We start from the raw sequence: 72,089 nt of genomic DNA on the forward strand, positions 1-72,089 counted from the left end.
TTTGGCTAATGTAATTAAATTTTGGTTGTTTGGTTGTAATAGCTAGTTATTACTCTCACTCGCTCTTGTATATTTGTCCTTGTGCAAATCATGTATATTGTTGTTTTTCCTGGGCAAACTCATTATACATGTTGTTGTTGAGCCTTGGGCGAACAGGGGAGGCTCTGTTCGTTCGGCGGTCTGTGCGCGCGCCCGAATTGACTAAATAGGCGGTCCCGGGGCGTGACAGGTGCCATGATATGGTGAGCTTATTATCGCATCACTCTCCCTCACTAACCCACACTAAGAGGACAACTCAAACTCCTACTTAAGCTTGGCACTATTATACTAGAATTTCATTGACTTACCATATGATGTTATAAGGTTGACTTAAAAGGTGATAGAAATGAGTATGATTTTATACTTGATGTAGGAATGGATGTTCATGATCATCATGACCATGGCATGGCGGAATGGGGATGACAAATTTGGAAGGCATGACTTTTCATGGAGGCACGAATGAACTTTTATTTTAAACAATATATAATTTGATAAATTTGGTAAATATTTATATATAAATAGTGAATGTTTTATGGAATGATTTGATTTGAAAATAAAGTTTATGTATTGGTCATGTATATTAATAAAATCACAGAAAAAAGAGCAGAAAAATACTAACAAAACAGCAGCAAAAAAAGATCAAAGATATGTGAAAATTTTTTTGGCTTTGCATATCTTCTCAAAATTATATATTTACCCAATTCAGCAGTAAAGATCAAATATTCTGTACTCTAACAAAAATACTAGCGATTATTGGTGTTCGTAGGTTGTGAAATTTTTATAAGGCCAGTCAACCCATCAAGCCTTAGTAAAGTAATTAGCATTTCGCAAGTTCAAACATCCGATATAGAGAAGTTACAACATCATCGCCCCATAGCATCGAAAAAAATTATAATAATTAATAATTATAATTATAATAAAAAATAAAAAATAAAATATTTAAATACAGAACAAATGTTGCAAAGCACAAAGAGTATAGAAATATCAAAAAAATTTATCTTATAAATATTGAATTGATAGTTTATAGAATCTTTAAAGCTTCTGAGGCTTATCCATATCTAGCACGCAGCAGCGTCCGCTATATTTTTTGCCCGTTAAATATAATATTTTTGTAGCGTCTTTTCGTCTATCAATGTGAATCCACTCCATTTTGAGTTCTGTTATTTAATCTTCGAGTGCTGATCCAGTTTCTTCCTCTAACAGAAAACATAAAAAAAAGTTACGGCAACAAAGAACAAGAAAAAAAAAACAGCGACACAATAGGCATAAAAAAAAAAGAAAACCGCATCAAAAAGGAATTTAGACTCAGCATGATTTCTCAAAAGTACATATTTATTTATCCAAATTCAATAGAAAAAATATCCAACATTCCACAGAAAAAAAAAAAAAAAAAACTACCAACAATCTCGAATGTTAGCAAGCTCTGCAAAGATTGACATAAGGCTAGTCAATCCACCATGCCTTAGTAAAGTAATTATAGTTCTTTGAAAATTCAAACCTTCGTTGTAAAAAAGCTCCAATATTATAGGCTCTACAATATTGAGAGAAAACAATAACACAACAATTAATAACTAAATAAGTACTAAAAAATGAATCAGCGAAAAAATATAACACAAAAAGAGCACTACCATAAGTAAAAATAATTTCTGTAAAGTATTTCTCCTCAAACAAATTTTGTCAAAAAAACAGCCTATCAAAGAAAAAAGTAATAGCAATAAAATAAAATAATACATCTCGCACTAAAAAGAAAGAAAAATACCAAACAAATAAATTCACATGCAGGAAAAAAAATAAGTGAAAAAAAGGCTTAGTTAGATTCTATAGATAGATTTTTTTCACATCCATGCTCGAAAATTAGTCATAAAAAATTAGGACTGCATGGCCAAAAATCCAGTCAACTATTATTGTTTTCCACGTGTATGCTGCAACAATTAATAAAAAGTCAGTTAAGTTGTCATACTTTTTTATACTAATAATGATACAAAAATCTATTTTATCATTGCAGTATATCAAACTAGCATAAAGAAAAAAAAAATCAGAAGAAAGGATAAGAAAACAACGAGTGATGCAATTATTATACATAATAAAGCTAGTCACAACCAAAAATTAAAAAATATTTTTTCTATAACTCCTACCGAGATCCGAAAAGTAAAAATAAAATAATACATGCAACCAATACCCCAAAACTAGAGAATCTACCCCACCCCATTAAGCTCCATAATTAGGAAGTGCTGCAGGACCCTTATTTGAATTTTCGGAACTGCTATTTTGGTTAGCCGCAACAACAGTTGACCTATCAAGCAACTCGCTGCAACTATCAATTAATTTTGTTTTATTTCCCTTAATAACATAACAATCCTTTTTAGCTAAGAGGTCGTTGCAAAAATCCTGAAAAATGCTGTAATCACTTTTAAAATACTTATATTTTTTGGTCAAGCACATTATGGGTTGTCGAAAGATGCTCATATAAATTTTCGCAGAATTTTTTATTTTTTAAATTAAAATTCGTAACTTCAAACAAAAGCTTGTCGCACAACTTTTCAACAACCCGTTACGTGGCGTTTTCGTCAGCCTAATCAATACTAGCTCACGATACACTCCAACGCCTTACAGGCTCTATTAACAGCATCTTCTCCACCTGCATTCATGTCAACATACACACTAATCAAGCTCTGTTCGTTTTTAACTGGGACACCGTATTTTGGCGTTGCAAGAGCAAACCGTAACAAATATCACAGTCATAACTGTACCTAAAATTGGGGGGTAAACATCAAAAGCATGCATGCAAGAAATACAGAACCAAATCTAACAAGGAAATACAATCGAACATAAACAAGTAGGAAAACACCCCTAAAAAATACTGCTTTATTACCTTGTAATGTAATAAGCCCTCAACTAGCTAGAGGCAATACGTAAACAATTTCAAACAAATCACCAATGAGTAGAAAATAGGCCGTATTCCACAAAACACCAAACACGGCAAAAAGAAAACGCATATTAGTATGCAACAATCAATTTGCTTACAACACAAATAATATTTCAATCCAATTATCAACAGCAGAATACATATCTTTTCTCAGCAAGAAACAACACACAGAATAATAGGCGTCAACATATTCACGACATTTGGCAAGCAAATAAAGACAAGCAAGCGAGCATCACAAACCACTATCTAGACACATGCATAAAAAAAAGTCAAGAAAAAAGGAGAGATTAGAGTACAATCCGCAAAAAAAAAAAAGAAAAGAAAAGGAAAAGAGAAAGAAAGCAAGTCACCAACACAAAAGTAAGGCATCACCCTACAAATCTGAAATCCCCAAAGACAACAGGAAAGGATTCTGCGGCAAACTCTAGGAACAGAATGATCCCAAAACAAAAAAAAAGAAGAAAATAAAAACAAAAATATAGAGAGAGAAAGAAAGAATAGAGCAAAATAGAAAGGAATAAACAGATTAAATATACTACTGCTATTTGTAACAACCAAGCATAGTTACGAGGAAGATGAGTAGTTAAATTAAGCAAAAGAAAAGAAGGAGAAAATCGTAAGGTCAAAATCAAGAACCTATACATCCTATTAGGCCCCGTTACACCCTCCCAGCCATCTGCGTCGATCGTCGCATTTTGTGTAGCCTTGGCGAGTTGCAAGAAAGCACATCACCGAGAAAGGCAGCAGCCTCGCCATCCCATGTACTAATTAAAGGCCGCCACAAAAAAATCCAAAAAAAGCGAAGGAGGTGAAAAGTCGTACAACTCTCCCAACCAACCCACAAGCGAGACAGCAACAAAACCATTCTGCAACTATCCTCGCAAACATAAAGTTAACGACCAATCATCATAGTATGACGGAGAAGGACAGGAAGAAGCTAGGATGACAAAATCCTAAACGGAGTAAGTTCACATTAATAAGCAAAAAGACGCAACAAAAATATCGCATTTAATATGCATTTACTGCCCAACAACTTAGCGAGCCCCATAGGACACGATATAGAGGGAAATCTCATAGGCTCTAAAGTTTTCTAATCTATGAATGATAACAAGCTCTTTATTTTGGCAAATAAGGATAAGCATCGGAAGCTCCAAAGGTTGTTAATTCATAAGTTTAGCAGTCATGTGCCACACCTTTTTACCGTCGTATCTCATGTTTTATTCTCTACTAATCAAATTGCTATAAAAGCTCACTCTAATTTTAAAATTGTAAGAAAAAATGTTGAACTCAATGTACGATGGAGATTGCAGTGTGAAATACGATATATGAGTATTAATATAGTAACCCCTACAATGTGAAAACTTTTGATTAATTTATACACGCATATTAATAACGTTTTATAGATTTGCCAATATCAACATTCCAAAAGGACAACATTCGAAAAATCCATAGCATTTCTCAATATCACAATTATAAAGACTTGAGTACGATTTTATGTACCATACATCAATTAATTAATGATTTGTAAATTTTTTTTTTGTAAAAATAGATCTCCAAAATTTATAATTTGAAATATTTAATCTTTTCATATATAATAGAATGAATTTAATAAGTTAGATCTTGACTTTAAGATCATTGTAATAGATTTTCAAGTAAAAATATATGTAACTGAACTTGAACTATAAATAGTTTGGAAAGAAACACCTAATTTTTAAAAACTTTGGTTTTATTATTTAATCTTTCATCATGTTTGATTTTAATTGTTTATTAGTTCTGAAAAGTTATTGTGTGCACTCAACACATTCTTGCATTTATACATCGCATCTGTATCAATTATTCATTTAATCTAACTATTCAATTTTTACTATTTAATGAGTAATAGATTTTTAAAAAGTTGAGAGATTAAATAATTAAATAAAAAACATGAAATGCATTAAGAAAAGGTACGGTTTACAAATATTTTCATGCACCAGGTTCAGACAATTAATAAGTCGGATAGTCATTTGGAAATCCAAAGTTGTTCTACACATTTTCACCTTTTTTTAATTGCATCTTTATCAATTATTCATTTAATCTAACTATTCGATTTTTACTATTTAATATGTAATAGATCTTAAAAGTTGAACGATTAAATAATTAAATAAACAACATGAAATACATTAAAAAAAAAGGTACGGTTTACAAATATTTTCGTGCACCAGGTTCAGACAAGTAACTCGGACAGTCATTTGGAAATCCAAAGTAGTTCTACACATTTTCACCGACTTTTAATTGGTGCGGTGTATGGGATATTTTCATACACCTGGTTCATCCAATAATTTCCACAAGTTTCTAACCCTCTAGCCTCTAGGTCGCACCCGACCCGTTCTAACGTGCGCCGGCTCAACCTTATCGTGCGCCGCCGATCTCAAAACGAATAAACCCTGCGTTCTCCCCACTCCTACACTCCACCCCCGTCCCTCTTCCGAAGCTTCAAAAACCCTAGACCCTCCGCTCCAAAAACCCTATCCGTGGTTCTAGGAGCTCCGAGCCCCGGCGCTAATGGCGACCCGGTTCGGGATGGCCGGGGGGATCCCGGAGAGGCGGGTGCGGCCCATTTGGGACGCCGTGGACTCGCGCCAGTTCAAGGCCGCGCTCAAGCTCTCCGCCGCTCTCCTCGCCAAGTACCCCAATTCGCCTTACGCCCTCGTAAGATTCTTCTTCTTGCTTCCCCAATTCCCCTTCCTTTAACTTACTCTCGGTTGCATCTTGAGGTGTCTGCTGAATTTTCTGTAAACCTTAAAAAATGAGCTATCTTTGAGCGTTCATAATGAGAATCTGATTGCGTCTCGTGGAAGTAGGGGTTCCATTTGAATCTTTTTGCTGTTTGAATGAAGATTTTGGGATATCTTGATCGGTGAATATGTTTTTTTTTTTTTTTTTCGTTTTACATATTAAGGATAGTTCCTGGGGTAGTATATATGGCCGCAATATCATTTTGCTTGGAATAGGATAAATCGCCTTGTAGGTAAAAGGCGTCATCTTGAAACCTCCTAGGTTGTAATCACAGAAGAAAATCCCCCAATACAGCAAAAGGAGACTCTTATGTTGAAAAAATTAAAGAATGAATGGAAGTTGTTGCCCTGTTGTGATTTTCAGGGCGATTAAAAGCTGAATGTGAGAGGAAAATTAGGTTTGAGCGCCTGACTGCTGTTCGATGTTGAGTCTGTGTCGTTAACATAGTTGACAATTGGTGTAGAATGGATGATCACCCATTTATTCGCATAGTTAGTAACATATATCTCTGCCATATACTTGGGAAGTAGAGCCGCGTTCGGCTAAATTCTGTCCCTAAAATGACCATTTTATCACTTATCAGTCACTTGACCTTTGATGCATTCAAGGCTGAAGGGAGGGGAATTGATGTGCTCGACTCAACTGTCTGAAATTTGAAGCAATATTTCACAGCAACAATGGAAATAAACTGAACTTTCTAGCAGGGTTTATGTGGGTCAAGTTGAGAGGTTTTCAGTCTCTCTTTGCATAATTTTTTTTGGTCAGGTTGAGAGATTGATCTTTTCATGTTCTCCACTATTATTAGCTGTTATGACCTTATTTTATCTCTGCAATTCTTGAATAAGTCTTTCAATCGTGTCGTTTCACCTACTATGTCACAACAATCTGTGCATATGTTTGAAGCAGTACTTCACTTTTTGAGATGTCTCTTTTCACTCCCCAAGTCTCTTTAGTATTGTGGCTGCGCCTTAAAATTAATTGTTTATTTTTGTGATTCCCATTTAACTTTTTTTTTTTTTTTTCTTTTTTTGTTTTTTGCAAATCCATGTCCTGCCAGGCACTCAAGGCTCTTATTTTGGAAAGAATGGGAAAGCCTGATGAGGCATTGAGTGTGTGTTCAAATGCCATGGAGCTGCTATTTTCAGATAATGTTGTTCACATTGATGATCTCACACTCAGCACTTTACAGATTGTATTCCAACGGCTTGACCGCTGTTAGTTGACCTTCTTCTTTTATTCATGCATTGCATAATTTGTGTGGAAGGGACTTTTATATACAAATACCTGCAAAATCATCTAGTACACATTAGCCCCCTACAAAATCCTTGTATGAAAGTCAGATAAAAACTAGCAGCGGTACACATGTATATTGCTAAATTTTACAGCCGTATGATTGTAAACATCTCCTTTTGGGATTATGTCTCTTAGCATTCTGGTTTCATGATTTATATAACAGTGGATTTGGCTACATCTTGTTACGAGCATGCTTGTGCAAAATTTCCAAACAACCTGGAAATAATGATGGGTCTTTTCAACTGTTATGTTCGTGAGTACTCGTATGTGAAGCAACAGCAGGTTTGATGGTATCCATTGCTTGTTATTTCTTATAATAGTCTATTTATCTGTTATCTTCAGTTTTGTATGTATACTGGTTTATTTTTTGCCCTATACTGGCTTCTGGATCTTTTGGCAGACAGCTATCAAAATGTACAAGATGGTGGGTGAAGAAAGGTTCTTACTCTGGGCAGTTTGCAGCATTCAGTTACAGGTATTTCATTCTGATTTTATTATTTCTTTCCCTTTTATTTTGCAATTAAATAATTTGCTTATTTCATAGTTTATGCCAAATATTGTTATTGAAGTATTATTGAGCTATCAGTTCTTTTTAAGTAATCAAACATGCTTGGAGGTTCAGCAGTTTATGACATACTCTGCTACATTCTAACTTATCCTTTAATTAGATGAATTGCCATTACTAGCCTTCTTCTAAGGTTTGAGGATTTTGGGCGTGAGATTGATTGCATAATTGAGTACTTGTTGTCTTTCAGAAAGTCCTTATGCTGCCAAAATTAATTGACCTGAATGTACAACACAATTTTTTCTTTGTGAAAGGACCTTATTCTAGGATAAGCTGTTCTGATAGACTTACTGAATCTGGTTATGTACACTAATCCAATGTAATATATTCCATTTATTGTTTGAAATATTCATTTTAAATGGACTGTATGTTTTTCTTCCTTCATTGTGGCTATTCCTTCACACCTCTTTCGATGTTTTGACTTGTCTATGAATCATCTCATTATTTCCATAGTGAATTTTTATGCATTATATTTTGTAGAGACCTATAGATACATTTATCATCACTTCATCAGTCAAAACTCCTCTACTATGCTATCACAAATTTCTAGTGATTGCTAAATCCTGTTTTTTTGTATTGCCTGTGGCAGGTATTACTGAGCAACGGAGGTGAGAAACTATTATCATTAGCAGAGGCCTTACTTAAAAAGCACATCAATTCACATAGTTTGCATGAACCAGAAGGTGATTATTTTTATTTTTATTTATATATATATATTTTTTGTTCTCTCCTTGAATGTAAAAGAGCTAGCATAATGCCTTTTTGGCCTTCGATATTTTACCTCATCGTCATTTTCCCAATACTTGGCAGCACTTGCTATATATATTTCAATATTGGAACAACAATCAAAGTATGAAGCAGCTTTGGAAGTGCTTTCTGGAAATCTGGGTTCTCTTATTGGAAGAGAAGAGGACAAGTTACGTATGCAGGTAATCTGAATTTTCTTTTAAGTTCACTGTCATTTTTTTGGGGATTTTAGTCTCTGATGGTGACATTGATTTCAGTTTCATTCTCATAGTTTGGATTGCAACAACCTCTGAAGTTTGTTTTGCATAGCAGTTAAATTATTTTTAATTTGTAACATGAAAAAGGTGGCAAATTGGCGCCATAACAATAAGACTTCTGCTTTGTTGAATTTATAACTGTGAGGATGTAGGTGGAATACATATACACATAAAGGACTAAGCCATTTGAAATAAAATTTTGAATATGAGATAAAATTAAACTTTTAATGAAATAATTGTTACAATTGAATCTTCAAGGAAAAAAAATTGAAATCTGGCTCAAACTTCAGTAATCCAAGTTGTAATTTACCTCCCTTTTTTATGTTTTACCTCCTTTTCTTTTCAATTGTGGAATTGATATGACTAACATGGTTGTTTGCAAAATGAATATCTTTATTTTGTGCTATATTAACTCACACACACACACAAATCCGTGCGCGCACACACACACTTTTATGGTCATTATTTTTACTTGTTTACCCTCTAGACTTACATTCTCTTATGTTCTTGTTTAACTTCAAGTTGACAGGGGAGGCTTCTTGCTCGTGCATGTAACTATGCTGCTGCTGCTGAAATCTTTCAGAAAGTCCTTGAATCATGGTATGCCTTGGAAACTTGTTTCATTATTATCATTACTTTTAAAAATAGATCTGCACCTATATTGCTTCAACACTACCATACATAGTTCAAAAGGGCTTTTGCACATATATACCTGCAAAATCATTTATTTACATGTACCTTGGAATATTTTTAATATTGATATGTGCCTCTGAAAAATGTAGTTTCTTCAGTGAATACCCTTATCTTAAGCTGCGAATCATCCAATTCATGAGGGAAATCTGTTTTGTATTATAGGAAGTTTCTCAAAAGAAGGGCTTCTTTATAAGTGTAGGGATATATAGAGTCCAGCTATGGTGCTTGTAAAAGCACCAAACACTTGGTGCTTGTAAGTTTTTTGCCGTTAGATTTACTTCACGGATCATTTTCAGCCATTAGATTATACTATTTAACCAACCACCCACTCAACCCTAGGGGGCCCACATCATCCTAACCGCATATCTCTTAACCCAATGGCTAAAAATCTACAAGCACCAATGTCTTGGTACTTTTAAAAGCATAGGAGCTCAATTCGGGATATATAATGAAAGGGATTAAGTTTTTAAAGGTTTATGTGGAAATTCACATTTTGCAGATATATATATACATATATTGCGGGTATGCGGATGTCAATATCTCTTTAATATTTTATAAATTAATGCTGGTCCTTCTTTGTGATTGGGCAGTCCTGATGATTGGGACTCATTCCTCAATTATTTAGGCTGTTTGCTGGAGGATAATACCAATTGTTTTAAAGCAAGCACTGCTAGTCATACATGCTTACCAAGTTCTGTTGATTCTCAAGTGCCTAAAGAGACCCATCTTTCTGAGGAACTGGTACCTTTCGTCAATTACTGAAAGCATTTCTCGACAATCGCTTGAACTTCTGCTGCTTGAACTCTGTTTTCAGGAAGTGCTCGTTATAACTAATTGTTGCATGCCTGTAGTTTGATTCACGCCTATCGAGTGCTTTGTCAGTTGTGGAAAAGTTACAGAAGGATGGCCATGATGATTGTGTTAGAGGACCTTACTTAGCTACTATTGAAATTGAAAGAAGACGTCACTTGAATGGAAATGCTGATGATGGCAAGTTTCTGGAGGCATTGCTTATTTATTTTCAAAGGTTTTTCTCTACGTGCTTTCTTCTGCTTACATTTGCAACCTCATAAATATTGCTTATCCCTTGTTTCTGCGCCCACTATAGGTCTCTTTAGTGTAAGATATTCACTCAACCGCTAATCAGTGTATCAGTGTATGTCTTCTATATATTGATCAACTCAGAGGAAATCAAATTTTCCTAGTTCTTTGCTCATTCACTCAAGCAAGGGTCTCTTTAGCATTACTTTTTCAGTTCTCCTATGTTAAATATCTTTTCCAAATTCATTGTTTCTATAGTTAATTTTTTCACATATCATCTGCCCACCACCTTTCTCTTCTTCGGTTTCACCATATGTAGTTTCAATCTCAGCAAGCAGTTTCAATCTCAGCAAGCAGTTTCAATCTCAGCAAGCTTAGGCACTTTTAATGGTTTTCCTCAGACTAGTCTTAGTTGACTTATTCCCGTGTTACTGATGATCCTCCGCTATCCTCTATTGTTCTAATTTCTTTGACATACTCAGGTTTAATCATTTGTCTTGCTTCGCTTCTGATGTGGAAATGTTCCTCCAAATGCTTACACAAGATGAGAAATCTGAACTACGGGAGAAGTTCTTGAACATCTTGGAAGCTTTGCCAACAACACCTATAAAAAGAATTGGGCAGGTCATAACAATTTTTAAGGTTCAAGAACTTTCTGGCGCCATGTTCATGGAGTCTGTTAAAGGTATGTCTTTTAGCACAAACTTAGTGTTGTTATACTATTTCTGTTTTTTTTTTTCCTTCTTCTTGTTTTGTTTGTAACAGGTGTACATGTGAGTATAACAAGTACAAAATTGGTCTATTGGTGAAGGGCTTCCATGTTGGAAACAATTATTAAATTGCATATGACTGTTATGGTGTATACACTTCACAGTTGCTTTGTGAATTTTCTTTTTCTTTAGATTTATTGTGGTGGGTCAATGTAGAGGGCACATTATGAAAATAATGCTGAGAAGATTAGCTGCTGGTCTGCTAACTATATGGAAGTGTTAGAAATTATTGTTTGACCCCGCAATTTGCGGCCTCTTTTTCAATTTAGGTTTCTCTATCACATCATGAACTTTTTTTTATCTCTTTCTATGTCTAACACTGTTGAATCACTCGTCAATGCAAATTTTCCTCATTCTAAAGATACAATTACTTCTGGATTTGTTGTCTTAGTTACTTTTTGTCCAAGGTAAAACTATTTCCTTGCAGTTGCCAGTTGGTATTATCAAAGCAATTATTGATATCAGGGTTTAAAGTGTTGCCCCATGCTGTACGGCACGGGGTGGCACGTATCGAGCCCCTAAGAAGGGAGCACGTTACAGAGGGGTCTCGCATGCCCCGCCGTGCCGTGGTACTCTCCCGGGTATCACGCGAGACAGCGCGATACCCAGGAGGGTACTGCGGCACGTACCGTGCCGGTTCCCTTTTCCTTTTTTTTGTTTTTTTGCTTTTTGTTTTTTTTTTTCTTTTGGGGTATCCGAAGCATCCAGGGTACCCCACACCCTCCAAAGACATTGCAAATCGAAGATCTACTTGTTAGGTAAGTCAAAAAAATTATAATATAATTTTTTACTTTTGGCAAATTAAAGAAACAATTGAATTCAATAAACAAATTTTTAGACATATCAAATATAAAATATTATTTTTGTGTTAGAAAATTAAAAATACTGATAAAATTAAAAACTAAATTAAATCAATTGATACTTAAGTTTATTTAATTTATTTGTCATATAATTTATTGCTTAATTTTTTTGATAGATCTAATAATTTTTTGAAAACAATAATTAATTTTTTTTTCAAATACTTTTTAAAATAGTTTTTAAAATAATTTTAAAAATAATTTTTTTTTGTATTTTATTAAAGAAAGACTGTAATATGGTCAAAAGAAAGAAAGAAAGATATATTTGCATTTTAAAAATTCTAACCTGTAAAAATTTCTATTCTGTATCAGGTATAGTTGTACTTTATATACAAAAAAGCTTACAAGTATATTAATTGATGAGTATAGTAAGCTATATAAACAAATATTCATAGTTATTCGATTAAATCTTTCAAAATAATATTGTAAGAGCTTATTGGAACAAAAAAAATAAAAATAAGTCCGTACCAAAATGTGCTAGTAGGAGGTCATGCATATCCGTTGGCACGCAAACGTACCATGTGTCAGCACGGAAGCGTGTCGGTGCTGTACTGTGCTAGGCAAACAGCGGCACGCCGCCGTGCCACGGCATTTTAAACCTTGATTGATATCTTATTCGCTCAAACAAAAAGAAAAACTTCAACAAGGATGGTTTGGTTGAAATGGCAAAATGCAGAGGCCAACATGTCACCTTCTCGCACCCATTCCTACAATCAGAGCTGTTTATTCTTCTAGCAGTTTAAGCTACTTGTACCTTTATTATATTCTTTGTTTATTTTGTTTGATCTTCTGTAGTAATATGTGTTCATCTATTCTCAGAACTTGAAGGTACTGCTATAAAAATGTTGGAGATGTTTTGTGAGAACCTACCACTTTCGAGGGACCTGGATCCTCAGGAGAACATGTATGGTGAAGAACTTTTGTCCATGGCAAGCAGTGTCCTAGTCACGGTATGCACCTACCTTTTGAGTTATGTGTACCACATTGTTTTCTCATTCTTTTCTAGGATATGTTTTTTTTTGGCCCGTGACTAGACATTATTTTCTTATGTGTTTGCCAGATCCTCTTATGGTGACTATTCTGAAAGTAGTTGCTGCATGTGTTAAAACTTACCTCTTATTTTCCGGATTACATAGTTAAGCTTACTATTTGGTTAATTTTACTATTTGGTAGTTACTCGCAGGATAATATAGCTTTGAAATTGCTAGGTGTTAAAGCATAGGTATTTTGTAGTTCGTACCGAGGGTTTATATATTGTGTATCTGTTGGCCTTTACTGGTTTCTTTAAGCATGGAACAGGAGAGTAATTGTTAAAGAATGTGAAACAATTGTTGTTCTCCAAAAACTTAAGTTAATAGAGAATGATGTTTTTTGATAGGCTCAAGACGTGGACTTGAATTAAATGGGAGGAAATTAAATAGCGCTAGGAGCTTGGCGGGATTTGAACTTAGGACGTTATGTTTTAATACCATGTTAAATAATATGAAACAATCATTATTCTCCAAAAGTTTAAGCTAATAGAGAACGATGTTTCATACTTTATATTCAACAGTAATTATGATTGTTTGGCCTTCATTTTAGAAGACACTATTTTATCTCTTCATTTGCCAAGTTCCATGGCCACCATCAATTCTATTCTTCTCCAGTCAGATAATATATCTCATAGACTTGTACTCTTCTCTTTGAAATGCTCACCATAATCCGAACACTAATAAAATGTTATCTCCATTATTATATAATATGTTGCTACTTTCAGGTTTTATTTTTCTTAGAAGATATTATTATCTATCAATGAGCTTACTCTGTTTAATTATTTGAAACAGCTATTTTGGCGTACAAGGAACTTGGGATACTTGCTGGAGGCAGTTCTGGTTTTGGAGTTTGGACTTATTATACGAAGGTACATATTTTGTTGTTGTTGTTGTTGTTGTTGTTGTTGTTGTTATGGGTTATTCATTGCTCAATTCTAAGTGTAGATTAGGGTCCTAAGATGCTTGGGTAACACACAAGTCCCTCTCTTAGTCTACCATCAGGCCTAGTTGTGAACTCTAATGATGATGCTGACATGGCATTTCTTTTTGAATGTCATACTAACAGGATTTAAACTACTGTTTGGGAAAACTTCAGGAATTAAATATTTAAAGTTGGAACTCCAAGGATGTTATTGATTTCTTGCAGTGTTTAAAATAGCAGCCGCTATGCCTACCATAGCGGCCGCTACAGCGGATTTTATGTGCTACCGCTACGCTATAATATGTAAAGCAGTATATAGCAGATCGGTTTCATAGAGGTCGCTTTAGCGGCATAGAGTCTGCTAAAGCGGCTGCTATAAAGCGGTCGGAAAGCGGGCGCTATGAGCCTAAACCTTTAAAAAGTGCAAACGAGTTAAAGTAGCTTATCGGATCAGATTCTTAAGTGAAATATAAAGATCAAACCTGTTGTAAGGGTTTGGAAGATAATTATTTACCTAAGAAATCCTTTTTGACATCTATTTACTAATTGTTTGGATTGTTAATAGATTATAGATTTTCAAGTTTTATGTCTTTTTGGTTTGCTAAAATATTTTAAAGTTAATCTTAAATTCTTAATAGATAATGACATTAAATCTATATAGGCTTGCAATACTAAAAAAAAAAAAGAATGATTAGTTATCTTTTCTTCAAAATTATATGTTTTTTTTAGAAGGAACATAGACATATTAAATTTGCTTTTATGAAACCCACTATGGGTTCATAGCACACGCTACCCACTTTCCGCTATGAGACTCTCTAAATGCTATTTACCCGTTATCCGCTATTTACAACCTTGATTTCTGGGTCAAATTTCAAAGACTAGATTTCTTATTAACCAATTTTCAAATAGTGAGTTTAAATCATGTTGCTGTTTATGACATGTTTATGAATTATGTTATTGTATAATATCCTGCATGTTTCTGTTTGTGACATGTTTGGATTATGTTATAATATAATATCCTGAACTTTCCTACCACCTGAAGATAAGTTTGTTATTTGGTTGCATTTGACAGATATATCTGGCAGTATAAGATTCCTTTATTGCACATATATTCTTTCGTGGGGGCTCTTCCACTAGCACATGATTGGTAAGTTTGCTTGATTGCTGATCCTTTTTGGTAATTTGGCCGTTTGTTTAAGTTGCTTTTCTTTTTGGGTAGGATTTGGGTTCTTGTACTTTAATATTTCGTTTTTTGGGCTTTTACTTAATTCTTCCCTGCAAAATAATCTATTTACATACGCCCATGTGTTATATACATGAATACATAAGCATATGAATAGTTATATGTATACAAAATAACCTTATGTTGGGAGGGTCATCAAACATGTCAATTATAGGTCTTTTTATGAGTACAAAGGTATACCTACAAGAAATTAAGGAGTGCATTCATTTCACCGGTTTGCGAAATTACGGGGATGTCATGTATTTTATATTAGGAATGACAAGTTTGTTACCAATTTTCCGTGCTACTTGGGTTGGAAGGCTGTTATGGACTTGTATACCTTGTTAATGGACTACTCATAAATCTTATCAAGTATGGAAATGACAAAACCTCCTAACCCATGGTATTGTAACATACCTATTAGTTGGGAATCTATGATGATTTCACCACTACACCAACACTTTATAACTTCCCAACTTGATTTGCATGGTGACCGATTTGAATAACTTGAATGGAAGATTTCCAGTCTATTACAAACTATGAAATGAGCAGCCTGTAAGTTTTTTTAAGAGCATACATGAAAATTCAGATTTCTTGGGGATGTATACGTAAAAAGATGATTTTGCAGGTATACATATGCAATAATCCTTCTTTATTAGCAATGGTGTATTTTACTATACAGGTATGGTACCTTGGAGGTTAAAAATATCCTGCAAGAGACTATGTCACACCACATCCTACCTCAGATGTTAAAATCACCATTTTGCTCTGAAGCTGCCGACCTTGTAAAGGAGTATCTGAAATTTATGGACGACCATTTGCGAGAAGCTGCTGACCTCACCTTTCTGGCATATCGGCATCGTAATTACTCAAAGGTATACAACATCTCCGATTCCTCTCCATAGCCTTATTATACCAATTTACACCTTTGGTGCCTAAAGTTTGAACCCTGTTTCAGTGTTGCTTTCAGAGTTTTGAATTTTGACAGTTTTGAAGTTTGACCATGATTCTATTTTCATCCTCATAATTTCAATTTTAGCAATTCAATTATGTATTTTGATCCTGAATTCCTGATTTCAATTTTGTCCCTGGAGTTTCAATTTTAACAAAGTGATTCTAATAATAGTACTGAGATAGTTTCTTTTTTTTCTCGGGGATGTTAGTAGCAAAAAGACTTAATTGTCAAATGTTTGACGAAATTGAATCAAAGTCAAACTTCAGAGAATAATATGCCATTAATTGTTTACCAATTGAAGAAGATGGCAAATATGTACTTTTTGATCTTACTAACTGTGATATTGCCCGTGTATTTATTACTATTTTGCTTACAATGGCATTGTTTACAGGTCCAGTTGGTAAAGAAAATGAGTTTCCTTGGATTAATACCAATGCTTTCTGCAGTATTGAACCATAAATCCTTGAAAACCCTTCTAGATTTCTAGTTAGATAGTTCTTATATTTCAAATTGATTCAAAAACTCTTATTTGGGGTCCGTTTGGCATTGAGGTCCATCTGCTGCTAATGGGTAAAATAGAGTTAGAGCAAAACTGACTCATTGCGATATGCGGAATGCGATATTACGTGCGGAAACAAATAGAGTATATTCCCATCGTACTTTTCCACTGCACGTAATGCAATTTCCCGCAATCCCAAACGGAGCCTAAGTAACGTTTGGCTGTACGTGTGGTGATGAATCAAATGTGTACTGTACTCTTAAGCAGTTCAGACGGAATTGTGCTAAAATAGTTTAGTTGATAATGCTTGACATTACATGCTGTGCTAATTGTTAACCTTGTTTAGGTAATCGAGTTTGTTCAGTTTAAAGAACGCTTGCAACATTCAAACCAGTATATGATGGCAAGAATTGAATCTGTTTTCCTTCAGCTGAAGCAGAAAGCTGATAGCCTTGAAGAAATACAGGTGAAGTACTTGCTTTTTATATTACCAAGTATTTTTTTTTTCTTTTTTCCATTGATATTGATGTTAGTGATGGAGACATTAGAGGCTAGATATTCATGTTTATGATAGGAAATTGGTGATTTCATCATTTTTCACATCAGAGTTTATGGTAAGAAATTGGTAATTTCATCATTTTCATGTCAAAATATCCCCTGTTCTTTCAACCGAATAGTGTGAAGTAATTTGATATAAATTTGGTGCTTCGGAAGTATCATATAGTATGCCAGAAGTTTTAGATGTTTTAATAATGGGTAGTTGGTTGGTCAACCGAATTCATAATACAGATGGATCTGGAAGTCACAGGACTTTGGATCAATTGGACGCTGTTATTCTTACAGAACTGTAAGAGCTTGATTCTTGCATGCAGGCCATTTTCCAAAGCGTGAACTATGGTATGAAGTTGCTTGAGCTGTCAAATGAGGATAAACTGACATCATTAACATTTAATGAGGATCTACAGACACGTCCTTGGTGGTCGCCCACAACCAACAAAAACTTTCTTTCGGGTATTGCATGCTGCTTGCTATTCTGCTGATTTTGTTATTTTATTTTTCATTCCATCAATTTGGAATTCTTCTCGAAACAATCTTTATGCTACTTGAAACTAACATGTGCGTGTGACTTGCATGCATGTAGTTTTGGGCTGCCGAGGTTCTACATGTTGTTAGTTTCTTTTGAGATTAAGCTTTTGATGGTTTTTCGTTGCATAATTTATATTTATAGAGCCATTTGAAGATGGATCTGCGTGCTCTAGGGCTACGATGCTGGTATGCTACTCGATCATAACACCTTAATCTGATATTCATGTTGTTAGTAGTTTCATCTTATAATTGTGCTGCAAATGCTACTTTTCAATTTCTTTAAAATATATGCTTTCCAGAGCAAGAAGAAAACAACTGAGGATGAAGACACCAAGAAAAAAGAAATTGAGAGAAAATCTCTTATTCCACGGCTTCTTTATCTATCAATGCAAGCTGCTTCATCCACCGTCAAGGAAAACTCTGAACCTAATGGCACTGCCTCTGATACTAATGTTGCCGCTGAGCTGAAAATTTTGCTTGAGAGATATGCAAGGAACATCGGTCTCACTCTTGACGAGGCAATCAGTGTGATCCTTGGGATCTTGGAGGGCCAAAAGTCCTTCAAGGTATTACTAACCACTGAGTTAATTTTAATTTTTCTTTTCTTTTTCCTCCTCTCTCTCTCTCTCTCTCTCTCTCTCTCTCTCTCTCTCTCTTGGGATCTTGAAGGGCTGAAAGTCCTTCAAGGTATTACTGACCACTTAGTTTAATTTTAATTTTTCTTTTCTTTTTCCTCCTCTCTCTCTCTCCATATCTGTGTGTGTATGTATGTTCTGTTATTTCTGATATTGCTTTAGAAGACTGAGGGACCTGTCATATATTGGGATTCTTTTATATTGCTAACTGATTGGTTTTTTTTTTTTTTTTAAGTGCTAGTTTTTGTTCACATGCAATGAAAGTTAGCTGCTAGCTATTATTTAGTGTAGTCTTTTAACCAAGTTGAATAACTTTACAGTTGGATAAGTAATTAAATAGGCTGACCAACTTGTAGTGTTTTAAAACTCTGTTAATTTGGAAGAGCTCTACCCTTTAGATAAAAAAACTTGCATGATCTTGAATTAGTAATTAATATAATTGAAGGACATTGTACCTAAGGCTGGCCCTTTTTGGAAGTCGGGAGTAAGTTATTTCAGTATTAGAATTTTCAAATGTGATTGTAAGTAATGAGTTTGATTTTTGTTCCTTGAAAGGTCTTGATATATATGATTTGATAGGATGACATATTTCACTCACGATATGATTTATCTTATTGAAAAAAATGACTTGAAGGTTGAATATAGTATTCAATTCTAGACTTTTGATCATAATCCTCATCTACCAAATGGACAAAAGCTTCTCAAGTAAATTATGTAGATATACCGAATAAGATATACATCCGAGCAGGCCTAAATGTACTCTATTATCCTTCAATGGATATCCAAATTGGAGATCTTACTCTAGTTTATGTGTTTCTTATTTTGAGCACTTCATGGACTTCTGTGGCCAAAAGAAGCAAATAATTTTTTATTCATCCTAGTTATATTAACTTAAGTGAATTCTGTTTTATCTTAGGCATAAAATGAATGTTTTGATCAATTATGTAACAACACTTTCTTGGGCTATGATAGTTATTATCATTCCTATTTAAGTGGCTAGTTGTGGCCTCACTTTTGGAGCAGCTTTTCAACTCTGGGCAGCGGCAGCAAAATGTTTAGCAGACAAAAAACAATAAAAACTATATTTATATATACGTAAAAATTCAGGGACGGACGTGTTGAACTGGAAAGTATAGCTAACTACAAAATTAGTTCTTCACAAGCAGTTCTTTACTGAACAGCTCTTACATCTATTTCAAAGGCGTGTTTATCGGTTTTGCTTTGCTGTTTCTTTGCTTCCTCTGCAAACTCAGGCTAATACGGTTCTTAACTGTTGACAGGAACTCTCCTCAGATTCAATCAGCTGGATGAACTTTGCTGTATTTGTCAATGCTTTGAACTTGTCTTCGAAGAAACCTCTGCTTCCTATTGAGGATAAGTCAAATCCAACTTCGTGGCACATAGTTGATCGCTTAACCAAGACCTGCGTCATGTATCACCTCTCACACTCGGAACCAATATTGACTTCCCCTGGAAATCAACTCACGGTTTTGGTTCAGTTGGTAACAGAGTCATTCTCTTGGCAAATTCTTATAATTCAATCGTGCATGAAATCACTTCTTCCCATTGGAAAAAGGAAAAAGAAGAGCGGCGGTGGCAGCGGGTTAATGGACCAGCCAAACTTGCCTAAGTTGCAGGCTGTTCAATCTTCGATCCGGTCCTTGATGGATACAATAAAAGAGATTCAGACACGGGTAGCGGACCAAATTAATGGATCGGAGGACAATGATCTGGACACCTTATTATCCTATGTGCAGAGAGATGATAATGGGCCGGGCCGAATATTCCGGATCTTAGAAGAAAATGTAGTCGCCAACAACCCAGACTTAGGAGAGAGGATTTCGGATTCTCTAAAATCGTGGAGCTCCGGTGATGTGTTGAGGAGAGTAGTTCGAGCGCAGCGCAAGTATCTAACAGAATTCAACCAAATTTGTGATTCAAAAGTGAAATTACTGGGGACCTTGAGGCAATCAGCATAGACGATAAAGATTTCGGCCAGATTAGTAAATAGAGAAAGGTTTTTGTTGTACCTTTTCTTTTTACTAGATTTCACGCCGAATTAACGCTTTGTTGCTCCTATTTATGCTGTTGTAACATTCGAGTGAATAATTTTGATCTCATTGGATTCCTCTTTTGTTCTGGTTCTTTGGTTCGAGGAGGGTGCTTTTTTGCTGTAATGGATGCGGCACATACACGATCGATAAACCACGATATGGGGTTTTTGATGGCATATTTGTGAGTTGACATGCTTTGCTGGGCCGTTTGTTCAATTCTTTCTTGTGAGATAGTGGAGATAATCTGGATATCGTTTCGTCGTATCCCATGTTATTGCCGAACGTAACAAATCTGTCTTTTTTTTTTTCTTTCACTTGTTGCTTCATTTGAAGATTTCTCATGGCCTGCTTAATTTAACCAGGAGCTTCTGGTTTTGTCAAATCTGAATTGTTAAAGCAGGAGATGCTCTCAGCCTGATGTTTTCCTGCAGTCCTCAATTTTCAAAATGACTTGCATTAGATAATGTGTTAAAGAACTTGCCATTCACTTTCATAAAGTGAGCATTGGTTTTTTCTTTTGTTTTTTGTTTTGTTTTGCTTTTGTTTTTATTGTTTTTGGGTATGAAGTTCAATGCTACTTGGGACTGAATATTGGGTAGGATGGGGTCGTCCAATTTTAGCTGAAGGGAATATTGTACCTGTTATTAGGTTTTCTGTTTCTAAAGAAGGGTACAAGTATTCTATGTGTATGTATGAAAGTTAAAGTTGCAGCAGAATATGTATTGACCTATATGTGAATTGATAATTTTGTAGGGTTATACATGTAAAGATCTGTAAAGGGTCGTTTATTTTACTGGTTTATAGTTTTTTGGGAACATTATTATCAACTAATTATGCAACTTCTTTACTGAGAATGATAAAACTTCCGAACCCACGGTATTAGAAATCTATAATAATTCTAAAACTCCAGCAACACTTTATTGTTATTATATTATTATATTTTACAATTTGAGTTGCATGGTGATAATTAGAGTATTTTGAATAATATCAAAAAATTGTCATAATATTACAAATTATAAAACAAATTGTTCGCAAACTAAAGCTTGATGTTAGATATATATATGCCTTAAACTTTATTTAAACTTTATTGATTCGAACGTCTGATTGTCGAAAATAATTAATAGAGCAAAAAAGTAGCCAAGCTTCTTACACAAAAAGTAAAAATATGTAAATTTATCTAAACTGCCAACTATTCTGGTCTAACAATCTAAAATTTAAAAATTATGATTTTGCTACTTAACCTTTCAATTCATTCCATTTGAGTAGTTTGGTGACTCTTTCACTTCAAAATTTAATTATTTTGTTTACTTTTACGGATTCGATTGATATATTTTACATAATTTATACAGCTATAATAATATACTAAAATAAGTAATGTGTCTAAATTTTACGCCAAATAGATTAATAGGTTGAGTATTAAAATTAAAATTTTAACAGATTGGATAGTTTTATATAATTTTACCTGTAAAAAAAACATAATAAAATTTATTTCTCTAAAAAAAAATAAAATAAAATTACAATACCATCCCTCACAATAATAATTAACCCCATATTAATGATGAAATGAAACTAAATTGTGCACAAACTCACATGAGATCCTCCTTCTCCAAAACCAAAACAAAAAAAAAAAAAAACTTTCCATCAGCAAATCACAATGCCCACGTGTCGCATCTCCTACGCGTTGACTCTGACCTTTTCCTTCATGGAAACGAGCTGATTCCCCCCCAAAAAAAAAAAAAATCAATAAACCTCTCCAAGAGGAGGGGAAAAAAAAGAAAGAAAAAAAAACACTTCAAATTAGATCATAATTCGACGATATTATGGGAAACGCCCTGCTCAGATTCCTATGCGGCTGCGCCGGTGGCGGCGGCGGCGGCGGCGGTGCGGCGTCGGCCAACGAGACGCAATTCCCCGGCCCCCACCGCGGCATCGCCGCCCTCGGCCACGACCTCCTCCATTTCGACATCACATCTCAGGTACGCATTTAATTCTCCGTCGCTAACAACAATTCGAATTTCAAGATCCTGTTTGGTACCGCTTCTGCTTTTCTATATATATATATATATATATATATATATATTCTCCAGTCTTTTCAAATCACAACAATAAATTGAAGTTCACTGTAAGTTTGAGAGAGAGAGAGAGAGAGAGAGAGAGAAATTAATAGAAAAAAAAAGGAATTGGTAACAAATGATGGCATAATTTTGCTGCTGAAATATAGCAATTTTTGGTTTTTTTGTTTGATGTTTGGAAGGTTCCAGAAGGGCTGAGTCAGCATGTGGTCTCCTCAAAGAAGGCTCAGGCAAATTGGTACTCACTCACTCACCTCTGATCTTATACTAATTGTGATTCAATCAGAGAGATGATTTAAATATTTTGGATTCAGATGAGTTTGATGTGTTTTTTTGGTGAATAATTTGAGCTAATCTTGATAGAGAAAGAGAGAGAGGGAACAAGAATGAAAATTAAAAAATAAAAAAAATAAAAAATTGGGATTGAGCCAATTTATTCTTATCTACTATTAAAGTAGTAAGACTCGCGCTATTATTGCTTCAATAACTTTTATTGTGTTAAGTTGCTCGTGACCGATTCAAAAGCTTACACTGATAGACAGAGAAACTGCACATGTTATAAACAGATCAAAATTCTGATTTGTATTCAGTGCGAGACTAATATTCTTATTAGAGAAGTTACAACGTTTGTGCTCCTCAAAAGATCATAAATCAAAGGACACACAAAAAAAAAAAGATTGTTCTTATTTTGATTGTTTAAATAGCTAGATCAAAATTCTTGCCACTGTTTCAAATCATGAGTGATTTACATCTTTAGTCACCTCTTTAGTACATCTTTTTAAGCTGATTTGCTTAGGAATAGGCTCCTTAGTTTCCATGCTGATCATGATTTTTTAAAAAAAAAAAAAAAACTAAAAATAAACCAAAAAGTAATAAAATTGTTGTTCTGATTGTTTCGAATTTAGATTGAAGAACTAGTTTTTGATCTACAATTGAAGGTATAAGAAGCTGTTGGAGGCGTGGAGGGAGGCGAAGCCGCCACCGAGAACACCGGAGGAAGCGTCGCGGCTCGTAATCCAAACCCTAAAGAGGCATCAAAAGGCAGATGTGGAGGTAAATTTCACAGCACATAACTCTTGTGCAAGGTTTTCAATTTAAATTTTGAAATAATTGTATAGCCTCAATTTTGAAATGTCAATTTTAAATTAAAATTTGAACCATATGGTTTTATTTTGTTTCAAAATCTTTTTTTCAGGGTCTCTTGGCTTTCTATGGTCTTCCACTCCCTCATACTCTGTCAGGAGTTTCAGCTCCTGCACCTTCTAAGCCTGAAGGAGTGAAGTATGAACTGCATACACTCCCTGTGAGGCAACTCATACTTTTTGCAATTTTGAAACCAAAAAAAAAAGAAAAAAAAAGTTTACTAGTTTTCAGATTTTGCAACTTTTATTCATACTTTTCGCCTAAATCCGAAAAAATGGATCAAAGTTGCGAGTTCGAAAAAATATGTTTTTTTTTTTTTTTTTTTTTTTTCGTGAAATGGATAGTGGAGTGTGAGAAATGATCAAAATGTCTTCTTACTCTAGGTGGATGCTAAATCTGTGGCTGACGGCGATACGATCACCGTGTACGTCGACACAGCCGACCCTCGGGAGTCGGGAAGTGTTCCCCGGGAAGTGCACAAGGCGGCGATCGTGAGGGCCAAGGCGCGGACCGTCAGGAACTACCAGAAGGCTGATGCACTGCAGAAAACCATAGTTGATGCAGGATACAGGTTAACTCAAACACACATGCTCTATCTTAGTGCCTATCTGGCTTTCGAATTGGACATAATATTGCGCGATGCAGTACTGTTTGATTAGTGCTATTGGGAGAAGCACTCAAATATTTTACTACAGATAGAAGTTTAGCTGGAGGTCGTGCTTTTGGATTCAGAAACGTTTAGTTTGCCAGATATTTTAATATTTCTTCAAATAGTTTTACTTAAATAGTACTTCTGCAAAAGCCCTGTAGAGGGCTAATTAAACAAATCTGTAATCAACTTTTCTAATTGTGCTTTAGATTCTTCATCTCTACTTCTCTCGCAGAGTGATATCTTCGTCGAACAACGATGAAATTCTTGCGCGAAAATATAGAATCAGACTAAGGTAAATACGTTGTCATTAAATTTTGAACAATGCATTATTTGCATACATGGTGAAATAAATGACACAGAAATGTGAGAAATCAACAGGGGAATTGATGCACCAGAGAGCTCCATGCCTTTTGGAAAGGAGGCAAAGGAGGAATTGGTGAAACTAGTCCAAGGAAAGGGTTTGAAAATTTATGTGTTTGGAGATGATAGATATGGCCGTTGTGTGGGAGATATTTACTGCAATGGTGTTTTTGTACAAGTAAGTATTCAAAAAAACAAAATAAAAAAAAGGTGCACTTCAATTTACTTGAGAGTCGTTTAGCGCATTTTTACTTTACCATCCTATGCTTTAAAAAAAAAAAAGCATTTTTAACTACTCTGTATTTTAGTACGTGTTACTTTGTCCTGTCATTCTGTAGTTTAAAAAGTTAAATTTAATTACTCTGTGATTTTATATTTATTTCACTTTAAGAATCTATGGTTCTCTTACGAGATTTGGGATGTTGAATATCCAACTTAGAAAGTTCAAAGAATCGACGTGAAATTTTGACTAGAAGTTTAGGGACTGTAAGCGCGATTTATCCAACTTCTCTATTATTTGCATCTATTTTAGATTTTTTTTTTTGCAAAAAAAAATGTTTTTTAATGATCTTAAACAATTTTCTATAGGAGCATATGTTGAAGAAAGGGCTTGCATGGCACTACACAGCATATGATCAACGTCCTGAGCTTGCTAGGGTGAGTAAAAACTCATCCTTGAAATTAGTGTTTTTTTTTTTTTTTTTTTTTTTTTGCAAAATAATCTACCTTTTTATTTTTGTTGAAAACAAAAAAAAAAAGGAAGTAAAAATTTGAACCAAAGCTGCAAAACTTGGGATATTTTGAAGTAGATTTTATATTCGATTAGTTAAACGTGCGCTAAGCGTGTTTTAGTCGCTGACGAAACTTTTTTTTTTTCCTTCGAAAATGGAAAATTTAGTTGGAGAAACAGGCGCGCGCTAAACGCATGGGCTTGTGGGCGGCCTCGGACCCCGAAAAGCCATGGGAATGGAGGAAGGATAGGAGGAGCAATGGAGCATGATCTCACACTGCAATGTTGTTGGAAGGAACTTAAATGGATTGAGCATGAGTTGGTTTGATGCAAAGTGATAATTATTATTATTATTGATTGTGTGTGTGTACAGCAGTTGTAACAGTGATCTAATTTTAAGAAGCATGTTTATTGTTAGCACGAACATTGAGGGGAAAAAACCAAGCATTTACCGCTTAATATCGCTAGATGCGAATCTCAAAGCAGTGCTGATCATAATATCGGACGGTGTAAAAGGATGAATTGTAGTAGAGCACATTTTATGAAATTGTTGCTCAAATGTAAGTGTGTGTGTGTGGAGAAGTTTAGCCCTAACCTAATATCTGCTTGTGTGTAGTGATTTATGCAACTTTGAGGATCAGGTGAATTGCCGCATGCCAGTTTTGTTGCCTTTGGGACTTCCATGTTTGGCTCAAAACTTGGGGCTCGTTTGTTTTGCTGAAAGTCCGAGGCCCGCAGGTTTCGACTCTGCAAAATATGAGCACTTATATTGCGACACTCTATGATTTAAAATAATCCTATATATAAGATATAATAAGGTCAAATTTTTTAACCCGGTAATAAAATTTTGAAAGTCGACTAAATCCAAGAGTTTAAAAAAGTTAAGCGTGTTAGAACTAGAATAATTCTAAGATGGATGGTTATCTCCTGAAAAGCGGAATGTCACATGTATGCAGAGAGCTTGTGATGTAGCACAAAAATTAAATCCAAAATAAATAAAAAGGGTTTTTTTTGCATTTAGACCCCTGGCAAATTTTTATTTTAAAAATAATCCTGTCAAAATTTAATTTGCAAAACTGACCCTGGGCCTGCCACGCAGGCGCCACGTCAGCGCAACGCGGGCAGGGCCGAGCTTGTGTGTTAAGTTGAATACGGTGAATCATTCACCGTGTTCAAACACGGTGAATGGTTCACCGTGTTTAATACGTATTTTTTATATATTGAAAAAAGAATAAGAAATAGAGATGTCAATAGGTATAGATATCCGAAATATTATCCGAATCCAAACCCGAATAAATTATATACATATACGTAATTTATTTTTATTTATTTATACAATATATAAAATATTTAATAATTTTTATTTCTTAGGATGAAGATCTAAGAAATAAAAATTATTAAATATTTTATATATTGTATAAATAAATAAAAATAAATTATGTATATATATATAATTTATTTGGGTTTGAATTCGGATAATATTTCGGATATCCATACCTATTGATATCCCTACTCCTTATTCCACTTTTCAATATACAAAAAATACGTACTAAACACGGTGAATGGTTCACTGTGTTTAGACACGGTGAATGATTCACCGTGTTCAACTTAATACCCTAGCCCCAGCCCTGCCCGCGTGGTGCTGACGTGACGCCTGCGTGGCAGGGACAGGACCATTTTTGCAATTTTAATTTTGCTAGGGCTATTTTTAAAATAAAAATTGCTCAGGGGGCTATTTGCAAAAAAAGCCCAAATAAAAATACAAGAATTCCTATTGAGGAAGATGGAAGATGTTTAGGGCTTAGACATGCAACACAAAAGTTTAAACTGGGTCAGGATTTTGATATCTGTCCAATGTTCTTAAAAGAAGAACACTGAGGCTTGGTAAAATCGACTAAATTTGCGATACAGAGAACATTATAAAAGCTAGAGAATGCGAAAATAAGTTGTAAAAATGGAAAAGAAGAGTTGCCCTGTTCATAGAACACAAACTGGAGGCATCAAGACATTTCCAGAAAGGGGACTCTTTAAAGCATTCAAAATGCAGGAAAAGAAACAGAGCAGTAACCCTGAGATTTAAGTTACATGGCTAACATCAGTAACAATTATTGCCAATAATTGCAACAAGGTGGAGGTTGATCTGTAATATCTCTTTTACTTTCCAAAATTTTTCGAAGTTCTCAATGAAACAAACGCTTACTCGGATACAGTTGTAATAATCACCATAATTGGACATGGTGAGCTCTAGCATTCTAATTCCCATCATTATTATTTCCCTATCAATCACAAAAGAAAATTTCTTTTCAAAAAAAGAAGAAAAAACTGTGCCAAATCAACCCATTCAATAGTTTGGCAACAAAATAGCCGGTAAAAATAAAACCAAGTTATTTTCGACCGCACGAATAATGGAAGCAACCACTCACCAAGCTTCAGCTTATTCAAGAACGTAAGTATTGCTAAAAATGAACAATGACAAAAACATTAAATCAGCATCCATCAGTGACAAATCATGCGATTCAAAAATGTAAAAACCTACACAGCATTCTTCCATTTCAGGAAGGGAAAAAAAAAACAAGAGAGAGAGAGAGAGAGAGAGAGAGAGAGAGAGAGAGAGGACAGCAAGCAAATGCTGGTAATGGAATGATACAAACTTCAGACTAAATGAACAAAGGATAAAAAAGATTCACAATTAACACCACTGCTTCTGAGATGAAGAATGTAATTAGCTGCTGCTTTTCAGCGCTGCAAACATGAGACACATTATGAGTTTTTATTAAGGTATTGATGTGAGAAAGCAAGTAACATTACATAATTGCTATGAATATTTGTTAGGTAGAGCTACGATCGAACATTAAACCAAAAACCATCATTTTTCGCATGATTCGCCCCCGAACAATCGGGCTAAGAAGACGAGAACAAGATGGTTCAGGGAAAGGTGACAGCGAGTTTTAATGGATTATTCCAAAACAATCCACTTTGAATAGAATTATCCTGAAAGTATGCAGCAGTGTTTGGGAACGAAAGTGGGGTATATATCCCCCTTGTCTCTCAGAAATAGCCTAGGTCAATAGTGCTATAGGAGTATACATATTGCAGGAAAGAGAACCATTCAAAAAGAGTAAAGTAGATGATTTAAATTGATATCGGATTCAGAGCACAAAAATCATGAAGAAAAAAAAAAAAAAAAACCAGTTTTCACTCTCACAAAGGTTAAAGGTTATGTGGTTTGTTTATGTTGGGAAAAAAACCTAACAATTTATTCCTTAAAATTCTCCATCATTTATGGCTGAAGTTTAAAAGCACAAGCTTGAAAATTGAAGCTTACACTTCTGACATCCAGAGAATTGTTTCAGCTTTCCAAACATTCGCGAAGTTCCAGAATTTTTGGCTGCCAAAGACACAGTTTTGCTTCTCTAATAGAGAAGATTTTCCAATAGTTAGGACAATCACGTACTAAATTCTAAGGCTAAATCTTGAACTTCTAAACCAACAGTATTTGGCATGATAATTGAGCATATCTAACTATCGGCAACGTTAAGAAAATTCGAGCTTTAGAAATACCAAGTTTACCAAAAATAGCAAAAGGAAACTTGGATAAAATTACCATCCTAGCAAAACTTTCCTACTCAAAATTCAACGTAGAGGAGAGTAGAAAATTTGGAAAACAAAATATGGGCAATTTGATTTGTAAGTCAATTAGGAAAGGCAATATGATCGGAATCAATGAAAAGCATCCTGTTATAATTCATTTCGCTTGTTGTATCGTATCAAATATGTATCGTATATCGAGACTTGCGCAATACACATCCGATACGTGTCAGATACTTTAAGTATCCGACATTTCTGAAAATTCAGAAAATTATTGGATACTCGATAGATACATGACAGATACACTAAGGCTATGTTTGGTTGAAGGGATAAGGAGGGAATAAGAGATCTATTCCTATTATTCTTCCAAACGCCACTAAGATTTACTATTCTTCTCTTAAAGGGTTATTCTGGAATAACCCGTTAAGAGGGGAGAATAGTAGTTCCACCTTTAGGTGGAATAACCCATTCTCTATCTTATCCCTCTACTGATTAAGTTATAAATAATATAAAATATTATTAATTAATGCAATAAACTTTTTAATAATTAACTAATTAACTATTTGACTTACTAAATTAATATTCATTTCAATAGTAATTAATTTATTATTTATAATTAATTAACTAATTAAATAATTAACAATTCATATGCTTATTCAATCATTAACGAGTACTTTATTATTTGCATAATTAATATTTTAATTATCAAATTAATATATTAACTAAAAGTATAATTAATTAAATAATTATTAATATTAACATAATGTCATTCTTCATCATCTCCTATAGTATTCCCAATTTATTAATTTATTAATCTATTAAAATATTGTTTAACGAATATTTAGATGCTTATTATTTAGACAAATTATTTTATTTTTCAATCATAATTACTTTTATTCCTACTATTCCAACCTAATCACCCAAACGTAATTTTTCTTATCCCTCACAATATCTCGACTCCCGCCCAAACACAAATTAATCTAATTCCTACTTATTCCAGAAGTTATACATATTCCAAGAATAAGCAAGAATAGCTTTTTCTCGAACCAAATGGTACCTAAGGATACTTGCGAGATGGGAAATAGTTATTTTGCAATGGGATTACACCTCCACCATGAATTCGTGGTTTGATAAAACTAAAGATCACAATTGGTCTGCTTAATTTTGTTAATGAATAAAATTTAGTTGTGCTTATATCTTTACACAAGTTAGTTAGTTTATTACTTTAAATAAACTAATCATCCAAACTAATCATCCAAAGATTCTAAACTTCTTTTAATGTCTATTGTCGTATATAATAATAATATATGTGTTAAAGTTAATTTTTTATTACCGTATCCACTATGTATAGTGTCCTAAGATTTTAAAACTTGCCGTTTCGCCATATTTGTGTTGTGTTGTATCCATTATTCGTATCCGTATCTGTGTAGCATAGGTTCTCAACAACGGATCTTTGTAAGCGTAATCTCATTTTCCTATTTCTCCCAAATTATTAAATCATTTTTTCCACGCACTGTCTCATACAATTTGTTAAATAGATGCAATAATAAATCACCAAAAGGAGCACTCATAATATAAGAACACCTTCGTGAAGCTCAAGCAAGAAGTGCAGTGAAATAATTAAAATAGCATATGGAGCAACAAATAAAAACTCCAACTTAAAATTCAGTTCATGTCTTCATAAGCAGTCATAATATGAGAACTTCTCATTTGTAGAAGCCTCGTAGAAGCCTCTAAGAATCCAATTAAATAAGGTTCATGATGAATACTGTGTACTCACCTCAGTGATTCTTGTTCAGAAGTCAACCCATAAATTTGGTTATCATTTTGTACTTCCTTTCACCTCATCAGAATCCGAGTCACTGGCATTATATCCTAAAAAGCATATTAAAGCAAATCAACAGCAATTAATATCAAGGCAATTGAAAATGGTGAAAAGAAGCCAGAAAAAATATCTCCTAAATAAGATGAAAAAGACACCTCCGAGACTCTGATTCCCTTTTCTTTCCTTCCTCTTTTTTCATTTTAGGGTTCTAAGTATATTACACTGGCCCTGTAAAGCAAAAGCGAAGAACAAAGGACTACAAGGCAAGAATAACAAACCTGGTTGTTTTTCGCTGACCTTCCAAGCTGTAGATCGATATCTTGATGCTTTCTCAATCCATATTCTTCCCTAAAAGACCAAAATCAAGTCATCCTTTGCATTTCGAGAAACTTCAAGCAGAAGTTAAAAAAATGATAAAGGAAATCCATCAAACTCGCGATAAATATATGTTACCATCACTTAGGGCCTGTTTCGCCTAGCTTCTGAAAAAGTGATTTCTGAAAAAGTGATTTTGGTTTGGAGAAGTGATTTTGCTTAAAAGCTATAGAGCGTTTGGCGGAGTTTAGATAAAAGTGATTTTTATTGAAGTGATTTTAAAAAACTGTTTGGCAAATTAAAAATTTTGAAAAGCTGTTTGAAAAGCAATTTAATTTTAAAAAATATATTTAAATTTTAAACTTTAAAATTTAAAATTTAAATTTAAAATTTAAAATAATTATGAAATATAAAATATAAAATTTAAAATTTGAATATTTAAAATATAAAATTTAAATTTTGAATATTTAAAATTTAAAATTAAAAAATTTGAAATATTTAAAATTTAAACTTAAAATTTTAAATTTTAAATTATAAAATTTTAAATTTATAATTTGAGATAAAATTTATAAATTTTTAATTTTAAAAAAATTTGAAATTTATAATTTGAAGATTAAAATTATAATTTAAATTTAAAAATTTTAAATTTTTACATGTAAATTTTAAAATCTAAATTGTCAAATTTGAAATTTAAAATTTAAAATTTAAATTTGAAATTTGAAATTTAAAATTTAAAATTTGAATTTAAAATTTGAAATTTGAAATTTGGAAATTTAAATTTGAATTTAAAAATTAAATTTTAAAATCTGAAATTTGAAATTTAAATTTGAAATTTTAAAATTTAAAATTTGAAATTTAAAAATTAAATTTTAAAATCTGAAATTTGAAATTTGAAATTTGAAATTTTAAAATCTGAAATTTGAAATTTGAAATTTGAAATTTGAAATAAAATTTGAAATTTTAAAATCTAAAATTTGAGATTTGAAATTTAAAATTAAAATTTAAAATTTAAAATCTATATTTCAAATTTTAAAATTTAAAATTTAAAATTTAAAATTTTAAAATAATCTGAAAATTAAAATTTAAAATTTAAAATTAAAATTAAATTTAAATATTAAAACTAAAATAAAAATAAAATTTTGAAGTTTAAATCCAAAATCAGAATCAGTTTTCAAGAAGCAGCTTTTTTCTGCTTCTGATTCTGAGGCCTTCAAAATCAGTTTTCTGATTCTAAAAAGCAGAATAAGATTTTAAAAGTGAATTGTCCAACGCTCTATTGAGCCGAAAATCACTTTTCAGCCCAAAAGCGCTTTTTAAAAGCTAGGCCAAACACCCCCTTACTATTGCGGAAAATTCAGAAACATTTGGTTACTGACGTGTTAAGCACGTATAAGCTAGAATTGATGGTGATAACCTTATTTCCAAATATATAATCTGGGTTCTCAAAAATTTTGACTCACATTTCAAACCGCTTCTACAAAATTCTTTTGAGTTCTTTAACAAAATTCTTTTCACTCCAGCTGCACCCCATATAAGAGCACTAGCCCTAAAAAATGTAGGACTAGTTCATATTTGAAAGGAATCTGAAGGTCCATAATGATTATCAACTTGCAACTCAATAATCATGGTACGAGAATGCCAATCGAGGTCTATGATCTCGGAAGCAAAACTAATTTTCTGTTATAACTATGCAATTCATCTCATTAGAACGCCTCAGTTGGATTTGGGAGGGCCAAGCATTCAACACTTCTTCCCATAGAGAGATAAACCGCATTTGGAAAGAGAGGGATAAGACTGGAATAAAAAGGAACAGTAGATAGAAAAAGAAAAGAAAAGGCGTGAGAAGGCATGGAATTAAGGCCTACAACCAAAATTTTTTGCTTTCCATTACTTTATATATTTAATACACTGATTTTTTATAGCTTTCCCTCCTTTTCTATTTTCAACAGTTAGAATAAGACTCTTTCAAATATGAATCTCTTTTACATGTCTCAAGGTTTTAAACAAAAGATCTTACTGTCACATCTTTTAATTTTTCAGGAATTCTCACTTGTAATACACACGCCCCAACACGACCCACTCCTTTTTTTTAAAAAAAAAGCTCAATCTCAGCCAAAACATACTATTGAAACTATATTAGCTAAGTTTGAAGTAATAGGAAGCGTAAATAAAGTTGCTTGCCCTCAATCTAGACTCCATTTTAGATGCTAAACTGACTTAAAAAAGAGTCAACTTCAACTATATACAGTTCAATTGAATTAAATTGAAACTAAACTAACATAATATATCAAACCTGTCCACACTCCACATTACCGGAGGAAAACTCAAAAATCATTCATTACCACAGCAGGAAAGAGTTTCTCCAGAATTAGAAAATTTTGCTTCACATGATATTTCTTTTCTTTTCCATTTTAAAAGGATTTATACAGACCTCTGGCTTAGTTGTTCCTTTGGGCCAGAGATAACGACAACTCCTTAGACTATCAAATTTATCCTTTTAGACAGCAATTCCTTGATTGCATGAGCAGATAAGCCAAATCTACAGAAGAAAAAAAGGTAAATTTAATAGCAGACGTCACCCTTACAGACTTGTGGCAGACTATGGGTGACAATATCATAACCATCCAGCTAGGCTTCCAAAATCCGATTTGTGTTGGATACTTGGACATGAGCTTATATTTCCTTATCTGTTGGTAAATCAGGATTCATATCGAAATCCAAATGCATGTACCGCATACAGACATGGGCGGAAGCACTCTATTCGAATATGTACGCACGTATTCATATGTTAGGATTTTACAAAAGCATTTCTGTTAGTTTAACAATTTGTATGTTTCGTCATTCATTTTGGAAAGTCTCGAATTGGTTTATTGTATACACAATACTATCTTCTATACACATACATTATTTCTCATAAGCATTTGCCACGTGGCAGCACTATAGTCTTTCCTTCTCAAAAGTTCTACTCTCCAATCATTGCGATCGCTTGCCTTCCTCAAAACATCTGTCTCTTCGGCTTTCCGTCTCATTAATTCCTTCCTTGTAACGTCTGCATTTTCGGCTCCCCGTCTTATTAATTCCTTCCCTGTAACATATGCCTCTTCAACTTTCCGTCTTATTAATTCCTTCTCTGTAACGTTGCTGCTTCGATTTCCCGCCTCATTAGTTTCTATTTTCTAAGAGGCGTTGCCCGAGGAGGCCGTTGGCACGGCATACGACGTCCTCGATAACGACCTCGCCTACTACGTCAGCTCCAACCTCAAGCCCCGCAAGCGCGCCGTCCTCGCCCTCGCCGTCAATGTCGGGTGAGTCGAACTCTAACCCTAGCCCCCAACCCTCCTTCCTTGATCTCGACCACTTAAATTTGTTATGCATAGTTATGCAAAGGGTGTATATCCCTATCCTCTATTAGCCTTGGAGGATGAGAAGTATCGGCTAAGATATGAACTTGCCGAAAAGGGGTTGAAGGCACTGTGATACTTCACAAAATCGTCGGTGTTAGTAAAGAATGCCCTAAATGAGGGTACAAAGGGGTCCGATTTCTATGTAACAAATTTTTTTCTCCTATAGTTTATTTTATCTTTCGTTGTTTTTTATTGAATTATAATTCTATTCTAAAAATTTTAAAGTATTTTTATATTATTAAATTTAATCAAATATGATTATATCCGGCGCATCGCGTGGATTCCTACACTAGTGGTACAATATATTTCCTATGATATGTATATATTTTCCAAACAAATTTTATATGTCTGATACCTGATTTATATTCGTACATGTATTGAGTGGATATTGTCTCTGTAACTAGCTTGACGTAATATATGTATCCGTCTGCGTATCGGTATTTGAAGAATGAAAAAAGAAAGTAAACAACCACGCAACACAAGAACAACAAGACTCATGATATTATGTTGCCTAGTTAAGCAGCAACATACTCCAAACTATTCACTAACTGAAGGAAAAAACGTGGAAAATCAAATGCCTTCCCTACATAATAAGTGAAAGAACTGTTTTCCACTAAAATGTTGAGCTTATAGAGAACAGTATTTTAATACTCATCATTTTTACTCAAGCTAATAGAGATCACAAGCAGGATACGTGTGCCTGAAATGAATGGGAGGAAATTAAAGACTAAGGCTTCATTTGGGAGTGAGTTGCCATGCATTGCGGCACTTCTTGTGCGGTGCATGCTTGGCTAGAGGTGTTCGGCAATCTCTCAAATCTCCATTTTTTTGCGCGGTGCGAGCATGCGGTTATAGAAAGTAATCGCCTATCTCTCCGTTGCCACATGCTTTTCCGAGAGCATCTACATGCATGCTTTCGGATAAGCAGCATTCTACGCCAATGCACTAAGGATCTCCGATACTACGTGAAACAACCGCATACTTTGTTTCGAAGGAGAATTGGAGAAAAGAAGAGACAAAAAAAGAAATTAACTTGTTTGTATGAAAGAGAAGAAAAGAAAGGAAAATAATTTTCTATGACGTTCTCTCCAATTCTGAAGAGAAAAAATAAAATGATCATCATGAAATCTTGGATTTTACAATCCAACTGAGAATATAATAATTTTCGATTCTAATTTTTTTTTTTCCTGTTTTTTTGGCTATCATCTTTTCTCCATTCAAATGGAGTAAAAAAAAAAAAAGCTTAATCTAAAAGAGAATTGGTGTTTTAACAATTTATGCTCGACATAATAGCATTAATCCACTACAGGGAAACTCTTAATAACAATAATAACTAATTTTCCTCGTCTAATTGCTCTCTTAAGAACAAAACTAATACCATAAACAAACTCCTAAATCATTCTTCCTCTTCCCCAGTAGCAAACCCTAACCAATGAAACAACACTACGATCTCCTCCAAGATAAGAACTTGATAATCAGACTCACAAAAGGACCTCTTTTATCAGCGACCTCAGAAACCCTAATGAAAACCCTAACAAAATCATAAGCCGATCACAAACCCTAAGAAGAAGGCCTCACCTTTTGCTCGTTCCTGGCGACGCCGTAGCCGCTGTGGTACATCTGGCCCACGAGGACCTGCATCGACGCGTCCCCGGCCCTCGCCTCCTTGAGCGCGTCCTGGAACCACCGCCGCACGCACTCCGCCACCACCTCCGAGAGCGGCACGTGGCGGCGCAGACGCTCCCCGCCGTCGCCGTCGCCGTCGCCGTCGCCGTCCATGGCCCCTCCCGCGCGCGCCCTCCGGCGCCTCCGCCGCCGCAGCAGGAGTTCTTGGCCTCGTGGGTAGAGGGAGGGGGGAAGTAGGGTTTGGGGTTCCGACGCGGCTAGGGTGTGGGGTGCTCGGCGAGGCGACGACGCGGGCGAGGTCTACGAGGATCCCCGCGGGGAAAGTGGGTTTTGCCCAACTATATATGGAGCGCTACTGTTTCTGTGTTTATAAGTTATTGTCAGAGGGGATCATCGAATCCTTTATTATATGATCTAATTATTAGAAACTAAATTTTATAATTTTTTTATTTTATTTGTTCAGTAGACGAGTAGTCTCAAAATGAACCGCTTAAAAAAAATAATTTTATAAAGATAATGATAAAAAACTTAAATTTTAAATCAGAACGATTGATCTTACTATTGATATTAGTGAAGTCTAAAGTTTTGAGTACTTAAGAGAATCCGATCAGACAGTACTTTTTCCGATCAGCATCTAACACAAAATTAGATCGTTTTCAATTGAAAAGACAAGGAAGGCAGACCAGTAAAAACATGACGTGTGTACATGCGACGTTCGTTAAGCAATAAATCTATGAACAAAAGATTTATATGTTAGGTTCAAATAAAATTGCAAGATCAAAATCAGAGATAAAATAACACTTGCAGAGGAATTAATAAGTGTTTAAGAACAAAAAGAGTTTTCATAGACAAGTCAACAAACACCTTGAATGAAGTCTAAAAGAAAGTGTAGTAGGAATCAAAGAAAACCATAAAATAGCTAGCTGTATACAGAAAAAAAGGCTAAAACAAAGAGAGAATACAAACCAAGTATGATCACATAGATTTACAGGTAAAAACACATAATCAATAAAGTAAATGAGGCACCAATATCCGCAGATAGCCTTATCTAGTGGAGAAAAATACAGGACTATAAAAGCAACTTCAATGTGCGAGTAAAAAGGATTAAAAGACTACAGTCCGGCTGGGATATTATTGATAGCACCAAGGACTTGGTGCTATCAAGTTTTCCACAGTTAGATTTAACCCTTTGATTATTTTTATCCGTTAGATTGTGCTATTCAACACCACCCACTCAACCCTAGGGGGCCCATATCATCTTAACCACACATTTTTCAATCCAAAAGCTAAAAACTAATAGTATCAATAGCTTTGTGCTATTAATAACATTCCAGGCTAGTTCTAAAAGACTGATTAGACTCTATGCCGACATTATATTGGCAAGAAATACCACCAACTCCTCTCAAGCTCATCAAAGTGAAGTCATCGGTACTTTAACTTAGGCTCAGTCCAGAGCCTCATCAGCATTCAAAGGCATGCCACATCCAAGGCCACTCGTCTTAATGATCCTTTGAGGGTCGAATCCTCAGACGGTATATGGAAATATGAAATGCGATGGTTCCTAAAGCTCTACTATGAAGCAACTTAAATGACCCATCGTTTGGTTCGGAGTTAAGTAAAAACTTGTTATTTTAGGGATATGATTAAGTTCAGGGTTAAGATGGGGTTAGAGTAATTTTGTGTTTGGTTGAGAATTAGGTTTAGTCCAGTTATAGATAAAATAGTGTTTGATTGGAATAGATAGGATAAAAAGAATAGTGAGTAAAATAGTATTTTATTTAGTTGAAATAATGGGGTGGGGTGAGGTTAGCTAAACCCACCCCAAATAGGCTATCTCGGGATAGCCCATTTGGAATGGGGTTAGCTAGATAGCCCATTTAGGGTGGAATTAGCTAACCCCACCCCCTAAATTGGGTGTTTGGAAATAACTTCGGGGTTAAGGGGTTATTCCACCCCTTAACCCCGAACCAAACGGGTGAGATTTAGGATGGTGATAAGAGAGTAGTACCAAAATGCTAAGAATCGGAATAATATTTCTCTTTCTAATTATTAATATGTTTAAGAGAGGAAGAAGATGAGTTTTTAAATGGAAACTCCCCCACATGGCTGAAGTTAGCTCCATAGGAAAAGAACTATTTATATACTACAGTATAAATTGGTCAGCTAAAGATATAGGCACAAATTGTGCTGTGGAACCATCCTTATTGGAAAGTTATTTCAACCAAGTTGAAACAAAATTTTTAGTATGCAATCTCTTTTTAAATAATTCATCACAATATATTATTTACAATTTGTGAAGACACTTTTCATAATTAGTTCATAACCTACGTACTAAATCAATGCATTCAAAAAGTAAGTTATTGTAAAAATATATACATACTTTTATCTGATGTGGATTCGATTGTGAGGCTTGTTAGTTATATGCCCAAAAGTTAATCTGGTGACACTAGCTTAATAATTTATAATTCATAATATGAGGGCAGATATTCTATTCATATATATTGTATAGCAGTACAATATTGACGTGAATTGTCCATAGGATCTTTGTTTGAAAAGGCATATTCCTAAAATTTAGGAATTTGAGATATGTATTTTTTTGTATGAGACTTTTTAAATGCTCATAACCAAAGTAATATTATAGGGACGATAATATTCCGGATAGACCGGTGTATACTATGTTTTTAATTGAGCTGACGAATCTCAAGTCACTAGTGTAGGGACATTAGAATAAGCATACAGGTGCTTGTCAGAGAACAAGTACACTAAGCGTGACTATTTAGTTGAACAGTCACATAGTTCCGTACTCACCAGTGACAAGTTTATTGCTACAGTTATGTGAAATACTCCTTAGACCTGAGCCATCATAATTGTTTCACATATAGATTACTACCGTTTGACAGTACTAATATTTAGACTCTAAATATGGGTCTATATTCAGTACTAATTTGCTGTAATGATTTATGAGGGAAAACATGTGAATGCACAATAAGAAATCGAACACTCTTAATGATGATGGAGAACGTCCAATGCAGTCTATTGTACTCGACTCGGAAAATTCCTGACTAGGGTATATGGTATGTGGAAAGAGTTCCCAATTGTGTTGCCATATTGAGTTGATTTAAGATATTCTATTCATATGGTCGAATGATAAGGTTTGGCGAGTAACCGTGACCTTAGTTCGATTGGGACATTATATGTTGAAAGGAATTAATCACACGGCAACTGTACGCGGAAAGATTCATTTTTCATCACCATTTTGGACTACTGTAATATACTGCTAGGTGTCATTCCCGGACGGTGAGAGAATATGAATGATTCGAATTGAATTGTTCTTATTTATCGATTAGAAGAGTTCTAATTAAATATCAAAGAGTTTGATGTTGAGCTCTACTGTTGAATGGTAATGAACCTATACGGTCACACACATTAGGAATTGTGTGCGTCCGAATCTTTTGGATGAGAGTCGTTCACTAAAGAGTTAATTAGTGTAAGCGATGAAAATAAGAGAAAGCTGCTTAATTAAATTAGATTTAATTATTCAAGTCAGTTATTACTGAGAGTCCTAATTACATTAGAATCTCAGAATCAGTTTGAGAATTATGCGCAAGATTTAAATTTATCACTAATTGGATTAGTGAATAATATTTAATCATAAAATATTTAAATGAGATTTAAATATTTTCCATGTAATCTTATTGGATAAGAATAAAAGTAGATGAGATTTAATTAAATATGGAGAGATTAATTTTTATCTCTAATTGGATTAGAGAATAATTAAATATTCATAAATATCTTAGACATAAGACTTTTATTAGATTTCATTTAGTTGGATAAGTATGAATATTTAATCGTTAAATTTTATTGGAGAGAGAGCAAATCTTATTAGATAAGATTTACAAAATAGTATTTTATATATATGGAGTTAGGCTGGTATACTATTAGTAGCATGGAGGTCTCCGTGCTACTAAGTTTGTTTTCAATAATGCGGCTTCCAAATCGACGATCGGTTCTATTAGACTTGATCTACACTATTGAAAGTATTTGGAAACTAAATTTCATAAAATTTTGACATCATTTACTTATCAAACGAGTAGTTTAAAAACGAACGGCTGAAAATAAAAATCTCCTAAAAAATGAAGATAAAAGACTTGAATTTAAGATCATAGGTACTGATTTACTCTAAATAGTGAAAAACATATTTCATAAAAATATCATTAGATTTGGATATTTTTACACTGTTAAATTCACAAATTATCACATTTAACCATTAAATTTCAATTTTGAGATCTTTGATCACTAGCCAAATGATGTTGAAAAATTATGAAATTTAGTTTCCAAATACTTTAATAGTGTAGATCAAGTCTAACGGAGCCGATCGTCGATTTGGAAGCTGCATCATTGAAAACAACTTGGTAGCACGGAAGCCTCCGTGCTACCGATATATAACCCGTCTAACCTCTATTCTATCTCTCTCTTCTACCAGCCCTCTCCTCGGATTCTCTCTCTCACGTCCTCTCGAACGTCTTCCGGCTCTCCGTCTCCGTCTTCTCGGAACTCTCTGTCTATATATAATATCATTATATCTACTATATATATATATATATATATAGTCCTGCTGGGATACTATCGATAGCACCAAGCATTTAGTGCTATCAAGTTTTCTGCCGTTAGATTTAACCCTTTGATTATTTTCATCCGTTAGATTATACTATTAAACCAATAACTCACTCAATCCTAGGGGGCCCACATCATCCTAACCGTATATTTTTTAATCCAAGGGCCGAAAACCTAGCTGTTTTTTATTCAACTTATATATATGTGCGTAGGGAGCTTCAGAGAAGAGGATTCTTCTTTTTTTTTCCTCTCTCTCTAGTTGGGGTACGTCGTTCGTTGGGAAGGCGCGGTTCGAGCTCGTTCAGGTTCGAGCGAACGCACGGAATTCCTCCTGTCAACTCGTTGCCGACGTTGGACGAGCGCTTGAGGTGGGTTGATGTTTACCAAAATCGTCGGATTTCCTATTAAGTCGTAGTGTTGTCAGCATGTAGTTTTTGTTTTGGTTATCACGTACGTTGTAGCTCAAATTCAGAAAATGCATGTTTTATGAAATCTGAGTTTTGGAGCATGCTCTAGTAATTTAGACAAATTTATATGCTGAACTTGGAATTGACTTAGACACTGTCATTTCCTGAAAAGTTACATGATTTAGCTTTAGGAACTGTTGTTTTTTTGTATCCCCGCTCTTAATGCGTACTGGATACTCAGATTAGTGTAGGATGAGTTTACGCTCGTGCTGGGGGCCGAGCTCGTTTTACAGTAGAAGGTTGACTGTTCTATGCTGTCGGATGCCGTCGCGGTTGACGGTGAACCCAGATTTCTGTATCTTTCATCAGATTGTGCCAGGGGCACGTGAGTTTTGGTTGTTAGACCAGTTTGATCCATTTGCATTGACTATCGCCTGTGAGAGCCTATTTGCGCTCGGTAGAGACACGCTTGCATACTCGATTGGGTCGCGCCTACGAGTGCCGCTCCGGAGTGAGGCTTTAATTTGTGTTGATGTCGCAGCCGTTCTGTTTGGACTGTTTTCTTGGACCGGCCATCCCCGTGGGTGATGTACGGTATAGCTTGGTTACAGATAGGGTGGGTTCGTTTTGGCAACCCGTATGAGATTGGGTCAGTGGTAGTTAGTGATGCATATTTATGTCTACAGTTAGTTGGTTTTGGTAGTGATAGTATAGAGACATGTAGCTGTAGAGTTTTTTTTTTCAGCTTTCTTTACTATCCCGTGTATATCATTACTGACTACTCTGTTTTGCAGTAGTTCTCACACCCAGTTGTTGACACCTTTTATAATTACTAATTTATAATTTATAATTATTAATAATTTTAATTTAAAATTATTACTCTTATTCACTTTGTTCCAATCTAACCATCCAAATATTATTTACCTTATTTCTAAGAACAATCCAATTTTCATCCAAACGTAAAATTAGTCTAATTCCTGTTTATATCTGAACTTATATTTACCCCTAAAATAAGCAGCTCTTATTTATACACGAACGAAACGCAACCTAATAGATTGAATTGCTATAATCTTCTATACCTATACCTATACATGAATTCTGGCTAAAAATCCACATGGATATACCATTTTTATTTGAGGGCTGTGGGACCCACTATTATTTTTAAATTATTTTCTATTCTCTTGTGTTAGTAAAACTATTTTCTTTCTCACAATCACTTTTTTCAATCCTCTTTCTTTCTTTCTCTCTCTCTCTCTCTCTTCTCATCTCTTATTTTTTTTTCTCTCAAACCAACAAAGTTGTCTCTTTCTCTCTTCCCTTACCTCACTTACCACGCGATTTTGGATCTCTCAACGTATGATTTTTAATTTTTCTTTTTTCTCTTTCCTTTTTTTGTTGCTCACCGCTAGCGCTGGCAAATGAGCGAGCCGGCTCGCGTTCGACTCGATATTTGGCTTGCTCGAGCTCGACTCGAAATTAAATGAGCTGAGCTTGAACAAAAAAAAGGTTCGAAATTCATTTCAAGCCGAGCTTGAGTTTTACTCGGCTCGTTCGAATTAGGCTCGAAAAGCTCGAAAAGCTCGAATATATATATATAGTAGAGCTACTACGCTATATCGAAAGTATAGAGATATGGTGTTTTCGATTTTTTGATTCTTAGATCAATCCCTTTAATCGTTTCTTATCTTTGGATTAATATTATTATTACCTTGTAGGGACCACTCAATCCTAAGAGTATTATTTAATCCTAAGGGAGACCGCAATCATCCTGACCATACAATTTTTAATCAAAGGGTGAAAAATTCAAAAACATCAAATCCTCTATATTTTCGATAGTATAGTAGTTCTACACTCTATATATATATATTAAAAAATATATAATTATAATATATTTTAATTATATATAGGCTGAGTGAATAATCTGAGTTTAGTTAAAATTGGGCTAATGTTGTTGGCCCATAAAAACAAACTTAATAGACAAATAAAAGAGCAAAATTTTACTAAATATTTTTTCTTTCTTTCTTTCTTTCTTTCACATAGCTCTAAATTTTCAATATGTTTCTCTCTTTCTCTTTTTCTGTCTCTCACCCTAAGTGGCCAAGCCGGAAGCCCTTCAAGTTACCAAGTAACAGCATATGCTCGTCGTTGCCTATCTTGCTATTAATTGTATACTTGAGAAAATATATAGAATATTTTTAAAGTAAAAAATTATTATTCATATAAAATTTTAATTTTAGTTATATATGATTGGATAGTTTAATCCAATATTTATCTATATAATTTATTTATTTTTGACTGCATAAATGAAAATGAATAATATGGAGATTGAAGGCGGAAGAAAAGACATGTGAGGCTAAAAAGATTAGATATTCAACTCATAAATTATTTTTTTTCATATTATAATACTATATTTTATATAATTATTTTGTACTTTGAACTATTAGACATATTTTTGTATCAAATTATAGATAATGTTCTATACAAATTAAACTATTGATCGTATAATGTTGAGAATTTCAAGCGGCTCGTTTAGGGCTCGAGCTCGCTCGACTTGAAATTAGGCTCGCTCGAGCTCGGCTCGAATTAATTTCAATCCAAGCTTGAGCTTAAATTTAGGCTCGAAATTAATTTCAAGCCGAATTTGAGCCGAGGTAAGCTCGCTCGAGCTCGGTTCGTTTCCACCCCTACTCACCGCTCGAAGTCCTTTAGCCTCTATTGGCTTCTCCTCAAGCCTTCTCAATAAGGATGACTTGCGGTGTTGTCACCGATTGTCCTATTCTTAACAATTATGGAATATGTATATTTTTATATTTTTATTTTTTTTATAATTTTTTTTAATTATCTATCTGTCGCATCGTGCAGGTTATTTCACTAATATTATATTATAAATTGATTTACTTTTCCATTGCCGACTTGCCGTGTGCTTTTTTTTTTTTTGAATAAATGTTAGGTTTGAGTTAACCAAAAAAAAACCGGTCCCAAACGTCAGTCAACCGGACCGATCCGCTTTGGACCGACCGAATCTTCCTCTTACTTGGAGAGGAGGAAAGAAGAGCGCAAGGGAAAAAAAAAAAAAAGAAAAAAAAAAGAAAAGAAGAAGCCGCCTTAAAAACGGCGCGGCAACGCCTACCATTCCTCTCTCTCTCCTCCTCTTCCTCCTCCGTTTCCTTTTTTAGGGTTTCTCTAAACCCTAATCTCCAACGCTTCTTCATCAACCCTAGAAGCGTCGGTGGATGCTCCTCTCCTCCTACTCCTCCTCCACCTTCACCTCCGGAGCTTAAATCCATGGACACCTCCGCTGGGGGGTCGGAGCCCCGAGAAGCCCCAAAGGAAGCGGAGAAGCCGAATATCGAGCCGTTGCGGCTTCCAACGGTCGAGGAAATGCGGGGCCAGGATATATGGAACAATTGCGCCGTTCGGAGCGTCGTTAGTGGGATCATGGGTATAATTTTTAATCTGTTATTGCTATTTATTGTTGCTATTATAATCGTTGGTGTAGTTGTTGAGTTATTAATTTAGTTTTATTACAAATTTTTAGTTATTTTGTAATTAGTTTCGTAGAGGGGAGAGGAGAGAATAGGGATCTGGAATGTTTAGATCTTAGTTGTTTCTTTAAATGTTAGTGTTAATTTTCAGTTGAAAAACCCCAATTAGAATTTGCTTTTGTTATTATTTTTGTAATGTTTGATAGAGGCAAGCAATGTATAGACATTATCTGAGCTGCAGCGCATTTTTGAAATGGTCTTTTTGTTGTTTACTAATCTCAAATTTTACATGGTTTAATGCATTGGCGAATGGATAATAGTGTTTGTTCACTTAACACCCTTGCTCCAAAGCAGGGTTTGAAGTTTTCCCCAAAACTCCTTTTTGGCTCCGGTGGATGCTGATCTTAAACAAGGGTTTGAGAGCATTCCAAGTGAAAAAACTTCCAATTTCAGTTCTAATGCGTTTGAAAATGCTCAATTTAGTGCTTTTAGACATCATTCTAACAATTGTATGGAAGCATTCGCCTAGTTTTAGAATATTGATCCAACTTGATTAGAGCTTATAGGAACTAAATTTTATAGATCTGTACATAGATGGCAATGTGAAAGTTGGGTTTATCATATAGGCCTATTTTGGAAATGTGGTGGCTAAAAGCACTTTTTTATACTATGGAAGATCTGAAAAAAAAATTCAATAGTGCTTTCAATCTTTCCTTCTCCAATGCTTAAAAATTGCGGTTGTAACTACCACCAGAGAAGCATGTGGGTTGCAACCGAAGAAGCATGTAGCCACATGCTTCTCCAGTGACGGTTGCAACCGTAATTTCATAGTGTAAAAGAAAGAAAGATTGAAAGCACTTTAAAAATTTTTGTGTCTTTTATAGTATAAAATGGTGTTTTTAGCCATCACACTACCATACTAAGCCTTAGAAAAAACCATAGAGTTTTTATATTCCAATTCTCGTATTTATTTGATTTGTTTGAATACCTTTTAACACATATCCTGAGCCAAAAATTGAAACGGTGCAATTCTATTCTGGAGCCAACCCGAGTTAATGAACCATGCTTTAAAGATGTGAAAGTGCTTTAAAGATGTGAAAGTTATGTCCTCTAATTACTCTTGTATACCTAGAATTAGCAGAATTATTTTTGCCATTTTTATTTTTTAACAGGAGGTGGTCTTGGTCTGTTCATGGGCTTGTTATTTGGAGCTTTGGACAATCCACTTATGCAGGAGCAGATGACTGCAAGACAACAATTCATTTATACAGCTAAGCAGATGGGCAGGAGAAGTTGGAGCTCCGCAAAAACTTTTGCTTTTATGGGTTTGATATTCTCCGCTGCTGAATGTGTTGTAGAGAAGGTAAAATGAAGACAGAACCAAAAGATGCTCATACTACCTTTTTCTTTCTTGGGGGCTTTACATATATATTTGTGCAAAATCTGTCTATGTACATGTGTAAAACCTGAGTTTTCATACGCTCCTCGAAAGTGTATTTTCTTGCAATATTACCCTTATCTTAAGTTGGAGAATCATCCAATTCATGGGAAGAAGTTGGTTTCATGTTAGAAAAAAGTTAAAGTTATTCTACGAGGGTAACATTCTGTTATTACATGGGTATATGCGTGTGTTTGTGTGTGTATAAACTGAGGGGCTATGGAATCTAGATTTTTGCGGGGATATATTTAGAAAGTGATAATTTGGTCGGGGTATGTCTGTAATATCTCTTTATTTTGTCTTCTCTTTTGTACTTTGGTTTTAATAGCCTTTCCCCCCCTTTAGGCTCGAGCAAAACATGACACAACAAACACTGTTGTTGCTGGTTGTGTTACTGGAGGAGCTCTTTCTGCAAAAGGTAATTTTCTTTTATATTCTGAGATATTGGAATGAAGGAAATTTTAATAATAATTATAGGGTACTAGTTTTGCCTTGTTTTGTCAATAAGCATATATCATTATAGACTAGTGGTACATTAGATCAACTTTTTTCACTTCTATTCATCTCTTTATAGGATTTGTGGCTTTGCCTTTTTGGATGAGTACCTGGATGACAAACATAATTAATTATTTTGGCTCACTATATGGTAGTGGATAGTGGATACTAAGCTTCACTTCTTACTTTTTTACTCATATAAATATGTGGTCTTTTGACCTAATAAATTGATTAAGAATAACATGCATTATATATACGTTTGGAAACTTTGTCTCAGTCTGTGTATGCAGTTTATAGATCTGACTGTTAAGTGATAAGTTGATGAAAATGTTTTAAAAACTATGGGAAATATAGCAAGTAGTTAGTATAGAATGCTCTACTATTATCTTCTTAACTTGATATGCATATTGATAGCTACATTGAATTCTGTTGAATGCATTGTTAATATATATCGTTTAAATTGTTTTATCTATATTTGGATCTACCTTGCTCTGAGCTATTGCTTGACCTAATTTGCACTTATGCGGTGGTTGCTTCACTTATAAACCTTGCTATCTATTGCTCATATGAAAATGCTTGATCTGTAGAAGTTAGCCTATTTATAGGTTTGAAGACTTGGTCTGTTCTTGGTTGAGAAAAGAAATATTTGTTCTCCTTTCATATTTAAATATGTTTTAATAGTTAAATAGGTTTTTAATATGTCAAGCTGTAATTTTTCTTGTTGTTATATTGATGTATATAAATATAAAAAAATCATTAAAATAGAAACTTTTGATAATGACTACTATTGAATTGTGTCAAAAATACTGATTCGACATATTGAAGTGTATATCTTATGGCACAGGGTTTCTGTGTTTATTATATTCATGACTTATTGTTGAATCAATCTTAATTACCTTTTGAGAAAGGATTGGCATGAGCCGCATGACGATATACTCGGGAGTGTAATGGTTCACTTTGTGACGACGTTATACCAAATTTTGAGGATTGATAGCTTAGTTGTTATTAATTTGCTATTTGGCTAAGACAATCTAAACACCTATGGCAGTAAGCCTAAGAATTATTAAATTCATGTAATGCATGAGACTTGGTGGATGTCGACTATACTTCAAAAGGGAAAAGAAAACTGAAATAAATAGGTCTTGCGATTATTGACCATTTTGGTGACAACTAACAAATTACATTAAACCGACACACTGCTGATGTACAAGTCGTTTGACATTTTTACACATACTATGCATCTTTAGGTACATTTTACTTTGCTGCAGGATCAAAATTTGGAAAGAGTATCTAATTTGAGAGGAAAAACTTGTCGAATCAATTCAGGTAGGTAGTATATTATAGGGAGAGGCCAATAAACATGGATTAGTTGAATTTATTGCTGTGAGGGGACTGGAGAAGACCAAAAGATGGAATATAACCATTTATTCGACTGAGATTGTCTATGAAAATAGAGTAGATCTTGATAGGATTAAAAATCTCTAGAGTGATGGAGTAACTGGAAGGAATTTATAGAAAAAGCGAACATTTTAGCATTAGTTAGAGCATGCATAGAACAAGAGAATATGCATAGTACAAAGACCAATGATGGTGACATTTCATGATGCTGCTGATTATGCTCGGTTAAGGTTGTTCATTTCTTTTATGAATTGAACATATCGTCCAATTTATTCCGAGCATATCTTCATTGTCAATTTAGTAACTTAGATGAGTTTATACTTGTTAAAGTATTCAACATAGTGCTGCTTGCACATTATTCTACTTTCTTTACGATTGCTTTTCTTTTTCTTTAATTATTTTTATCTGCATTGTATTGTATCCAATTAACTGATTAACTTATTTCTTCTTCTTTTACCAGCTCTATAGATTTTAGGTATATCCCCAATGAGGTGAATGGCAATTTTCATTCTTCTTTTGCGTTGCCCTCAATTTGAACTGCCATTTCCCAAATATATAAACCCTGTTTTTGAGATTTTGCAATTTCAGCTAAAAAATCATTGTTTGGGCCAGAGTGCCCCTATCTAGAATGCTAGTGCGTAGTTTCACTGGGGGTGCAATGGGCATAATCAGCAACATAAACGTAGAGACCGAATCTAACAAAGGGTAGCGATTGATGTAGCTATCGCGAATACTAATGAGTAATCTCTTAGAAAACAGTTTTCCATTGTATTTTGGTTTTTGATCACTTTTCATCGAGATTTTAGTAATGTTTATACTCATAATACAACATGATGTGATCTACAATATAACATGCATTCCTAATTCTCTCTCTCTCTTTCTAGGTGGCCCAAAGGCTGCTTGTGCTGGATGTGCAGGTTTCGCTGCATTTTCTGTGGTGATCGAAAAGTTCCTCGATCGACATGGTTGATGAACAGGTGACCGCAACATGCTTTTTTAGCCTTGTATTATTGGAACGCAGCAAATTAATGTAGGGATTTTGAGTTCTTCCATCCCTTCACACTCTTAGAGATCAGTAAGATTTAAGATGATTTCTTTCGAGCGGATTTTGTCTCCATTTTTTTTTTTTTTTTTGTGGGGGTGAGGGGCTTGGTCCTTCACATTTAGATTCCTTCGAAAATTTTGGCTATTTATTACGAGTTTTGCTATTCCTGATTCTTCGCACTTACATGATTTCATATGGGTATCTCAAACCCATTCATGTATTCGGATGGTGACCAGTGAACAAAATTGATGAATTTTTGCTGTTGGATGTATTATTAATATATGCTTAACTATAAATAAATGGCAACTATCTCTACTCCGATTATGATGTTGTACTAAAACGATATCAGAACTAGTTTTTTCTCCTCTTTTTTCTGTTTGGTGGGTTTCAGGAGCAGAAGCTCCAATTCAGAAATTTGTTCTTGGTTTCGCTCGAAGCTCTTGAAAAGACGTACATCTTGTGAGGCTGTTTTGTAATAGTTTGATTTGTCTAAGTTGATCTAATCAATAAAAAAAAAAAAAGTTGCTGCCTTAAATGGTTATAACAAGTTGTTCCTAGCTTTTATGAACATATACCTGTGACAATCTGACATTACAGAAACTGTTATCAGGTTCTGATGGTTGATCAAATAAGTCGGAGATGGCAATTTTAGCACTTGGTATTTGCTGCTTTTTCAAAAGGAAATCTAATAGAAGAACACTAATTTTCTAATTATCATGTAGCTCTGCTTTTATCATCTTCCAATGTGGTATTGTGTTCTGAACACTTTGAAAACCACATGATAACAAGATGCTGCAGCAGATCTTAAGAACAACAACTCGGCTTCAATGCCGCAACATCGACAGCCAACAACAAGCAAATTACAACGCAATTTACAAACCAAAGCAGCAAAAGCGAATGTCTCCCAAGTAATGCTACCACTCTCGCTTGCACAAGGCTGTGTTATGGAACATCTTCGCGAGTGCGCAAAGCAGCATTTTGCATGTCTCACGACGTCGCTGCAAACCCGTAGCTCTTGGTCGTGGCGTCGCTCAAAATCACACCATCTCTAACAGCCACCGTCCTCCGGTAAACCCCGCCACCGTCGTCGCGGTACTGGTACGTCTGCCGCGTGCCGGCGGACCCCGCGATCACATCGTGATCCCTGACAGCCATCCACCCCCCGGCATCCTGCCGATCGGTGAGCGCGTTCGTCTGCACTGTTTTATCAAACACCTTGGAGGTTTCCTCATACAAAGTGTGCGAAAGGTTCGTGCTCGCGGTGTAAGTCGCATTCTCTCCGTCGACCGTCGCAGTTACCATCGAGAACGGGTACTTGGTCTTGACCGACGATCGGAAGAGCGCGGCCTTCGCATTCTCCGCATGCAGCACGACGTCAGTCTTCTGCTTCGCCTTCATGTTAACTGTTTTCAGCTGCCCGTCGTTCGCGAACACGACCGAGCTCTTGAATTTGAGCTTCTGGGCGACTTCGGTGGTGAGGTTGCCGGCCGACGAGTTCACCCACCCGGCGAACCGCGACTTGCGGCCAGCCTCGATCTTGAACGTGCCGTTCAAGGAGTGCGAGGAGTAGCGGCGGGAGATCGAGATGTTCGGGGCCAGGTAGGTGGTCAGTGCAGCTGCGACGGAATCCGAATTGCGATCCAGCCATAGGTGGAGATTGGCGTCGACGAGCCAGAATTCGATGGCGTCGGCGACGGCGAGGCCGATCTCGTGGGACTTGTTCCGGTCCAAGAGCAGGCCGAGGAAGGGAGTGAGGTCCAGAGTGTAGGAGGGGAGATCGAAGGCGCCGAGGCCGACGACGGGGGCCCAGAAGAGGGGGTTGATCCCGCCGGCGAAGATGACGAACTGCCCGTCCACCGACACGACGACCTCCCGGAAGGCGGCGTTGCCTCGCCGGGTGGTGAGGTTGTTCTTCTCGATGTAGGAGTCCGGCGGGTTCGAGTACCAGAACTCGTCGTCGCCGTGCGCCGACGCGAACACCTCCAGCGCCGCGCGGTAGGTGTTCGGCGGAATGCCCGCGACAAGCGTTTTGCGCGCATTATTCTCCGTCCCGTTCGCGATCCGGAACCAGAACCCGCGGTCGGCGGTGGAATTCTCCGCCGAGATGGGCACGACGGCATCGGCCGGCTCGTCGAACATCGTCGATTTCGCATCGTCGGCATCGGCTTCTGGACGGTCCAGAAGATGCCGGCGGGGGTGGGCTCGGGGGTGGAGGTGCGGAGGAGCTCGGCGCCGCCGAGCCAGACGGCGGCGATGCGGTCGTATTGGTCGCCTTGGGAGGCGGCGGAGAAGGAGAGGACGGCGGTGGCCCATGCAGATTTAGAAGCGCACGGGGGGGAGGAGTAAGGGGTGGAGACGGGGGGTTGGCCGTAGGTGGAGGCGAAGGAGTGGGAGAGGAGGAGGAGGGAGCAGGACGGGGTGGCGCCGGAGCCGAGGGGGAGCGGGGGCTGGGTCGGGTCCAGGTACTCCTGCGGGGAGGAGGAGGCCCCCGAGGGTCGGGGCCGGAGGAGGCGAGGAGGAGGAGAATGAGAGGAGGAGGAGAGGGCGCAGCAGCGGAGGAGGACAAAGAGAAAGAGGGAGATCATTGGAGGATAGTAGGGAACCACGCAACTAAGTCTGTGTATGACCGCCCCCAGTTAGAGCCAACGGAGATAAGTTTTGAAGGTTTTATATATACACGCTGCTGCTGCTGATTTTTGGTGGGCAATTGGACCAGCTATAGATCGATTGATTTTACCTGGAGGTTTCTCATCAACCCCATTGGGAAATGAGTGCGACTGTAAGATTTTAGGGACAGTCCTTGCCACAAATGGTAAAACTTTTAATGATTAATATTTAAATTTTAAATTTAGTGGTTATAAAATTTTAGTACGAGTATGTTGTTATTTTAGATGAACGTAGCGAGCATGTTATTATCCAAGTCTAATTTCATCATCTTTCCCGATGATGAAAGATGATGAAAAAAAAAAAGAAAAAAGAAAGGGTTAAAAATCAAAGTAAAAAAGAACTGATAAAGGTTAGGAAGCAACAGTGCAATTAACCTAAAAACTATTCCAAAAGCCAAGCTAAGCAAGCATTAAAATTAGAGAAAACAGTTCCAATCAGCTAGAGAAAGTCCCTATCTTAGCCCTTGTCATTCTGTTCTTATCCCTCCAACCAATGCACCTGGCAGTGCTTCAGCCTGTCCTGTGGAGACAAGAAAGGGAGCTTGCTGGAATTGAGGGTTTCCCTGAAATACACTCCATGTTGGCATCTTATTAATTAATTTGGTACAAAGTGGAACATGAAAAATGTGGGCATGGTGAAGGGACAGAGTAGTAGCAGCCACAGCAGAGATCTGAACCTGCTGCAGCAGATGGTGTTCAGGACTAAAAATTCTTATTCCTATATGCTGTTGATCGATACACTGATCTACATATATGATATACAAATTTTTGTTTGCGCATATGCGTATTTTATCGGTACATCGGCATCAATCACATGGGGAGGGATTACAACAACTATCATCTTTTTATGCCGTTTAAATTGAACTGCGCTAGATTTTGAACTTTCTGAAAGTTTTATTTTAGCTTTTATTCTTTTAAATAAAGCTTAATACTTTCCGAACATCTAAACATATCAAATTCTTTCAAAAAGAGTTTACTGAAAGAATAATAACTCAAGTGTTAGATAAATTTTCTTTTATACTCATGTTCGAATGAGAGGAGTGAATTAAAACTTACTACGATACCAAAAAAAAAAGGAAAAAAGAAAAAAGAAGAATTGGGATACAAGTTGAGAAGATAGGCACTTTAATTTTCAAGGGTAAAGGTTGTTTTGACAGTAGATATCTTTTTCATGTAAGGAGGACATTAACCTTTTAGAGCAAAGTTTTTTTTTTTTTTAAAAAATATATATATAAAAAATGTGATTAATTATCCAAGTCACCATTTTTGTTGGTGAACTTAATGTGGCATGATACAAAATGAGTCAATTTAGTTGTTTATAAAAGTTTAGTTCACTTTAAAAGAACAGCAATGAAAGTGAAACTTCTCAAAATGTTTGGACACGGATAATGTGTACACTTGATATCAATCAATATAACATGCCACTTTACAAATTTAAAAAGATTCAACAATAAAGTATTCATGCGTCCAAACACACCAGTAGGCTTCGTAGTAACGCTGCCAAAAGAAACTTATTTTTGGGCCATCAGAAGCCAATGTCGTTAGGTTCGCTTGAGCCCAATTTATCATTGATAATGGGCTCAATGTGTTTCTTGTCAAATCATTGACTAAATAATAAAAGGAAAATATCTCCTTATCCTTTGCTCCATTTCTCCATTATTTTTCTGTATAAAATTTTGCTTCAATTTGAACACTGTATTTTACCGCAATTTTATATATAATCAAAAATCTGGAATGGTCATTGAATTCGAATGCAAAACTGTAATAAAATAATTTGGTATATTATATTAGTTCTATAATCGAATAACGATCTAAATTACTGATTATATAATATACGTGAACTTAAATAAAAGAGATATTTCCTCGATAAAACTATCAAAATTGTCTATTTCTAGGATACGTTATTCAATATATGTGATTATATTTTATTGAATATAACAATTCAAATGGTTATTTGCCAACTCAATTTCATAAAGTTTTACACTTAGGCCCTGTTTGGATGCATAGTTAAAAAACTCCATGGAATTTTTATTCTATGGTTTTGGTCTAAATGAAATATGGAATCCTGTAACTACAAAAAAATTCCATAGCTTTATTTTTAAGCTGTTTGGATACATATCATACAATTCCACAGTATTTATAACAATTAAATTTCTAAAATTTTATAATTCAAAATTCAAAACTCAAAATTCAAAATTCAAAATTTAAAAATAAAATTTTAAAAATTAAAAATAAAAATTCAAAATATAAAATTAAAATTTAAAATTTAAAATTTAAAAAGTAAATTAGATTTTATGTTTTAAATTTGAAATTTGAAATTTGGAATTTGAAATTTCAAATTTGAAATTTGAAACTTTAAAATTTAAAACTTAAAGTATACCATTTAAACTTTAAATTTTGAAATTTAAAAAATCTATAATTAAAATTTTAAATTTCAAATTTAATAATTTATAAATTTACATATTTATAAATTTAAAATTTTAAATTTAAGTTTAAATTTAAATTTTGAAGATTGAAAATTAAAAATTAAAAATAAAATTAAAATTTGAAATTTGAAATTTGAAATTTGAACTTTTTGAAATTTGAAATTTGAAATTTGAACTTTTTGAAATTTGAAATTTGAAATTTGAAATTTGAAATTTGAAATTTGAAATTTGAAATTTGAAATTTGAAGTTTTTGAAATTTGAAATTTAAAATTTAAAATTTGAAGTTTTTGAAATTTAAAATTTGAAATTTAAAATTTAAAATTTAAAATCAAAATTAAATTTGAATTTTAAAATTTTAAAATTTGAAATCTAAAATTTTAGGTTGAAATTTAAAATTTAAAAATTGATACATCTTTCGGAGCCCAAAATGGTGGAATTTTTTTCCTTTGGTTAAAGTGGATTGTAAGTTTACTCCATTTTTTGGAGTATAGTATAACTATACTCCAAAAATTACGTAATTTTTTTTTCTTCCAAACGCTTCATAGGATTATTTTCCTACCAGCGTAGCATAGTTTAACTATGCTACGTTTTTAGAGGTATCCAAACGGGGCCTTAATTTTATTGGTAAGTAAAAATTTTCGGATCTGTTTGATGCAGTGGTAAATTGTGGGATTCACTTGAAACAAAATTTTATTAAAGAGAGCAAAATTTTATTTTCGGATCTGTTTGTAATTTATCCCTAATCATCTCATTTATATATTATAATTAGGCTTATTTATTAAAAAATGGGGGTATTTTGAAATACCTCTTCTTCTTCTTTTCTCTCCTCCTCCTTTTGTACCAACCAATTCTTGAACCTGTGACTTGTTGTTCACATTTCCAGCTAAGTTTATTTCTAAATGAAATAAACGAAGCAGGTAGCGTGCTACCTATCTCTCTCTCTCAAAAAAAAAGGCTTATTTATTTATTTATTTATGTTGTATATGCCAATCCTATCCTTTGTCATCATGTCTAATGGATTCTAGTTTTTAGGATGATTATTGAATTTGGATGCAAAACCTCAAAAAATAATGGTGGTTTTTGTTTATTTTGTTTTATTTAGGATTGCATATATATATATATATATATATATAGATTTATTGGATGCATGTTACAACTACTTTGACATGGCGATGAAGTCCATATATAGGTAAAATTTATGTCATTTCCATTATTAAAAAAATAATTCAGTTTAGAGTCTATTTGGGATTGAGTGCTAACTAATGATACAGAAGGAGCTAATTAAGGAGGACACATATATGCAGAAAAAAACTTTGGTGAAATTGTAGAAAATATAAAAAATTGCATTAATTATCTTCCTACACTTTGTTATTATTTTAAGTAGATACAATTATTTGGGATAATTGCTGAAGTAAGCTATAAAACTTTGTAAAAAAATTCACAGAAAAAGTTACCTATAAGTAGTTCAATAAAATTATAAAAATTGGATAAATTGCTCAACAAACTATCAATTTTGATAATATTATCAACATAGGAGATATCCTTTTTATCTAAATATTTTATTTTTTTTGAGTTGCAATTGAATATGTCAACTCATTTTAGTGAAGTTTTATACTCTAATTAATCTGCTAATTTTTTAAATTTTTTGGATCTATTTAAGATAATAATAAAGTGTAGGATAATAATCGATGCTATTTTTAATACACAAGAATAATTGAGACGGGGCTAAAGTGCACGGTGTCTTCTTATAATTTAGCCTTATATTTTTCAGGAAAGAATTAAATAGTGTTATATAATTAACCCTTCAAAGTATACATACATGCATACTCCTTGAACTTTGAAACAATTTATATAGTTTCTTTAAGATAGACATTTAAGATTTAATCAGAAAATGAATCTACTTAAGCTCTCAATCTCTCTCTCTCTTGTTCATTAATTTCTCACTATGGTTAATTAATTCACAGTGAAGTAATTAAGGAATTTTCTCCTTAAATTTCTTTCATATATAATGACTAAGAACAATATTCTTTCACCTTTTATTTATAATATATCCTATATTACAATATCTATATCCTTGGGATAAACTATCATATACTTTAGTTAATTCCAAATCTTATTTTTCCACACAAAGCAACAGGCCTTCACGTAGCCCTAACCCCTTTGCACGTTTATATATATTTTTTTAAAAAATACAACTATCAATATATATATATATATATTATATAATATAATATATATAATATAGTATATAAATATATATAAGTATATATTATATATATATAGACAAGCATTATAGGACCAACAATTTCAACCTAGTTAAAAGCAGCAAAATAACAAAGCGAATATTAGCCCCAGGAATATGTCTACAAGCAAAGCTCCTCCCGCCTCCTCCTCCTCCTTGGCGTAGCCGTTGACCGCCGCGGCCACCGCCACGCCGATTCAGGCGGTGGTCGAGGGCATCGTCTACTGCAAGAGCTGCTCTGTCGCGGCTTCGTCGGTCGCTGCGAGGGCTTCCAAGCCAGCTGCCGAGGCCGCAAAGATCGCGTCACCTGCGCGATGTGCCAAGAACCGGCCCAACTTCTACAAGGTGGCGCCAACCAACTCCGACGGGTAACATAAAATAACTGTTTATCTCTAAAATCTTAAGTTTTTGTAACGCTTTTATATTTGACATATTTATTTACCTCGAGATGTCTGAATAGACATAAGATGTCCACTCTGAATTGATAAGACTCGAATTCAAAACATGCTGCTGTAATGAAAAATCGTGCATATATAGCTTTATCCGTGATATACACATGCGCGCCTTGGTCTTTTATTTCTTTCATATTTTTGTCTCCGTCATTTAATTATTTTTTTTAGAATATTTGTCTTTTTTATAAAAAAATTAAATTTAACTGAAAATATAAAATAATTAGACTTCAAATTTGGTCTCCATCGTTTAATATTTAAAATTTTCAAACTTATCTTTAATATCTAAATTAAAAATCCTTCTAAAATCTAATTCCATTAAGTAAATTCCAGAAGGAATGGAAATATTCGAAGGAATTTTTTGCAATTAACAATGATAGTTTGGTCATTCAAAAATAAATAAAGTATATATATTTAAAATTTTGAAGTACAAATTAGATATTATTCCTTTAATAGTTCGATGCTGTACATTAGCAAACAAAAAAGATTTATTGCCTTTTAATTAAGAGTGTATGACACAATTAAATATTATTTATTTTTTACTCTGATATCATATAAAATAATAAAATATTTTTCTTTAAAAGATTAAGCTATTGAACAGCGGGATTCGTATCTATCCAATAGGTACTTTTACTGTCCGATGGACGCCGTGAACGCCACCGACTACTACAAAGGCGACCCCGTCGAGGCGTGCTACGTGCGGTTGCTCTCCTCCGCCGACGGCAAGTGCAACCACCTCACCAACATCAACTACGGGCTCACCGGAGCGAAGCTGAAGAAAGAGGACAAGACGACGAAGGGGCTGGGCTACGACACGGTGATCTACGCGGTCAAGTCGCTGGCATTCCGGCCGGCCAGCTGCATGCCCACGCACCGCTACCAATGAATTCAAACTCCCTCCTAATGATATGAACAGATCTAAAATTATACTATGCACAGATCAAATTCAATGAATATAGTCACTTTTATCGTCAGTACACGTTGACTATGTTCGATATATGCATATCTGTTAATTATGTCTGTAATTTTAGATCAATATCACCATTTATTTATAATTATGTCGCATCTTTTGTACTGTATTCATATTTGGTTTTTTTTTTTTTTTTCTTTTTTCCAGTCTCTTCAATTAAGGTGTTATGTTTCAGGAGGTTTGTTTACTTCCTTTTTATACATATATATTATGTATGTCACGCTATAATTAAGCTTATTTTGTTCTAAATTATATATTGATGGGTCCTTATGTAGGTGTCTAATATTTAATTAGCTTAATTATTTACTACAATTAAGTTGAAAGAAATTCAAGGAATTGTTTTCTTAGGGTCAATTTTTTGTAAAATGAAGTGTGCATGAGGGAACCCTGCATTTTATCCCTATCTGAGTTGCATTTTTTAAATTAAATAATTGAATTAATGTCGATTCTTAATTTACCATTACCTCAAAAAAGATTGAAATTTTTTAAAATTCTTGCACAAAAATTAGATTAACCCGAATAGCATGACATATGAAAAATAGCAAAGAAAGTAAAAAAAAGCTAAAAATAGTAACATTATTCATACAAATACATTAATTGACAGCTTTTAGAGTATACATGGAAGCATTTTATGCTTCCACAAATCCCTGTCAAGTACAAGTGAATAGATATAGCTTCTTGGCTCCTTCCCAAAGTTGGACCATGTTGGACTAAAATATTTTTATGATATTTTCGAGGTCTCTGAAGAAGCTCCTTCCCAAGATTAGACCAAGATATTATCAAGATTTTCCAAGATGTTGTTGTGATGGATTGGGTGTGGGTGATTGATTTGAGTTTGTGAGAATTGTAGGAAATATGAACATGAAATAGTTTTAGTATGTGGGATTGCTTGATTTGGAATTTTAATATTTTTTAATTATTTAATTATATAAAAAATTCTATGATGATCTTGTTTTGGAAAATCTCGGAATATCTTGGGAATATCTTGATCCAACCTGGTCCGACTTTGGGAATGAGCCAAGGAACTGTTTTGGAAAATCTCGAGAATATCTTGGGAATATCTTGATCCAACATGGTCCTATCTTGAGAAGGAGCTAAGGAGCTATATCTATTCACTTGTACTTGACAGGAAGGAAATGCTGTGGAAAACCTCGAGAATATCTTGGGAATATCTTGATCCAACATAGTACAATCTTGAGAAGGAGCCAAGGAGTTATATCTATTCACTTGTGCTTGACAGGAAGGAAATGCTGCCACATATACCCTACAAACTGTCAATTAATGTATTTGTATGAATAATGTTACTATTTTTAGATTTTTTTTTTTTTATACTTTCTTTCTTATTTTTCTTAGACCAAGATATTATCAAGATTTTCCAAGATATTGTTGTGATGGATTGGGTGCGGATGATTGATTTGAGTTTGTGGGAATTGTAGGGAATGAGATCGTGAAATAGTTTTAGTATGTGGGATTGTTTGATTTCAAATTTTAATATTATTTAATTATTTAATTATATAAATAATTCTATGATAATCTTGTTTTGAAAAATTTCGTGAATATTTTGGAAATATCTTGGTCCAACTTGGTCCAACCTTGAGAAAGAGTCAAGGAGCTGTCTTGGAAAATCTCGAGAAATATTTTGGAAATATTTTGGTCCAATATGGTCCAATATTGGGAAAGAGTAAAGGAGTTATATCTATTCACTTGTGCTTGACAGGAATTTATGGAAGCAGGAAATACTGCCACGTATACAAACTGTCAATTAATGTAGATATGTTAATGTTAATATCACCATTTATTTATAATTATGGCGCATCTTTTGTACTGTATTCATATTTGGGTTTTTTTTTTTCCTTTTTTCCAGTCTCTTCAATTAAGGTGTTATGTTTCAGGAGGTTTGTTTACTTTCTTTTTATACATATATATATATTAGGCCAATTTGCATAAAAAATTCACTTATTTAGGACTTTTGCAAAATCAGGTCACCTTTTTTGTTTTTGCAGATTCGGTCCGCTTTTTCAGCAAACTAACCAAAATACCCTTATTACTTTTTCTCTTTCCTCTTTCTCTCTCCTCTTCGTTCTCTCGTTCTTTTTCTTCCTCCTGCTGGAGCACCTTTTTTTTTTTTTTTTTTCCCTCTTTTATCTTCGTTTTCTTTATTTTCTTTTTCATCCTCTCTCTTTTCTTCATCCTACTAGACAATATTTTCTTCTCTTTTTTCTTTTTTCTTCTTCTTTTCCTCCGCTGGAGCACCCTTTTTTTTTTTTCTCTTACTTTTCTTTATTCTTTTCTTTCTTTTCTATTTTCCATCCCCTTCTTCTCTTCTTCATCCTGCCAGGAAATTGCTACCTCGCCGCTGTCGCCGCAGCCCCGGGAGACTCGCCGCTTCACGCTCGGCCTGTCAGCGCGACCGGGCCTGCTGCCGCCGTCGCCCGCCTCCGCGCCATCCCCCCGCTCCGGCTCCGGCTCTGGCCGCCGTCCGCGGACTGCCCCGAGGGAGAAACATGGCCGACAGCGTCGGACCGCGACTCCGCCCGACGCCGCACGCGAGCTGTGCCCGACAGGCGCCGCGGCCATATGCACTGAGCTCCTCAACTTCATCCCTCTTCGCTGTCGCGCCATTTACCCACGGCCTCGTCGCATATCCTCAGTCAACCGCGTCGGTTCCCTCTGGCCCGACTTCTCAGGCCATGCACACGAATTAAATGGTGCACATCCCTCCACCATTATGATGCCAAAATTACACCATTAATGGATGTAACCATGTGCACCATTAATGCGTGATACATTAACAGACCAGATTACACCATTAAATGGTGTACTGGTGCACCATTACCACCATTCGCCCGCCGCCGCCCTGCAGACATCACAACAAGCACATTCGCCCAAGCGCGCGGCCAGCACAGCAAGCAACACAAAGACAACACGAAAAAAAAAACAACACGCCAAACCACAACAAAAAAACCAAGACCACCCAGCCGAGAGGCGAGCCTTGCTTCCCGCGGCTCGCCAGTCAGGGTGAGTGTGCTCGGCGCTCAGCCTAGTCAGCTAGTGGGTTGGGCGTGCGTTGGTGTGCGTTGGGGTGCTCTCGTGGGCGTGGAATGGCGACTCAACTAGTCGGGCCCAACGACAGCGAGTCGGGCCCCTGTCTGCGGCCACGGAGACTTCGCCCCTCCCCGCGCACTGCTGCGCCATACTCTTCGCGTCTACGCGGACGGCCTCGTCGATACTCGTTCAACCGCAGTCGTCCCTATTGGGCCAGGCGTCTATCGCTGACACCATTAATGGTGAATTACACCATTAATGGTTTAACATTGCCACATAATGGCTGCTAATTACAACCATTACATTACGACGAAGATGAAGCAGCGCAGGCTGCCCGCGCGCCCGCTCCGCCCGCCGCCCGCAGCGGGCGCCCGCGCGACCAGCGACTCAACGCGCTTTTGATCCCTCTCCGTTCCCTTCTCCATCTTCGTTCTCCACCATCGTCGATCGTCGTCCGTCGTCGTCGACGATGTCATGTTGGTGCGGTGGGTTGGAGTGCATTGGTCGTGCGTGGCTGTGACGGATATGCGTGCGTGGTTAGGAGGAAGGTCGAAGAGAGGCCGACAGGGGAGAGGCCGAGGTGGGGGAGCAGGCTCGTCGCCATCGGGTAGGACGGAGAAGTTGTCAAAGGGAGAGGCACGGTAGAGATGGAGAGCGGTAGGAGAGAGGTCTGAATAAAAAAAACAACAGAGCGTCCACAAGCGAACAACAGCAAAACCAAGAGAGAGCCGAGGCGGGGGAGCAGGTCGTCATCGGCGCGATCACCGGTGGAACAGGGAGTGTGGCGTTTCTGCCTTCGACCGCTCCTGGGAAAGAAAAAAAAAAAAAGAACTGAGAGAATAAAACAAAAAGAGAAGAGAGAAAAGGTCAAGGGATTTTGGTTCAGGTTGCTGAAAAGTGGACCGAATGCTGCAAATATTATGAACGAAAAGGTGGCCCTCGGTTTTACAAAAGCCCAAAACTGTGGATTTTATGCATGACCTATATATTATTGTATGTCACCGTATAAATTAAGCTTATTTTGTCTAAATTATATATTGATGGGTCCTTATGTAAATCTAAAGGGTATGTGTACATCTATGTAAAAAGGGGTTAAATTGCACAAGAGGTGTCCAATATTTAATTAGCTTAATTATTTACTACAATTAAGTTGAAAGAAATTCAAGGAATTGTTTTCTTAGGGTCAATTTTTTGTACAATATATAAAGTGTGCATGAGGGTACCCTGCATTTTATCCCTATCTGAGTTGCATTTTTTTCATTAAATAATTGAATTAATGTCGATCCTTAAATTTACCATTACCTCAAAAAAGTTGGTAATTTTTTAAAATTCTTGCCCAAAAATTAGATTAACCTGTATAGTATGGCATATGAAAAATAACAAAGAAAGTAAAAAAAAAAAAAATCTAAAAATAGTAATATTATTCATACAAATATATTAATTGACAGTTTTTAGGGTATACGTGGTAGCATTTTCTGCTTCCACAAATTCCGGTCAAGCACAAGTGAATAGATATATCTTCTTGGCTCCTTTCCAAAGTTGGATTATGTTGGACCAAGATATTTCCAAAATATTCTCGAGGTTTTTCAAAACAGCTTCTTGGCTCCTTCTCAAGATTGGACCAAGTTGGACCAAGATGTTACAAAGATTTTTCAAGATGTTGTTGTGATGGATTAGGTGTGGGTGATTGATTTGAGTTTGTGGGAATTGTAGGGAATGGGAACGTGAAATAGTTTTAGTATATGAGGTTGTTTGATTTGAAATTTTAATATTATTTAATTATTTAATTATATAACTAATTCTATGATGATCTTGTTTTGGAAAATTTCGGGAATATCTTAGTACAACCTAATCCAACCTTGGGAAGGAGCCAAAGAGCTGTTTTGAAAAACCTCGAGAATATCTTGAGAATATATTGGTCCTACATGGTCCAATCTTGGTCCAATCTTGAGAAGGAGTCAATGAGCTATATCTATTCACTTGTGCTTGACAAAAATTTGTGGAAGTAGAAAATACTGCCACGTATATCCTACAAACTGTCATTTAATATATTTTATGCCTGTAATTTTAGATTTGTTAATATCACCATTTATTTATAATTATGTTGCATCTTTTGTACTGTATTCATATTTGGGTTTTTTTTTTTTTTTTAAGTCTCTTCAATTAAGGTGTTATGTTTCAGGAGGTTTGTTTACTTCCTTTTCATNCGCGACTCAGACCTGTCCCGACACTCTACAGAGCTGTCGACAAGCCTCCAGAGCTGAACACCAGGGATCTCACATGGGTGATTGATTTGAGTTTGTGGGAATTGTAGGGAATGGGAAACGTGAAATAGTTTTAGTATGTCGAATTGTTTGATTTGAAAATTTAATATTATTTAATTATTTAATTATATAAATAATTCTATGATGATCTTGTTTTGAAAAATCTTGAGAATATCTTGAGAATATCTTGGTCCAATCTGGTCGAACCTTGAGAAAGAGCCAAGGAGCTGTCTTGAGAAATTTCGCGAATATCTTAGAAATATCTTAATTCTCTTGGTCCAATCTGGTTGAACCTTGGGAAGGAGCTAAGGAACTGTCTTGAAAAATTTCGCGAATATCTTAGTAATATCTTGGCCCAATATGGTCCAATCTTGGAAAGGAGTCAAGAAGCTATATCTATTTATTGAGAAATGATTCGGTACTTTTTTAAAAAAAAAATAAAAAAGATCTTAACCGTTGATTAATAGAGAGTAAAAATGTAACTTTAATACTTAGCAGGTAAAAGGATTATTTTATTCAAAGATTAGTTTGGTAATTAAATAATACAATATTTAAAGAAACTTTTAATTGAGGTCTCTATAATTTACATTAATTTGCACTAATTTAGAAAATTAATTGATTAACCAAATTTATGCAATTATTAGGCATTAATTTAGGAATCTACTTTAAATGTTTTAGTGTTTCTCAAATTATGCATTAATTTAAATTATAGAAATTTTAGAAATAGTTTTATTTCTAAATACGATGAATTTAAATTTTAAAAATTAAATACTTAAAATTTAAAAGTGAAATTTAAATTAGAGGAATTTCATATTACTATTTAAAAACTAAATTTCTACCAAGATTTAAAATACAGTTTATTCACATCAGTTTAAAACGTAATGCATAAAAAACTTAGAGAGTAAGATTTCTACAACTAGATTTCTCTAGAGGAATTTTATATTACTATTTAAATTTTAAATTCAATGATTTAAAAACTAGATTGAACCGATTGATTTGACTGATCAGACTTTGACCTATTCTATCAAGAATCTGATTTTAACCTATTGAACCGAATAACATTAAGAACAATTTGGAACCGGTAAAGATAATAAATATTTTAAACAGAATGATAATTTAACTGTTAGAGCTAATAAATATTTTAAATATAATTTTAAACATATAAATTAAAAAGATTAGAATTATTGGTGAGAAAAAAAATAGTTAGGAATTTGAATTCGAATCTGACTAACAATCACAAAACTTATTTCCGAACTCGACGGATTTCAAAAATCCATATCCAAATTCAAAACTGACCAATTTTTCGAAACCCAAAACCAAACCTAAACCAGAAGACTAGAATTCAAACAATTATTTCTGTTTACCATATTTCAAAGTATTTATATGAAACTTAAATTTTTAAAATATAAATTTGAATATAATATTAAATTTTAAATTTAAAAGTGAAATTTAAATTAAAGAAATTTTATATTACTATTTAAAGTTTAAATTCAATGATCATATTATCAAATCATTTGAAATTTTCCTTATATGAAATGCCAAATTATGAAAGAAAAGATAGGGAGAGAAAAAGGAAACAAAGAAAAAATAAAAATTTTAAAAATATAGTAGATGTAAAATGACTAAATTGCCCATGTATTAAAAGACAAAAATATTATTTTTTGAGGTATCTAGTAACCGGTACCTCTTCCAAAGTGATCTGCTATTGCAAGTCGCAATTTAAAAAAAACTAAATCTGAGCCGTTGAATACGCGTGAATGAACGGTAACAAAAAAAAAAAAAGAAGTATAGAAGCATTACTCCTATTTATTTGTGCTTGACAGGAATTTGTGGAAGCAGAAAATGCTGCCACATATATGCTAGAAGATGTCAATTAATATATTTATATGGACAAAATCATCATAAAATTATTTATATAATTAAGTAATTAAATAATATTAAAATTTCAAATCAAACAACCTCACGTACTAAAACTATTTCACATTCTCATTCCCTACAAATCCCACAAACTCAAATCAATCGCCCACACCCAATCCATGACAACAACATAACAAATTGCCCTAAGATCTCGGTTCTCGATCAATCCAAGTACCAAATCACGGGCTCAGATCATCCTGCGACGTGTTTGGGACACTCACTAGGGTCTCGCCCTTTTGGAAGAGGTTGGAGATGTGCACCGAGAGTTCGAAGGGCCTCTTGGAGGCGAAGAACTTGGAGGCGAAGTACCAGAACACCGCCATCCGCACAATCCCCGACACTGTTTGCCTGAAGCCGCAAGTTGCGACATCGCCACCACCTCCCGCGGCGGAGCTCCCGATCAAAGCTTCAAAAGCTCAGCTTCTATCTCCATTTGATCTCATATAATTTTGAAGTTGGTTTTACCCTCGGAGGGTCATCTAAATCTAAATAAAGCAATAAAGCAACAAGAACATGGTTTCCATGAATAAAAGAGTAATGTTTTGGGTTTTAGGTGAGGATGGATTTTTGAGATGGGTTTTGAGAGTTTGTGGAGATGGGAGTGAGCTATAGGGAGTCAAAGGGAATAAGGGGGTGAGTACATAAGAAACAAGTGAGAGAGAGAGAGAGGTGATGCATATTTTTTGAGCATAGCCTGTGGATTTTTAGGGGATTATGGGAATGAGAGAGCGTGTTTGTGGGGAATGCAAAATGCACTTGCACGGATTTGAAAGCAAAATTTTCATTGGGGTGGGAGTCACCCCATACCTCTGTGCGAAAATGCTATGCATGCTTTTCTGAGGAAAGTGTGTGATTACACTATACTATACCATACTATACTATACTATCATTCTAATTTCTAATAGAGCAGTATAGTTCAGAAAAACGAAAGTGGCCATCAAGGAAAAGGGAGCAAATGGCATTCATGAGGTAGTTTATACTCGCTCTTCAAAATTTGTGGTTTGAAATTTAAATCCCAAATTCATCTATACAGAGGGAGAAGAAGGAATATATATATATATCGAACTATGCTACTATACTATCGGTAGCACGGAGCCTTCCGTGCTACCAAATTGTTTTCGATGATGCGGCTTCCAAATCGACGATCGGCTCCGTTAGGCTTGATCTACACTATTGAAAGTATTTAGAAACTAAATTTCATAAGTTTTCGATATCATTTACCTATCAAATAAGTAGTTTAAATTTGAACGGCTGAAAATAAAAATCTCATGAAAAATGATGATAAAAGATTTAAATTCAAGATCAGATATACTGATCTTACTCTAAATAGTGAAAAGAATTTTCTATAAAATTTACATCGCATTTGGATTGTTTTACACCGTTAAACTCACAAACACACCACATCGGCCATTAAAATTGTCAATTTTGAGATCTTTCGATTACTAGTCAAATGATGTCGAAAAAATCTGAAATTTAGTTTTCAAATACTTATAATAGTGTAGATCAAGTCTAACGAAACCAATCGTCGATTTGGAAGCCGCATCATCGAAAACAACTTGGTAGCACGGAGCGCTACGTGCTACTGATAGCATAGTAGCCGGACTCTCTCTCTCTCTCTCTCTCTCTCTCTCTCTCTATATATATATATATATATATATATATATATAGTTGGCAGAGAGAAGTTGAAACTGCCACCATCGCTTGCCGCCACTGCCGCTGCCGCGTCCCTCGCAGTTGTGAAGCCGTCGAGTTTGCTGCTGCTGCATCCACCGTCGTGGTCGCTGCCTTCGATGCTAATGCTGACGTTCACAGTTTAAAATTTGAATCAGTAAAAGATTGGAACCTCCAATTTTTTGAATAGCCACTCAGGTAACAACCGCTATCCACTATAGTGATTATCATCAATTACAAAAGTAGATTATTTTTAGGGCCATAAAAAATTACACCAGGCGGTGAGTCGGGATGCACCGCATAAATGGCTCCCAAAGCCAAATATAAACTGACACATGGTGCACCAGAATTTAATAAAAATGCACTCAAAAATTAAAAATTGAATAGGCTTGATGCAGTTAAGATCAGTCAAGAGTGACCCGCAAAAGTAGGGACATGGCCGATAGTAAAAAATAATTGAATAAATAATGGGCGGGATTATAAATAATCTGTCTGACAAATAGCTTTTTCCCCTGATAACAAAAACACTAATTTATTTTCGTACACTTTTTCGCTTTTTAGAAGTAGTTTACTTATAATCTTTCTTTTTCTTATATTTCTTACTTTTTATGAGTAGTTTTAAATTAGTTTTTCTTAAGATCAGATGCCTTAGTGACATCTAACTTTCTGTAAACATTCTTCCTCTTTAGCAATACATATATCAGCATTATTCGGCTCATTTCAGTCAAACCGAATATACAGTGTAGCATTTGAACTCGGGTGGTCAAATTTCTCATCAGCCGAATAACTTGATTCAGTTGTGAGCGCAAACTTCGAGGGTCACTATTATGTTATATCTGCCCAAATAAGAGAGGAAGTTAGGTACGTAACATATGAGAAGCCGCTCCACTTCTTCGCATGTTTTTCAAAGGAAGACATTTGATCGAGTCAACGGTTTAGAAGTTCGGCACATAACAATTACTAACATGTATATGTTCCTAAGTAAATCCAACACCCTAATTTAAGGCCAAATCATTCCTTGAGTAGCATCCCCATCTCCAACTGCATCATCTTGAGCTAAGAGCCTAAGATAGAATCATCCCTATTTCTGTCCTGGTGGGAACAAAATTATTTCTATTTCAATTCTGTTTTAGGCAGATCCAAGCAGAGACTTGGCTTAGAAGAAAAAATTTTCTGTTCTTGTCATAACTCATAAATTGGATTCCAAGTCAGAAAAAAAAATTAAATATTAATCATGCTTATCAAAACAATAAATGTTAGAAAAGAACATCTATTATAGGTTTTTTTTTTTATATTCTTTAAATACCAACTATCAAATTTTTAGCTAACTACGCTAGATATGATCGGTAAAGTTACTTTTTTTCTTTATTTGTGATTACAAGTTAACAAGGTTATGGTCAAATTCTTAAATTTTAATTTTCTTTTGTGATTACCAAATAAGAATTTTACTAGAACTTCTTAAAGATCTTTGCAGTTATGATGTATACATGGTCAATTAATTTATTATAAAATAATGACTTGAAGATTATTTATGATTTGTTTTTGCAGAAATACAATTATATACACACTTTATCTACCAAATATCATAACTTCTCGAGTAAATAAAAGAAATATAAATTCACACATCCAAACAGAACCCGAGATAGATTTGCGCTAGCTAATCCACATAATTAAAAAAAAAACAAATGTAGAATATTAATTTATGTACTTAACCGTGTTGTAGTTAATTTGGATATGCAATGAGCAAGCTCCTTGTAAGATTCAACGGAGAAAACGTGCTTGACATTACACCAGTTTGCATGAAAAAAGCTATTTTAATAGTTGGTGTATATATATCTACATAGTCCAGGTGAGATACTATTGGTGCTATCAAGTTTTTCGCCTTTAGATTTAACCATTTGACTATTTTTATCCGTTAGATTAGTACTATTAAACCAATAACTCACTCAATTCTAGAGGGCCCATATTATTCTAACCGTATATTTTTTCATTCAAGAGCTGAAAACCTAATAGCACAAATAGTTTGGTACTATTGATAGTATTCCAGCCTAGATCTAGAGAGAGAGAGAGAATCAAGATTTTTTTTTATTTTTTTTTTATTTTTTTTTTTGAGAGATAGGTTGCAGCTACCCGCTTCGTTTATTCCATTTTAGAAATAAACTTAACTTGAAATGTGAATCAACTAGGATTCGAACTTGAAACTTCGGGTACCAACCATCAAGCCCTTTGCCGCTTGCTCTGGAGACGGTCGATAGTCAAGTCATTTTTGATGCTGTATCTTCTGTGTTTCATCGATGGTTCGGCGCACCACGCATGATATGAAGTGTAATTACCCTCATATCAAATTCAAAATCAAAATCAACACGTTTTTGTTTTGTTATAGCTATTGATTTGAAATGCAATTCAAAATATTTAATTCCTACAAAAGAATATGATTAATCAGTTCTGTATTTGATACTTTGGAAATGTAAAGATCTCTCCATTTATTACTCTTATAATGGGTGGGGACCCAGTTATTTAATAATTTATTCTGACTAGACCCGGCAATTTCATTCATATCTGTGGATACCTACGAATTATATGCAAATTTATGGATACAAATATTAGGTTTCTTAACCAAAAAAATGTAGATAAAATAGATGGGTACATGTTAAATTATGAACATGTTGGTCCACTCCTGGATACCCACGGGTGCTCGCATATATAATTTTTTTAATTTTTAAAAAATAAGATAGTGAATAACCTTTTATTTTATTCATCTGTATGATTCTACCATTAGTTTTTTCTAGCGTTATTTTCTCTTTATTATTTGTTGTATATTATAATATTTTAAACAATAAACTAGATTTTAATTTTTTAAAAAGGTAATATATATATATATATATATATATATATATATATATATATATATATATATATATATATATATATATATGTTATTTTTGTTTGGAAAATATAAAAATAGAAATGGAAAAGAAAAGATTACCTTGTGTGGATAATATGTATACCCGTTTGCCCACTCGTAGGCCGGTATGGATAAGAATGATGATTACTCAAAAATTTACGGATAAATTTATCGGCATCTGCTTACATGACCAGTGCTATATTTAAAACAAAGACATTAGGACTAATAATCCTAGGCCAGATTGATACTGAAATGAATTATTACGATCTAAACAATGGGATCTTATAAATAAGTGATGCAAATAACAAAATGCAACCTACATTGCTCTCTAAATTAATAACATGTTGAAAATAAAAATATTAGAATTATTGTTATTTAATAATTTAAGCTTAAAAAAATAAAAATGTACAAAACTTATATGCACTAAAGGCTATTCTGAATCAGCTATTCAGCGTTTCAAAATTTTGATTTTACCATCCAGCCTTTCAATTAATTTCTGATTTGAATCTGTCAACGTATATCGTTGACTTCAAAATTTAAGCTAATTAAATAAACTTACAGTTGTGAGATTGTATAAAGTATAAAATTAAACTTATAAAGTTAAACCACGCATTCAAGTTTTGAAATCAAAAGTATTGTTGGCTGACTTAAATCAAATAAATTGAAAGGGTGGATAGTGTTTGAATGCGTTGTTTAACTTTACAGGTTTAGTTAATTACTATACTTCATGCAATTCTTACAACTATAAATTTATTTAATTAATTAGGTTAAATTTTGCATTCAATGTATCGTTGGTTGACTCAAATCAGAAATTGAAAGATTAGATAGTAAAATTAAAATTTTGAAAGATTAGATAACCGACTCAAAATAGTCTATAGTTTAGATAATTTCTATACATTTTCTCATATTCTATGTTATAAAATTAGAGTCTGGCTATGATGTTTTTAAAAGTACAAAGCACTTGCTCCTTACAAAAATTTTACCTCTAGATCTATCCTTTTGACCAATTTCACCGCTTAGATTATGTTATTCCACCAACAACACACTCAACCATAAGGAACCGCTATTATCCTAACCTTATAAATGTTTTATTTAAAGACAAAAAATTTACAAGTACCAATGACTTGCTTTTGAAAGTATTAGAGCTCAATTTATAAAATTAAACTATAATAACTCTATTCCACTCCTCTTACTCTGAGAAATTTGCCATCAGCCCTACAATATTTATTCTCCAAATTATTCTCCAATTTTTATTTTTTAATAATCTGATAATAAATCTCCTAAGGCTATATATGCACACACTAGTGAAAATTCTGTGCGATGCTGCGATACAAAAAGTTTTTAATAATAAACCTTAATTTATATTTTTTATATTATTTTATTAGTCTAATTATTAATTAAATAAATTTATATAAAAATAATAATAATTAAATCTATTTAAATAAAAATAATTAAAATTGGTGTGTGGTGCAACATAAATTCATATAACAGCTTAATTATTAGTAATTAAATTATTTTATAACGATTTATGTGAAAAAGATTTAATTATTATTATTTTTATATAAATCTATTAAAATAATTCAAATAAATCAATACATAAAAGAGAAATAAAATGGCAGGAATAAATTGTTTAATAAAGTTATTTTATATATATATATATATATATATATATATATATACACACACACACACACACACACAATATTTCTAAAATTCTATTGCAGAAACTTAAATTTTGTATTAGTTTTGTCTTATACAGAAGCATTTTACGTGATTTAGATCGCATTTATTGGATTAGATACGATTTATTACGTGCATTATTAATAAAATTAATTATATATATAAAATTAAGGAATAATTGTCTGTATACCTCTCAAAACTTCAGAAATATCTAATTTGTCCCTACTTTTTTTTTTTCTTTTCAATATACCCCTCATATGTTCCTTCGTTATTCCAAAATACTCATATAGTTATCACTCGTTAAGTTAACTTGAGTTAAACATGAGTTAAATATTTACTAGAGTTAAAAAAATCAAAATACTTTTTTGCCCTTAACTTAAGAGCAAATAAGAAATATTCGTAACCGTAGAGAGATATATTTGAAAAGACCAAAAGTCAAAATACTTTTTGTGTCCCTGACAAGGGCAAATAAGAAAAGTCGAGATGGTGGAAGGGTATATTTGAAAGGGTAAAATAGTAATTTTATACAGATAACAGCTATTGCTAACCGTTTATTAATAAAATTTAACTCTAGGGGTATATTTGAAATAGGTTGGAATATAGAAATGACATTTTCAATAATTGCCTTCTAAAAGGGGTAATCCGAAAATCGTAAATTTTTTAAGAGTATATAAGCAATTGCCCCTAAAATTAATTATATATGTATATATAGAAGCGGAAGGTTGGGACAACACGTATCACTATGTGGTCCCCCAACCTTCCTTTAATGTGTAGAAAGAATAGATAGATAGACAGATATATTCTCCCCCAGGTGAGAAAGGCAAGAGTGCACATGGTCAGGATCATGAAGAAGATTGCAGTGGTTTTTGCCCTCCACCTCGCGGCCATC

At 34.5% G+C, this 72,089-nt stretch overlaps 5 protein-coding genes and 1 pseudogene across 7 annotated transcripts in view; 4 read left to right on the top strand and 2 right to left on the bottom strand.

The window, feature by feature from the left end:
• On the top strand, window positions 5,391-20,583 carry LOC109720328 (phagocyte signaling-impaired protein). 2 transcript variants are annotated; one of them, XM_020247374.1, is made up of 19 exons: window positions 5,391-5,653; window positions 6,798-6,954; window positions 7,197-7,315; window positions 7,434-7,508; window positions 8,188-8,281; window positions 8,409-8,527; window positions 9,132-9,202; window positions 9,886-10,036; window positions 10,147-10,322; window positions 10,819-11,021; window positions 12,783-12,913; window positions 13,787-13,863; window positions 14,989-15,063; window positions 15,821-16,013; window positions 16,939-17,058; window positions 17,465-17,603; window positions 17,821-17,864; window positions 17,978-18,244; window positions 19,594-20,583. In XM_020247374.1, the coding sequence occupies exons 1-19, from the start codon at window positions 5,507-5,509 to the stop codon at window positions 20,290-20,292; spliced, it is 3,057 nt and encodes a 1,018-aa protein (XP_020102963.1). In that variant the 5' UTR covers window positions 5,391-5,506; the 3' UTR covers window positions 20,293-20,583. The 2 variants fall into 2 exon arrangements, with proteins under 2 accessions (XP_020102963.1, XP_020102964.1); XM_020247375.1 differs by lacking the exon at window positions 5,391-5,653 and having other exon boundaries at window positions 6,802-6,890.
• On the top strand, window positions 22,096-25,918 carry LOC109720785 (probable staphylococcal-like nuclease CAN1). Its single transcript, XM_020248098.1, has 9 exons — window positions 22,096-22,343; window positions 22,622-22,677; window positions 23,378-23,492; window positions 23,635-23,742; window positions 23,966-24,153; window positions 24,467-24,526; window positions 24,613-24,772; window positions 25,183-25,251; window positions 25,493-25,918. The coding sequence occupies exons 1-9, from the start codon at window positions 22,188-22,190 to the stop codon at window positions 25,592-25,594; spliced, it is 1,014 nt and encodes a 337-aa protein (XP_020103687.1). The 5' UTR covers window positions 22,096-22,187; the 3' UTR covers window positions 25,595-25,918.
• LOC109719885 lies at window positions 27,438-36,465 on the bottom strand. Of its 2 annotated transcripts, none has more exons than XM_020246721.1 (4): window positions 36,035-36,465; window positions 31,016-31,085; window positions 30,693-30,787; window positions 27,438-27,600 (listed from the first exon to the last, which is right to left on the bottom strand). In XM_020246721.1, the coding sequence occupies exons 1-3, from the start codon at window positions 36,233-36,235 to the stop codon at window positions 30,735-30,737; spliced, it is 324 nt and encodes a 107-aa protein (XP_020102310.1). In that variant the 5' UTR covers window positions 36,236-36,465; the 3' UTR covers window positions 27,438-27,600; window positions 30,693-30,734. The 2 variants fall into 2 exon arrangements, with proteins under 2 accessions (XP_020102310.1, XP_020102308.1); XM_020246719.1 differs by lacking the exon at window positions 27,438-27,600 and adding an exon at window positions 27,772-28,066 and having other exon boundaries at window positions 36,035-36,464.
• Window positions 44,173-49,286, top strand: LOC109720471 (mitochondrial import inner membrane translocase subunit TIM22-4). Its single transcript, XM_020247616.1, has 4 exons — window positions 44,173-44,545; window positions 45,761-45,951; window positions 46,372-46,444; window positions 48,804-49,286. The coding sequence occupies exons 1-4, from the start codon at window positions 44,389-44,391 to the stop codon at window positions 48,887-48,889; spliced, it is 507 nt and encodes a 168-aa protein (XP_020103205.1). The 5' UTR covers window positions 44,173-44,388; the 3' UTR covers window positions 48,890-49,286.
• Window positions 49,651-51,620, bottom strand: LOC109720472 (annotated as a pseudogene).
• Window positions 72,028-72,089, top strand: part of LOC109720698 (non-classical arabinogalactan protein 30-like) — a 3,503-nt gene continuing 3,441 nt past the window's right edge. Inside the window, exon 1 of the mRNA XM_020247968.1 lies at window positions 72,028-72,089. This exon is cut by the window's right edge and continues 192 nt beyond it. Within this exon, the coding sequence (XP_020103557.1) occupies window positions 72,033-72,089 (57 nt within the window). The 5' untranslated portion in view covers window positions 72,028-72,032.

Source organism: Ananas comosus, linkage group 14, assembly GCF_001540865.1.
Source record: "Ananas comosus cultivar F153 linkage group 14, ASM154086v1, whole genome shotgun sequence".
Taxonomy (NCBI): domain Eukaryota; kingdom Viridiplantae; phylum Streptophyta; class Magnoliopsida; order Poales; family Bromeliaceae; genus Ananas; species Ananas comosus.

Excerpts from the sequence above, each read along its gene's own strand:
- LOC109720328 (XM_020247374.1), top strand. The coding sequence starts at position 5,507 with ATGGCGACCCGGTTCGGGATGGCCGGGGGGATCCCGGAGAGGCGGGTG. Across the intron at positions 12,914-13,786 it reads CAAGCAGTGTCCTAGTCACG|CTATTTTGGCGTACAAGGAA; the intron begins GTATGCACCTAC and ends TATTTGAAACAG. Across the intron at positions 17,059-17,464 it reads ATAGCCTTGAAGAAATACAG|GCCATTTTCCAAAGCGTGAA; the intron begins GTGAAGTACTTG and ends TCTTGCATGCAG.
- LOC109720785 (XM_020248098.1), top strand. The coding sequence starts at position 22,188 with ATGGGAAACGCCCTGCTCAGATTCCTATGCGGCTGCGCCGGTGGCGGC. Across the intron at positions 22,344-22,621 it reads ATTTCGACATCACATCTCAG|GTTCCAGAAGGGCTGAGTCA; the intron begins GTACGCATTTAA and ends GATGTTTGGAAG. Across the intron at positions 24,154-24,466 it reads ATAGTTGATGCAGGATACAG|AGTGATATCTTCGTCGAACA; the intron begins GTTAACTCAAAC and ends CTTCTCTCGCAG.
- LOC109719885 (XM_020246721.1), bottom strand. The coding sequence starts at position 36,235 with ATGGACGGCGACGGCGACGGCGACGGCGACGGCGGGGAGCGTCTGCGC. Across the intron at positions 31,086-36,034 it reads TCGCCAGGAACGAGCAAAAG|GGAAGAATATGGATTGAGAA; the intron begins GTGAGGCCTTCT and ends TTGGTCTTTTAG. Across the intron at positions 30,788-31,015 it reads GGTCAGCGAAAAACAACCAG|GATATAATGCCAGTGACTCG; the intron begins GTTTGTTATTCT and ends TATGCTTTTTAG.
- LOC109720471 (XM_020247616.1), top strand. The coding sequence starts at position 44,389 with ATGGACACCTCCGCTGGGGGGTCGGAGCCCCGAGAAGCCCCAAAGGAA. Across the intron at positions 44,546-45,760 it reads CGTCGTTAGTGGGATCATGG|GAGGTGGTCTTGGTCTGTTC; the intron begins GTATAATTTTTA and ends ATTTTTTAACAG. Across the intron at positions 45,952-46,371 it reads CTGAATGTGTTGTAGAGAAG|GCTCGAGCAAAACATGACAC; the intron begins GTAAAATGAAGA and ends CCCCCCCTTTAG.